The sequence below is a fragment of the Protopterus annectens genome, chromosome 7.part1 (genome assembly GCF_019279795.1).
Source record: "Protopterus annectens isolate FY-2018-M chromosome 7.part1, PAN1.0, whole genome shotgun sequence".
Lineage (NCBI taxonomy): Eukaryota > Metazoa > Chordata > Ceratodontiformes > Protopteridae > Protopterus > Protopterus annectens.
This window is the reverse complement of record NC_056740.1, coordinates 232,264,845-232,336,933: the sequence shown is the minus strand read 5'-3', so window position 1 is coordinate 232,336,933 and position 72,089 is coordinate 232,264,845.

Here is a 72,089-nt window from a genome sequence, read left to right as displayed (position 1 = left end):
TGTGTCAGATGCAAGTAGTGTCCATAGCACACATGCACCCAGCTCATGCAAGCACCACCCACAGGCACCTCTCTGGTCATATCCCTGCTGTGGGGAATGGGTAAAATAAGATTCCACCTGTATACGGCAATAGCGGAAGACTGCAGCATGCAGTGCAGGTGTCCCATGCAGGTGTGTCCCTAGCTGTAGGTAGCACCCTGCCAGCATCTACACCACCTGAGCACGACTGTTAGGAGGTACTGGCATGAACACCTATCACACCTACCCTGTCACCCCAGGGGAATATACTGTATGGTCATCTGGGACTGTAGGACTGACAGAATGCAACGACCTGCCACATCTAGCATGCAGCAACACCTAATGCCCCACAGGCATCTGCCAAAGGCCTGTGTCTCACACATACTGCCAATGCATGTTATGTCATGGACACCCAAATAACAACATAACACACTCCACATAAGCCATATGCAAGGCCATGTGGACAAACCACAGTAACATGTCCACCATGTTCCACTGCATGAACTGTGGACCAACACTAACACACACCTGTGATGGGGTGATACCCTTAGGGAAAGTATCAGAGACTGTATGCATAATGTATGGAAGAGGTTAGAATAACAGAGGGGGGGTGGGAGCATGGACAGCATGGAATGTGTAGGGTCCGACACCAAGCTGTGTGCACACACTATCCCTGGCTACAAACATATACATGGGTGGCTACACACCTGCCCGTACACCACAATAGGGTAAATGTCCTGACCCATGGCCCCTGCCCTGGCTAACCTGTGTGAATCTGTACTGCTGTGAGGCATTGGCACAGCAAGATAAGCCCATGCTGTCATGTTGATGGGTGTACAAGTATGAGATACTCTGCCAGCACTGTACCAAGGTGCTGAGCAAGATACACAAATCCAGCACCCAGTGTCAGCAGCTCCCCCTCCAGAATGGCATAACTTACCATGAATACGTAGGTGTCTGCCCACAATACCGGACACAGCTGCAGTCACCCTTGTCTCCCAAGACATCACTGTGAGCAAGAATGTCCACCTGACAGTACATGAGGACAGAAAACATCACTGTCTATAACAGTACACGTCTGAATATCTCTGCTGACAGCAGAACCATGCAGCTGAAGCAGCACAGACACAATCACCTGCAGTGCACACTATCCCCTGCACAGTTTGTCCTCATATTGCCAAATGATCGACAGATACCCTGCTGAAAGAGTATGCTACCTGTAGGTGTACAACACAAAGGTCTGCACTGCAGTACAAACTACCTGGATTCGATCCACACATTCAATACAGATGGGCATACTTGGCATGCTCACACACTTAGAGAAATGAAGGCAATGTCAGTCAACAACATACTGAAATGTCATACTGGGCATGCTCACACACTTAAACAAATGAAGGCCATGTCTGCAAACACCAGTGGACCAGACATATCTGGCAGTCGCAGATGTTAGTGCAGACACTCCTCAGTATGCACCACTCATGCTTTGCACAGAAAGTGGATAGGAATACAGACATATATCTAAGGACAACACTATAATAAGCCAAAAGCAGACACACATAGATGTGTGGAAGAGGGTGATTGTGACAAGGAGCCATCCAGGCCTGTCCCACCCAACACACAGCCAAAGGGCCACAACCACATGAGGTTCAGCTGTCACTCACTGTAGATACTAGCCACTATCAGTCAGCATTACAGACTATGTGGTGCAAGTGCTAGCTGTACAACATGACTGTACAAGGAAGTAGTCATCTAGCAGCTATATACACGTACCTGTGGAATATGACCCTGCGTGTGCCCACATGTGGTGTATCAACCTCTAGATGAATGGGTTATGGCCCATGCACACACACTGCCTCTCCATAGCCCTACTATGACAAGCCTGCTGAGGTCATCCACTGTGAAATACATCTCTGGAAAGGTTGTAGCCCAGTAATCTCCATAGCACATCCCATAACTGCGTACTGCTGTAGTGTGATAAAACAGGTAAGAGTTCCAATCCCAGACTTGGTGTGTGTGTGTGTGTGTGTGTGTGTGTGTGTGTGTGTGTGTGTGTGTGTAGAGTGCAATGCTTTTTAGGTTAGTCACACTCCCTACAATTCAAATGCCCTACTTTGGCAAGGCTGCTGATGTCATCCACCATGAAATATACCTTAGGGAAAGGTGCAGCCCAGTAATCTCCATGGTACATACTATAGTTGCGTACTGCTATTGTGTGATAAAATAGGCAGGAGTTCTAATCCCAGACATGGCTACTGTTTATATGTGTGTGTGTGTGTGTGTAGGGAGCAATGCATTTTAGGCTAGTCACACTCAGTACAAATCAAATGCCCTACTTTGGCAATCCTGCTGATGTCATTCACTGTGAAATACACCTTTGGGGAAGGGGCATTCCAGCAATCCCCATGGTGCATCCTATAACAGCATCATGCTGTAGTGTGATGTAGAACTCTGGTAGGGTTTCTATTCCCACACATGGCAGTTGTGGATATTTTGTGTGTGTTTCTATGTCTGTGTAGGGAGCAATGCGTTTCAGGCTAGTCACACTCAGTACAATTGAAATGCCCTACATTGTCAATCCTGCTGATGTCAATCACTGTGAGATACACCTTTGGGGAAGGGGCGTTCCAGTAATCCTAATGGTGCATCCTATAGCAACATCATGCTATAGTGTGATATAGAACTCTGGTAAGGGTTCTATTCACACACATGGTAGTTGTAGATGTTTTGTGTGTGTTTCTCTGTCTGTGTATGTAGCAATGCATTTTAGGCTAGTCACACTTAGTACAATTCAAATGCCCTACTTTGACAATCCTGCTGTCATTCACTGTGAAATACAACTTTGGGGAAGGAGTACTTCAGTAATCTCCAGGGTGCATCCTATAATTGCTTAGTGCTGTATTGTAATATACTAGTTAGGTAGGACTTCTAATCCCAGACATGACAGGTGTGTGTGTGTGTGTGTGTGTGTGTGTGTGTGTGTGTGTGTGTGTGTGTGTGTGTGTGTGTGTGTGTGTGTGTGTGTGTGCCTGTGTTTGTCATTCGTATCCTGTGTGGAGGTGGTTGCGAGTGTGTAACAACTGGACTCAATGTGGAGTGGGTTTTGCAAACTTCATATATGGTGGCCCAAGTATATATCACAATGTCCACCGTACAGGGATAACAGATGTGAAATAGGCGAGAGGCTGGGGTGCATATCCATACCCCTAAATGTGACATGGATGCCAGCTGAACAATGTTAGCAACCCTTGTTTTACCCAGGGAACACTCTCAACCCATGTCTCATACACACACACACACACACATACATACTTGACTAGCCAACAGCCGCTATGTTGGTAGTAACCTGCATATTGCCCACTGATAGTAACCATGGCGTGATTGCAATGGGTTACAGAGGGCATCCTGTCCATCAGTCCAATAGGCATGTACATGCCGACAGTGCACCTCCCCCATGTTCCCCACTGGGCACATGCAACTCCTGTGGTGCCATCAAATGTGACCCACAAAGGACATACCATGCCTGAGACACAAGACCTGTATGGACAGATGCCACTGACACCAGGGAATACCAGTATCATGCTGTCAATGTAGGTGCAGGGTCAACCTACTGTGCATTAACAGTTCTCGCCACATGAGGCCAGGACTGGCACATTTGATGATAACAATCTTTGTACACATCATGGGCCAAACACCCCAGGTACAGTTCCACATGTCACTGTACATGCATGTGGGAGGTGTGCACATCCCAGACACTGTCCATATCATGGACTAATGAACACATACATGGCAAGCAATGCACAGCATTGGTCACACGCAATAGTCACCCAGGTGACTGGATGGTGAATACAATACCCACCTGTGTGGGCAACTCCAGACACTGCACCCCTGAGCCACAATGCAAACCATTGTCATGTGGCCTGATGTCAAGGTATATCCATCACCTAGCCTTGTATAGCTGTCTGGCAGCATCGACCACAACACACCCGTGAAGCAGTGTACCCATGCATGTCAGTACTGGCACCCGTGCCTGTGTGTGTGTTGTATGATGCATATGACCACAGTCACATTCACTACAACCCCCATTGGCGTACTGAAGCATGCTGTCTAATGTCAGGCACCTCCACATACCCTTTGCACATATAACCTCCGTATGACCCCTGTGGTGCATGTGATACCTGCACAGTACTGTGTTGTGGCAATCCCACTAGTGATTAGTTGTATTCCTGGCCCTGCCAAGAGTGTCAATGTATATGCGTCCCTTCGAGAATGTGGCTGTGTTGATGCTGACACCTGTTCATGCAGACAGGCAAGTGTACTACACCTACCACATAGCTACCATATCCCTGTTGCAGATGTCACTCACCATCATATATGTGTTCTGAGGGCTCCTCAACATATAACCTATGTGGTGCATCCAATAACTGCATGGACATGTGATAGCACTACATAGTCATCAGGGGTTTGATACCCTGTAGTGGTAGGTGTGTGACACAAACATGCTTAAGTTTTACTCTCCCACCCCTCCCTGGCTTTTCTTTGCCTCTGTCTGCCTCTCTCACTGCCTCTCTGGTGGATGTGAAGACTTACACCAGCTTTGCTTAGGCAGCAGCATGTGTATTTTAAGTGATGCTCAGGATCAGCTGATGGCCTCTGCACAAATTGCAGCCCTCCTCTAGCTAATTGCATGGGGAAAAGCTGTGGCAACATTCCCATAGCCAATTGCATGGAAACACACTCCAATATCTAGGAACATCATGTTGGTGTTGGGCCTTTTGTTCACTGTGAGCAGGAACTCGATCTGTTGTTTGACAAACAGCATCTCAGATGGATTGGGATTTACCTCTAATAACATACACTGTGGAAACAGGCCAACACACTGGAGGGGGATGTGCCTGACCTGACTACAGATTGTAAGTGTTGCTATACTGCATTTGGAGTAATGTTAGTTTAACGCAGTGTGTGTGGATATGGCTGTCCTACATGTTTTAATACCTGCTATGTCAGTGGTATGTTTATGAGGAAACACCCATCTGTAGGGTCATCTGCAGACTGGCCAGTGTGTGGTGCCTTTTGTTTCAGATGTTACCCACAGAGCACCTATCTGTGGGATGCTGTACAGATGTATGTCAATATCTAGTGGGTAGTATGTGGCCATGGCACTTCTGTACCAGTGGTTATTATGTGGCAGGACAGAAGGTAATGTGAGGATTGCAGTCTGTAGATGGTGACAGCCATGAGAGTTACTGACTTCATATCCCTTATAGGACATATGTTGCAAAAAACCCTGTTACAGCAGTAAATGTATGAGGTTATCACAGCAACATGTCAATATTGGCCCTGTGTATGTGCCTCCAGCCACAACCCTGTCAACCTTTGTACATATGTCATGCAGTAAGGGGTGCATATGTGCTGTACACCATAATTAGTGACATCATATCTGATAACAAGCCAGTGAGATATCAGACTGCTACACATGTTATGTATAGTAGGGGTTATATTTGATGACATAACCTGGACATTCTGTGGTTGTGTGTACAGTACTGAGGTCTGTGTACTTATGGTGATTGTCGGCAATGTGTGTATTGTTAATATGTACCTTGGCTTGTGTACAGACTATGGTAGATGTCATTGTTCTTGGTCCTGTTCTAGCTGATGTTACATGCTGCTCCACTGTATGTTACCCTATCGGCTTACATGTCTGTAGGGTCATACACACACATGTCCCATACCACAGACAGAAATTGGACCACACTGTGTAGCGGCCCAGTATATGTAGGGCTAGTGTGTGAGTGCCACATATGAGGTTGGTGTTGAACAGATAGTCCATATACTGTAATACTACGCAATCATACCATATGTGGCTGTGTTCACATTGGTTGTGGTTATGCACTTTCACACAGGTGTATGTTACTCTATGCTGTGGCATGCCTGTAGAGCCTGCTATATATGCAGATACATGTGCATTCCCCTATAGGAAATGTAGGCCAGTGTTGAGCTGATTTGCCTGTAGCCTGCACAGTGCTTTGTTACATGCCTAGCAGCTTAGTGTACTTACCCAGTGAGATATAATGTCCAGATACTTGCCAGATGTACTGTTGCTGGGCCACCATAACAGTCATGTATGTCAGACAGAGCAGTGGGATGCTGTACAGATGTATGTCAATATCTAGTGGGTAGTGTGTGGCCATGGTACTTCTGTACCAGTGGTTATTATGTGGCAGGACAGACAGGGAGTTGTGAATGCATAACCTATGGGGGCACATTTATACCAGTAGTTACGTGTTATACCATTTACATGGCTGTTAACACCCACATTGTCAGGATTGGTCCACATGTCTTGCACTAAGGGGTTATGTGTATACCTCTGGACTGTGCAGAGTGTGTCAGACTGTCCACATGTATTGGCCATTATCTCTGCTGTAGTCCATAGGAGCATTACATGCTAACAGTGGTACTGTACTATGATGTCCTTAGGATGTCTGTCAGTAGCCAATGGTGCACATGTTAAATGCAGATGTGACCTCCCACACACACCATGTCTGTGAAGACACTCCCTATTACAGTAGCAATAGTCTACAAATATACCTGCTATACATACCTGACATCCCCTTGCACTACGAAGTTGGGACTATAGGGGCTGAGATAGGGCTACACTCCATGTTCAGGACAAGAAGTGGTGAAGATATATGTACATATAATTATCCAGATATCTATATAGACATATACATATATGTATCGACATACATAGATGGATATGTATATGCACATGATATATATATATATATATATATATATATATATATATATATATATATATATATATAAACACCCAGATATATACATATACAGAACAATATATGTCTACACATATACAGATAGAGATGCATATGCACATATACGTATGGATATCTACATATATATTGACAGTAGTAGGTATATCAAAATAGATATGCATGCACATATAGTTATTGATATCTACATATATACCAACCTGACTAGGCATTTTTGTACACATAGGATGTGCATACATATATAGTTATATATACATATATCTATATATACATATACATATATCTGTATATACATATATCTATATATACAAATATGTATATGGGAGTGCTACAGAATCCTGAAAGCCCAAAATCCTGAAGACCATCAAGGGTGAGCTGCCTTAAGGTATATGGATGTACATTACCATACAATCCACTTTGGGTAAATGCAGGTCTACTGCCACCTGCCATACAGACTGTTCTGTTTGTCAGTGTGCTTCTGATGGTGTCATTTATGCCTTGTTATGTAACAGTTACATCCCATTGTGTCAACTGAGGTTTTTACCCCCTAGGGATTGTCTACAGAGTGTAGATACAGGCTGCTGAACTAGACATCTGCATTACTTACTGTTGATTGTTTGGTATCCTGTGGCCCAGTCTGTCTTTACTATTGTACTAATTGATGGCCTTGGCCTGGACAGCAACATTTGTTAACATTTCTAGACTACTGTATTAGTATAACTGTTTCGCAGTTGCATTACTCAGTTTATATGGATGTCCATATCTAAACAGCTATATGACATGGCATATACAACTGTAATAGTACACAAATACAGCTTTCCCATTTATGCAAACCTGTGTGTGGTGTCATATCCTTTGATCTCTCTGTGGGTATATGTTGCAGGCAATGATTGTCATTTGTATGGGTGGCTCATACAGTCTCCAGTTGGTAAGGTGATAACAGTAGGAATAGTGGCTGTTCCATATTGTGTGCACCTTCTACATATGTATCTTACTATACATATCTCTGCATGTGTATGTGTAGTTACATATATATATATATATATATATATATATATATATATATATATATATATATATATATATATATATATATATATATATATATATATATATATATATATATATATATATATATATATATCCATATCTGCATATATGTGTCTGTGTATATGTATCCTAGGGATGTTGATTGCTACCACATTGTACATTCCCTATGGGAGCCAGACTGTACTGCATGATATGTTACTGATACCAGCCTGACATCATACAGGTGGGACGGAGTACTGTTAACATCTTGTGCCCATTTTGTGTCAGGTCCTGGGTATCGGGGCTGCAACAGTTGGCAGTTTATTGCAGGGCAGACGAGTTTGACTGTAGGGGGGATACCTATTCGTACAAGACGTATGTAGTTTGGGGCCTCTCAACCCCAGTAACAGTGCATGTTATGTTCCCAATGTTATCTACAGATTTATGTTCATATATACCTATGTAGATAGATATATCTGGTTACATATATATATATATATATATATATATATATATATATATATATATATATATATATAACTTGCTGTATATATGTAGACATATAGATGTTTACATATATAGCTATAGATGTATGCATTTGTATGTATATATGTTTACATTTTTATATATATATATATATATATATATATATATATATATATATTTCTGTATTATATCTATATCTACATATATAGATATGTTATATCTATTTAGATAATATCTACACACACACACACACACACACACACACACACACACACACATGTTGGAATACAGTAGTACTGTTGAATGACTGGGCTGAATGATATGTTTGTGAAAACCTCAGGCTTATGTATATGTGACATGGCTTAGTGGTAAATCACTTTGGCTATGGTGTGCAGGGTCCTGGGTTCGAGCCTTGCAGAGGCTATATATTTTGTTGCTGGGCAGAACAAGGGCCGTTGGATACAGAGCAGTTATAAGTAGGTTTGCGCAGAGGTAAGCACTGCCAACTTTAGGTTACAGTTTCTTATACTCAGTTAGCTTCTAAATTGCTTAACCTGTGTAGGCAGCGCTTACCCCCACGCAAACAGGCCTAAACCCACTTACTGCTACTTGAAAGTGTTTACTCCCACTTACCCCCATGCTAATTTCTTTAAAAGAAAAGAAAAAAGGGTTGATAGGAAAGTGGTGAAAAAGGGGCACAAAAAGGGAAAGACAGTAGGAAAAATAGCTAGGGATATGCAGGAAGGGTGTCGGGAAGGTCCTTAGCTACCCAGTTCTTCTACAGCAACAGCTGTACATATACACTGAATTTGGAGGTAGATTTGGACACTCAAACCCCTGAGAGTCGGGTGAGCACAACAATAATATGTTGTGATGCCAATTAGACCTGATTACATGTGTCCAGTGAACACGTGTGCGAAATGTATGGGGCGTGATTTTTTGGGGGGAACAAATTGCCCTTTTTTACTTTTTTTAAGGTGAGAGTGGGATGTTGGGGAGGGGTAGTAGGTATATGTGGGGAGGTAGGTTGGGTAGGTTACCAGACAAGACAAGACCCATACAGGGGCAGTATATGACACATGTGGGGGGGTTAAACACCTTGATGGGGAGGGGTATTGGGAAATCGGAAGCCCATGAGCCCCCTAGTGGAAACAGTGGGACTGAGGTCCCCACTCATGGGCAGTCACCACTGCACCTTCACAGCCCCAATGGTGGTTGTGCTCGGGACTGAGTCGCAGAGCCAGACTGACACTCTAGTCGCGACAAGTAGCCCTCAAGCTGGTGTATCAGATCACCAAGCTGCTGGTTGAGCTTTCTACGCACCATGACCCAGACCTGGCGACGGGTGACAGGGACCTGTCCGTCCCCATTCCCTGATGCGGTTCCACCCAAAAGTAGTGCAGGACCAATAGACAAGGAGGTCCTGGGTTGGGCCTCAGACATGCTGGTGCCCAGTGCCATGGCCAGCTGAGGTGGGACAGGTGGGTCTGCTGAGACCGGCCTTCCCAAACATGCTATAGTGTTTAGATTTTATCTTCATATGTGAGTTAGTAATAGTCAACACATTCCAGGGTTAGGTATAACAGCATGCATAGATATTCCCATTAACCCAGACACCAGATATGGAACAGTTGCATAGCAAACAGAACACATGCGTATATGGGACCACAGTGGTAATAACAACAGCATGCATTTACATTGATGGCACCATGCCACCAATGTTGGAATAATTCAATATAGCACATGCATGGAAACAAATATAAATATTTATTAACCAATATGACATAATCAGAACATTGGAGACATTGCATACCGGTTGGGGTGGGTATGTAGTTTATTGCTGGAGATATGGTGGGGGGAGAAAAAGATGTCAATTAACAACTAGTATATTCCTGTAGTCCACATTACTTTCCTAGCCAGTGCTGTTATCTGTACCTTACAAGTATTACTACACTACCCTATAGCCTTAGTTTGGACAGTGATATGGCTGTTGTCATTGTTATACATGAACTGGTTTTACCTGCAGTATACACCTCTTACCTGGTATACCTGTGGAGGAAATGTTTGTTAACACTAACTGTTTCTACACATACTCCCAGATTCCAGGTTGATGTTGTGCACATAGCTATCCAACTCTTTCTGCCCAGACTCTGGCCATGTCTTGACCACATGCAGGTGTACCGGGGCATATCTAGACTATTGCCCTCTTCAACCTTTATTGACTTGACACGCACATATACATGCTTTCCTACACAGCTATATTATGTAGCACAGTGTGGGTGACAGTGATTAGTGATACTTTATTATTCAGAGAAACTGCAACACTCACTATTCCCTACAATACCAGAGTAAACAGTACCAGTACAGGGTATGAAGGGTTTTATTTCTCTGCAGAGTGTTCGTATCTGACATACCTGTTGGGAGCAATAATTGTTAGCACTACCTGATTGTTGCCACACAAAGTTCCAGATTACACATTAGTATTATGCACATACATCTCACTCTGTTACTATACACACTCTGGTCACAGCTTGACAACATGGGGGTGTGGATAGGACATACTTGGCTTATTACTCTCCTTACAGTTTCAGGAGTTGCTACAGTGACAGGTTTGTTCTCATAGATGTTTGACAATCACTTGTATTCCCTGTTGGCTGGCTAAACATCTGGGATCATCCCACAGACTTCCCACGGGGACAGGCAGCAGATATGGGCCCATATACTGGACATCCTGGTCTTATCTGTACAGTTGTGGGGTATGATTCTGTATGCAGCCTACTTCAACTCCCAGGATTCAGACCATGGCTGTGTCTGCTACAACTTACAGACTGTCCATCAGAGTTGTGTGTGCTATATAGATATTGCTGTATATCTCCTATCTACTTTCTGTCTTATAATTCTCCTGTGCTTTGGCATTCTGACCTTGTATTACAACACTCTTATACAGATATCCTAGACAGTTATATTTTGTAGGAAAGTGTGGGCAACAGTGATGACTACTACCACTTTATTCAGACCAACTGCACCAGTCACAATGCCATACAATACCAATGTAAACAGTACCAGTACAGGGTCACATTCTTGTATTTCTGGGCACAGTGATGGTATCCGACAGACCTGTGGGAGAACTGTTTGTTAGCACTCCCTGAATGTTTCCACACACAGTACCAGATTACACACTACTAATATGCACACACATCTCACTCTGTTACTGTACACACTCTGGCCACAGCTTGACAACATGGGGGTGTAAATGGGACATATGTGGCTTCTTACTCTCATATGGTTTTGGGGAGATGCTAGTGTGCCAGCTTTGTTCTCATAGATGTGAGTCAATCAATTGTATTTCCTGTTTGCTGCCTATATGTCTGGGATCATCCCACTGATTTCACAGGGGGACAGATTGACAGGCACCAGATATGGGCCACTTTATTGGACATTTTGGACATATCAGTACAGTTGTGGGGTATGATTCTGTATGCAGACTACTCCCACTGCCAGGATTCGAACCATGGCTGCGTGAGCTAAAAATATAACAGTTTACATCTCAGTTGCATGTGCTATTTGGGTTCTGTTGTTTGCCCTTTCCCTGTTTTCTGTCTATGTGTCTCTCGGTTGTACTAAATGGCTTCTGAGGATTACAGCAGTCATATACAGGCATTCCTACACATTCTATTTATGGTGCACAGTGTGGGTAACAGTGCTTAATACAACAGTACTATTATGTGATTGCAAATTTACATTACTATATGATACCAGAGTATACACATGCAGTCCAGCAGTTAGAACTTTATTGTCAGACTGTTACGCTTTATTTACAAACAAACTATATGAGACTCTTCCTACCATATTCTCAGGTGTATGCAGTAATTGCCTTGAACAGTACATGTTTTATACAGGCAATTAATTTACTAATACTTTTAGTTTTATTTCTTATGACAGTAAATGCATGAGTATTACTGACTTGCCTCGCATCGCAACCTCGCCAGGTGACTGATGTGGGCCTCCTGGTTCACAGCCCACTCCATTGCAGCTGTAGGGGACATAAGAGGAATATTTAGCTATACCTATCCATGATATACATGAGCTGGCAATTATTACACACATAGTGGGGTGATACTTACACACAGCTGCGACATCCCCTTCCGTTCTAGCCTATTGGATCCACTGGTCCAAGAGGTCCCCCTTACGCCACTTCAGGTTGGCATAGTGATGCCTGACCTGCTTACCAGTTCGGGGTATGCCAGTGGCACTGGTGAGGTCACGGGCAAGACATTCCCAGGCCTCCCACCTTATATTGGGAGCCCTGGTACTGGCCCTGCAGCAGTCTCTGATCATGGTCTTTGACAAGGAGTCCTGCCATGACTCTGGACTCCTGGATGCACCAGTGCTGCGCACGAAAGTGCACACCTTCTCCCCTTCCTGACATGGTGCCTGCAAGGGGAAGCTACAACCAGTTATGAGATGTATTCCCACCTCTTCAGTTTAAGTAGGGCCAATTTCCCACACTTTTCCGTGATTGGCCAGTTTTGAAAAGGCTAAGCTATGGGCAAACCTGCTTACCTAGGGTTGGCATTGTTTAAAGGGGTATACCTCTGGGCACACTGTGTTAGCTAGCCTACACATTGCTTACACCTCCTAAGCTGGCCTGTGCAATGCTTAGCGTTGCTTACATTAGACTTTGCATTATATTTCCTTTTTGGCATTGATTTATTATTCATTACACCTTATATGTATGCCTGGCATCCATGATTAATGTGTATGTACACTGTATGGGGTCCTTGTGTTTTATTTGGGGACTTCAGCACTCTATTACAATTACACCTGACTTCTGGGCTTACTGCCATACTCCAGTTCACATATTTATGTTATGTTAAAGGCCGCAGAAATACCTCACTAAAAGAATCACAGGCCTAAAGCAGATGTCCTATGCTGACCACCTTAAAAAACTCCAGTTGTACTCTGTCACATATCGTCTACTCCGAGGCGATCTCTACTTAACATACAAGGCCATGTCAAACCCAGAGCTGTTGGACACGCTACACTTAAAGAAATCCCAAATCCTCAGAGCCACACACTCCAGGGATCTAAATCTTGTCATCACAATAAACAAAACATGCTGGAGGGATATGTTCCTGACCCAGAGACTCCCCAGACTCTGGAATAGACTGCCCATACATGTCAAGCAGAGCTCCTCTTTGGCCCTCTTCAAAAGAAACCTTGATGATTGGATGGGAGAAAGGAAATTCACCCTGGGGATCACGTCAGTTGCCCTGCTAGACAGGGGTCCAGGGAAGTAAACAGTGTGGGAATAAATAGACAGGGAATTGTTATGGCTAGTCTTGTATAGGCCCTAGGGCCAATAGCCTAGTACCAACATTTGAACCTATGAACGGTTGAGGCACATATATCTGTATACTGATTCCTTTCACAGGTTCAGTTTGATTTTACTATGGTACCTCATTCTTATGTACTTTTGTGATGGGTTGGTGCTTAACTACTGTGACTATAGTGTAGTGTATAGGGTCCTGGATTCAAGACCTGCAAGGCTGTTTATTTTGTTGATGGGCAGAACAAGGGCTGTTGGATACAGAGTGATTAGGGCACCTTTGAACATTTGTAAGTGGGTTTGCATGAGGGTAAGCAATGCTAACCTCCAGTTACATATGCTTACAGAGAGTTAGCTTCAAAATTGCTTAACCTGTGTGCGCATTGCTTACCCCACGCAAACAGGCTTAAACCCACTTAATACTGCTTAAATATGCTTACTGCTGCTTATTGGAGTTTACACTTGCTTACTAGTGTTTTATTCATTATGATACTGACACATCACATGTGCATTTACTGCAGTACTCCAGTTCATTACTATATACTATTTAGTGGGTTATGCAACATAAATATTAGTCATAACGTACTTTGCTATGGAAAATGGACTGTGCTGCAGTGGGACTCGAACTGGGAATTCCTGCTCGTAAGGCGAATGCTCTGCCCACTACACTATTGCTATGCTGCTTCATTTGTATATATCTTCCTTGTTATCCTCTTCAGCCATTAAAGCTGCATTAACCGTAGCTAAGCGATGGGCACACCCGCGCACCTACGGTTAGCTTTAATCGGATTTTTTTAAAAAAAGGGTTTGTTCATTTTCTTTCTGTATACTTGCTGTTGTACATGAGGGCGACTGTTGGTGGGGATATGCGGACACCTATGAGCGGTCTCACTCATTTTTTAGCTCTTTCTGATGTTCTTCATTGTGGGGACGTGTATACTCTGAAAGCCCTGCTCTCAGACACGCCCCCCTGCACTCTTACACGCTCCGTGTAAGATTAGGAGCTCAGGCAGCGCGCCTCATTAATATGCATGGCGCGCTGCCTTCCTGCTCCTAAACGGCCACCAGAGGAATAGTAAATCCGAGGCTAGTCTTGTGTGAAGTTTCTACATTTAAATAAATGGATTAATCCATTGACTTAATGCTCCATTTTTATTTTTTTTTTTTGCTTTTTATTAGAACATACAGTCTTCCACCCAGGTTTCACAGCTTGTCTCTTTAGGCTTTCTGAAGAGTGATGATTTTTTACATTTAAGGAAGAAAAGGGTCTCCTAAAGAATGAAAAGTACTTGTTCCTTCTGATAGAAAGATTGTTAATATTGCTGGAAATAAAATGGGACATGAAACTACATTTTGGGTAGCTTGCATTGGTAAGCAAGCCTTCTTTTTTCCATTACTTTCAGTGAATAGGCATTATCAAATTTGATAACAAAACTACCAATTTTCAGAGAAAGATTTGCTGACTCATAAGAAGTTCTTTATCGAGATGTGAGATGAATGTAAAAGTTAGAGACCTTAGCTTGATGTTTTGTGATAGATCAATGGGTTCTCTCTATACCATATGACAAGCCCTTCTGATGGTTTAACACCTTGATGAGAAAATTAACTAAATTTTCTCCTTCCATTTTTTCTCAAACACATCAGATATTCTGAAATTATTTTTTTCTGTCCCAATCTACACACAATGTTATTTAAACTTTTTTTCAGTTCTGTCTATATGGACATTTTGTTGTTGAGTCATAATTTTTATAAATGCAAACTGTTTGTTATCATTCTCTTGTATATGGGGCCAGATTCCAAAAGACTGGATCTAACTTTAAGTGGCTTACTTTGATATAAGGCCTATCTATAAAAGGCTTACACCAGAAGCCAGATTCCAAAAGACCTGTTGTCAGTGTAAGTGGTCATTTACACCGAGAGCAAGTCTTATAAATCGGGCCCATAGCATACCTTCTCATCCATAGTGTCTGTTTAATTCTTGTTTGCATGACAATATTTTCTGGAAATTCTTCTTGGTAGAATTGATATCTTTCCCAGTAGTTTTGGAAAATTACCTCTTTCATATGGTCTGTTGAGATATCTTCTGACAGAATTTTTTTTTAAATTATTAAGTTTTGATTAATGTAATTTAATCCTGAGACAAAGCATGCTTTTTCATTGACTTCTAGCACTGTTAGGATCAAGTTTGTAAGTACATTTTTGTCAAAAACTTTCTAATAGTACAGAGCTACTAAAATCTTTTGCCCTGAATCCACCATCTGCCCACCCCCCAGTAGTCCATATTACTTCTGATCACAGAAAGTGATAAAGATGGAGAGTGGTAGATTAGCTTTCCTTAACCTCCGCAGAAATTGCAGGCATCGTTGGGTTTCTTGACTATGTGACTGGTGTTTAGTGACCAGGATAAGTCCTTCACAATATGGACTCCCAGGAATTTTGTGCTACTTACTATTTCCACCCTCTCTTCCATAATCATGAGTGGAGAGTGAGCTGGCTGGGTTCTTCTGAAGTCTGTTATGATCTTCTTGGTTTTGGTGACGTTGAGATCAAGGTTGTACCTAGAACATGAGTCAATCAGTAGATTCAGTTCTTCCCTGCATGCTCCTTCATCTTCATTGCTGACAAGGTGCATGACTGTGGTGACATCTGCAAACTTGATGATGTGATTGGTATTAAATCTGGCTCTACAGTTGTGAGTTAGTATGGTAAACAATAGTTGACTCAACACGCATCCCTGGGGTACTCCTGTGTAAGTTCATAGGTTCATAGTTAGATACAAGTCTATTGGCCGTAGGGCCTATACAAGCCTAGCCAAAAAGGTACCCTGGCTTTTGCCACCCAAGAAAATTATTTTCCTGTGCCCCTGACAAGCAGAGCCACAGAGGTGATCCCCGGGGTGAATTTCCTATTTTCCATCCAATCATCAAAATTTTTCTTGTAGAGTGCTAATGAGGAACTTTGTTTAATATAGATAGGTAGTTTGTTCCAAAGTATGGGAAGTCTCTGGGACAGGAATCTATCCCTCCAGCATGTTCTGTTTATTGTGGTGACAAGGTTTAGATCCCTAGACCATGTGGCGCGAAGGGATTGGGATTTCTTTAAGTGGAGCATGTCCAGCAGCTCTGGGTTTGACATAGCTTTGTATGTTAGGCAGAGATTGCCTCTGAGTAGGCGATATGCGATGGAGTAAAGCTGGAGTTTTTGAGACAGTCTGCATAGGGCATCTCTTTGAGGCCAGTAATCCTCTTTGTGAGGTATTTCTGCGACCCTTCCAATTGTTGTAGATGTCTTGTGAGGTACATACCAAAAGGGGCATTGTACTCTATAATAGGTCTAATGAGTGATGAGTAGAGGGGAACAATTACCTCTTTTTTCCTGGATGAGAAACCTTTTGTGATGAGGTGTGCCACGTAGAAGGATTTCCTGACTGCTGTGGCGATGTGACTATCAAAGGAGAGACTACTGTCCACCTGTGTCCCAAGGTCTCTTATCACACTTTAGATGTTAAGTAGGCTACCACCTATGTGGTAGCTCATGGGTTTAGAGTTTTTACCAAAGGGGATGACAGTACACTTTTTGGCATTGAGCTTCAAGCCATGGCTTTGACACCAGGCATCTGTCTCAGTGAGGCCTTTTTTTAGGATGTTCACATCGTTTGGAGTTTCAATTATGGCTCCTAGCTTGCAGTCATCTGCGAACTTTGTTAGCCAAAGACCTTCTGTGTTAGCCTGTACTCCAGAAAAGTAGATACCAAACAGGAGAGGACCCAGGACTGAATCCTGTGGTACTCCACTTGTCACTGGTCTGAAGTTGGATTTGGAGTCTGCTACTTTCACAGTGTGGGTTCTGTCAGTGAGCCAGTTTGCAACCCATCTTGTGATATAGGGATTTATACCTAGTTTAGTGAGTTTATCTATAATTCCAGAGTAGGGGATTGTGTCAAAAGCCTTGGTGAGATCTAGATAGGCTGTGTGAACCACCTTACCCTCGTCTATGGCTTTGGTAACTGCTTCAAAGAAGTCATTCAGTTTTAGGAGACATGATCTGCCTTTTACAAACACAAACTGGGTGGGGTCCAGAGTTTGGAGATTACTAATGTCTTTGTTTATAAGTTCCATGATGATACTTTCCATGGCCTTGCAGACCAGGCTTGTTAGGCTAATGGGGCGGTAGTTCCCAGAGTCTATGGTGGTTCCCCTTTTGTGGAGTGGGATAACCATCACTGTGTGTCATTCAGTGAGGTGAGGCTATGATTGAATATGGTGCTTAGGTGGAGTGCCAGTTCATTCTGTAGTTCATGTAGAACGCAGCCTGGGATGTTGTCAAGTTCCATGGATGCTGTGTTCTTGGCTTTGGAGAGTGTGTTTTTTTACCTGTGCACCTATGATTACAGGAACTTTGCATTCTTCTGGTATACAGATGGGCCCTTTAGGGGGTGAGGGGACGATAAAGTTAGCACTGAACCTGTCTGCCAGGAATTTGGCAATATCAGTTGGTTCTGTATATTTAGTGCCATTGTGCTGTAACTCAGAGCAGATCTGAGTGTTTTGTTGTGATGTTTCTTGAGGAATTCTTGCCAACACATACTTTTTGTGGTCTTTTGATCAAAAAGTCCCATATCCAGTTGCACATGTGGTTACTGATGCCTAGATGTTTCTTGATTAGTTGTTGTGGGATAATTGTGTTGAATGCTGAACTAAAGTCAATAAACAGCATCCTAATATAACTGCCTTATTTTCCAGGTGTGCCATTGTGAGATATAGTGTAACCAACCCAACATGGCATCTGTCGTGGAGCAATTGGCACTATATGCAAACTGTAGTGGGTCAAGTGCAGCTGGTAGTTTTGCTGACAGTTGTTTTTTGACCAGTCTTTCAAAACTTTTCATGGCAGTAGATGTCAGGGCCACTGGTCTGTAATCATTCAAGCTTGAGGGAGTTGCTTTCTTCAGTAGTGGTACAACTCGCCCAAAAAAAAACAACTAAGCCTCTTAAAATGACCCTCTCACATCTGAGCTCAATAACCAAGCACCAAACTTTGAATATTAAGTCCGTTATCGTTTATTACACATCCACAAATAATCCACATAAAATATGACAAGCGCTTTCGTCCCTGCACTCATTAGTAATGGGACTTCATCAGAAAAAACATTTTTCCATACGCACTTCCTGTTATACTGTCACATATAATACATTTGTAAATAAGGTATTTTATGGGAGGAGGGGGTAACAAGTAAAAGAATGGACACCTTAAATGTTAATTAATTAGTTAATGTGGATAGTATATGTGCAATAAACAATAAAGGACTTAATATTCAAAGTTTGGTGCTTGGCTATTGAGCTCGGATGTGAGAGGGTCATTTTAAGAGGCTTAGTTTGTTTATTTGGTCAAGTTGTACCTCTTTCAGCTGCTGGTTATTTATTTTTCTTCAGTAGTGGTATTATATTTGTATTTTTGAAGCATTTGAGTACTTTTGCTTGGACAAGGAATATGTTAAAAATGTCCGCAAGTACAGTGCTTAGTTGTTCAGCACAGTCTTTGAAAAACCCATCTCAGGATGTTGTCTGGTCCAGCAGCCTTCCTGGGGTTCACCTGTCACAGGGTTTTCCTCACCTCACCTGTGGTTAGACTGAGCACTTCATCCTCTGTACTTGTTGGAAATTTCACTGCCTTTGATCAGTTTCTGTCCTTGAATCTGCTGTAGAAGATGTTTAGCCTATCCAGAAATTCTATGCTGTCCCCACATTTAACTTAATGTGGTTTGTATTCTGTAATGGCTTTTATTCCCTGCCACATGTTCCTGGAGTCCCTTGCATCAGTGAAGTGGCTCTGGACCTTCCTTCCATAGTCGTCTTTGCTTCCTTTATCCGTCTCTTCAGCTTTGCCTTAGCCACCCTGAGAGCTTCCTTGTCATTCGTTTTGAATGCCTCATTTCACTCCCTCAGAAGCTCATATACTTTACTTGTGAGCCAAGGTTTCTGATTGGCTGTTGTTATGATATTTTTGTTAGTCATCACATCATCTGCACATTTGCAAATATATGCCATCACCATTTCTGCATATTCATCCAAGTTAATTTGTTGATTAGTTGCTGCAGCCTCCTTGAATATGCTCCAGTTAGCATTATCAAAACTGTCTTGGATTGCTTTGATTGCTCCATTTGACCACACCACACCTTCACTTGCTTCACAGTGGGTTGTTCTCTGACTAATGCAGGTTTATATGCTGGTACTAGCATAATGGTAATGTGGTCAGAGTTGCCCAAATGGATTTGTTGAACAGCTTTATATGCCATCTTTATATTGGTGTAGACTTTGTCCAAGGTGTTATTACCCCTTGTTGCAAAACCCACATATTGATAGTAGTGTGGTAGTACTGATTTTCAAATCTGCCTAGGTGAAATCTCCTGCAATAATGTGTGCAACATCTGGATTTTTATTCTCTAGCTCACATATTTAGTTATGCAATGTATTTAGTGCTCCTTTAATGTTTGCACTTGATGGGATGTATGCCACTATGATGCTGGCACCATTGAATTCTCTGGGAAGATAGAAAGGTCTGCATCTCACTGCCAAGAACTCTACATTTTCAGAGCAGTGGTTGATGGAAATCTCACAGTTATTGCACCAGCTGTTGTTTACATATGTGCAAACTCCTCTTCCTCTAGATTTCCCACTAAGTGCACGATCTCTATCTGCTCGAAACAGTGTGAGCCCTTCTAGTTGCACTGCACTGTCATTGATATTACTATGCAACCACGTTTCTGTAAACATGAATACACAAGTATTTCTCACTTTGCTTTGTGATGCCATTTCCAGCCTTATGTAATCTATCTTGCTGTCTGGAGAGCATACATTTGCTAGGAGTAGGGATGGTAATGCAGGCCTAAATGGGTTTGCTTTTAGTCTGGTAGCAATTCAGCCCTTGTTCCTCTTTTCCTTGATCTTTCACACCTTTTCCTTTTGTTCCTCTTCCAGTGTGTTATGGAAGCCCTCTTTATCTGTTTTAGGCACTTTGCGCCATGCTTTAATAAGATACAAAGGTCATACATTGCAGAGATTGTCGGCCCCTGGCTCTATAAACACCAGATCCATCATCCAGCTGCATGACAAGTTTGATTCCCTGATTTATTGTAAGTTTTCTTTGTAATAAGTGACTATACCTTCATTTAAAGTATCATAAACTGCTTTTTCCTGTTTTTTTCTGTAGAAAAGAAGACAAATACTGCACATTTTTCAATCGAGCTGACACAGCCGCTGCCACACAGGGCGCCACTATTTGTTTTCATCATATGATGTCATGAAAACCAGGGCTTTTTCCCAAGGACCCACCCACAATATGCTGGCTCTGATTGGTATGCTGGGTTGGGCAATGAGGACTGGCTTCTGAGGACATGCCCACCTTTGCCCTGGGGAGGTCAGTCCTCCCCAAATCTTCCACATGCCCAGCGCAGCAATTGTTTCAAGCCTCGTCCTCCAACAAGGCATGGTGAACATCCTGCCCATTTCAGCATGAACCCTCCCATCCAGGACAGACATAACCATGCTTTCTGACAGCTTCATCTGATGCCCAAGCTACTAACTGCACTCAGATCGCCTAACTTGGAGACAGGACTTTTAACCTCCATACTGCTGGGCTGGTTAGTGACAAGAGGTGAAGGTAAACTGGAGTTAAGTTGTAGCAACTATTGGATAAGAGGATTACCTGGTGGTCTTTCAGTTCTTTAAGTCACTAGATTTTATAAGAGCTCTCATTGCTGGTAATGTGGGAGGATATTTTGCTTGCCTACATAAGCAGACTTGTCAGACTTGTTTATTTCTAATAAGCCAAGATAACCATCTTAACAGAAATTCTGCATGTGTGCCTTGAAATGAGGAAAGCCTGGAAGTGCTTAAAGTCATCATTTATTTCCATTTTCTCATGCTTTGTCACTGAAGATAATCTAGGCTTTCACAGAGATAGTGAGGCATGGGAATATATGTCTCCCATTAGTCTACTTTCCCTTAGAGGGAACATCTTCTCTTTTTGTACCTAGGTGCAAATTCTGCAGAAGTATGCAAGTGTGGAAACCAAATCTGTCTGCAATGTAATGGAATCCTGGTTTAGTAGCCTCAAGCTCTTTGAGTAAGACTGTTTGCATAGTGTAGCTCCCTCATTCACATATACTGGTATAGTTTGACCTTGGTTTCTGTTTCTTAAAAAATCAGCAAGAGAACATTAGACTGAGTTCACTAATTTGAATATTAAAGACTTTAGTACTACAAACCTATGAGCTCAAGAAATGTGTACATCCTGACTTGGGGTTGATTTTGGTTTTGGCTTCACCATGATCTGAATTTGATCATAGAAGTTTATTTTTTTTAAGATGTTCACCATACAGATCTAGCAAATTAAAGGTAAACTCTGCCCTTTCCTACATTTAACTCAATCTTTAGGTTTCTTTTCTCCCTACAATACGGTTCCAGCATTGTGTAGGTACCAGAAACCTGCTTGTACTTTTTAAAGCTTTTATTTCCTTACATTGGAGTCAACGGAAGGGAAAGCCCACCTAGTTTTCTTTTTAAGCTCAGCTTCTCACATACTTTGCAGAGGAGTTCATTTTCACCTACATGATATATCATAGACAGTTAAATCTGTATTTTACACTGTCAGGTACTGCTGTCAATCTTAGATGGGCAATTAAGTCTGCTAATGTCAGGAACACAGCAGCTGATATAAAATAGACAGAATGCTGTGGAACTGTTTTCCACTGTTTTTAGTGCAGAGAGGAGGATAACTTAACACTCTCCTTTCATAGCAAAACAAAGTAATTAGATCAGTCAGGGGTTTAAAGGCAATTGTCATTTCTTCTGACAAATTTACATAAGCAGCAACACAATATTGAAATGCTAAGCTTTAAATGTTGGCTATTTATACTAGTTTATATGTTAAGATAACTTAAATGTAGTATCAAAGATTTCTGTGACATTTAGAGAAAAGTCAAAAAAACTTTTCACTCCAGGTAAGTAACCGCTTGGCCATCCTGACAAAAAAGTAAAACCGAAGGAAAGCAAACCCACCAACTAAATATACAAACTCAAAGAATGCACTACCGTGGGGGTAAGGGGCAAAGTTCAACAGGATAGCCAAATGGTTACTTACGTGGAGTAGAAAGTCAGTGTTCTGGGACAGTGGTGTTGTGCAGTCATCGGCATTTTCATCTTGGCATTTTGGAAGTCGGGTAAGTGAGCGTTCAGATTTCTGAAGGGGACCCATATATATATATATATATATATATATATATATATATATATATATATATATATATATACATGTGTGTGTGTGTCTTTATATGTAGACACACATATACAGTTACACAAAGTTTCCATTTTGATTTTTTTTTTTGAAAGTACATGAAGTACATATATAGGCATATGATCTAGTTCTCCATTATACACACACACACATGCTCACTCATATGTGTTTGTACACATGTACTTTATGCACATACACATATACACAAACACATACACACACACATACTATATATATATATATATATATATATATATATATATATATATATATATATATATATATACACACATATATGCGTGTGTGTGTGTGTGTGTGTGTGTGTGTGTGTGTGTGTGTGTGTGTGTGTGTTTGTGCACCCAATGTGGGTGTATCAAATTCATTATTTATAATAAACAACATAGTAGAGTTAAGCATTATTAATGTATATGTTCTAGTAAATGTTTTACTTAGTCACGTCACACATTCTATGTGTTGCACTTGCCATCTTGGTCAGCGTCTTTATGTCAGTATGTTTTTTTCTTTGTATTGCTAAGTGCATTTCATACTTGTTATTATCTTTGCCACTGTAGCCCAAGTCATGCCTGAAAAGGTCCTGGGACCAGTTCACTTTCCTGGTTACCAAAGTATAAATAAATATGAAACCAAGAAAACAGAAAAACTACTAAAAATCAAAAGAAAAATGAGTTGAATGGTAGGAGAAAGCTGAAATAAGCAAATACGAATAACGTAATACTAAAGCAACTAAAAACTTTAATATGGTAAGCGCTTTCAGTGGTAAAAATATTCCACCTTCTTCAGACCAAGAACAACATAAAACTGATGCTTATATAGCTTGTAGTTAATTATCAATTAGTCATTCAATCAACCAATAAAAATAAAACCAGATAAAAGTACAATATTTAAACAGTATGAAACCTGCTCTAAAATGTTATAATGTTAAGTACATAATACTCAGTTTATAAATAAAAGCAGTCCGGACAAGCACCGTAAAGCCCAAAAAAATGTTAAAGTCCTTATTGTGAAGGCTGTTTGCAGTACAAGCTGCAACACTGAAATTGAAATCCACTTGCACGTATAAAGCCACACTGAAGTCGGAAAAAACTTGAACCTTAACGCACTTTATTATTAAAACAAGCTTTTTCGCTGTGGTTAAAACTACAGCTTCATCAGAGGCAAAAGTAGAATGCAGTGTCAGAGTCAGGTTTTTATACAACACACCCTCGCCTTAGTTAGTAATGCAATCACAATGAAGGCGTGTTAGTAGCATTTCTTGCAAAAGTAAATTCAGGGAATGAAAGCTCTGTTTAGGAGCATTCTCAAAAGTGTGTAGTTTTATACTTTTAGAACAGTTGGAAACCATGAAACATTGATGCATCAGCAGTTTGTTACGTTCATACACCAAGCAAATGTGCATTAAAAGCATGAAAGTGTGTAAGAAATATATACACAATAAAAGCAGTCTAAAAACAATGCATAACAGGTCTGCATATAAAAATGTTTATAGAAAAGTGTTTGTAAAAAAGTATCTAGTGAAAACACTACCTGCAACTATAGTTGGAAGCCTTGCTAAATGTAAGTCTTAAAAGTAGTGAAAAGTATATGTTACTACAAATTACTATTAAAGTAAAATAAAATGAAGTGAAAAGTGAAGTAAGACAAAGGTAAAGAAGTTATCTTTTATAGCTCCTCATTTTCAGGACACAAGCTATATTGCAATGTTCATTCAAACCTGGGTACGAAAATGAGTCTAGTAATATTTGCCATTCTAGCTCCTTATTCTCCATAAAGAGAGGTACTGGACCCCCTCTTTCTGTTTTCTTGACCTGGTCAATTGCAATAAAATGAAAGCTATGTCCTTGATGTTTCATTACGTGTTTAGCTAAAGCGTTTTCTTTTTTCAGTTTCCTTATGGCATAATCATGTTGGTACAGCCTGTCCCGTAGTCTCCGGTCAGACTTGCCTATGTAAAATGCTTCACAGCAGTTACACTTAGCTAAATAAACTATGGATCTAGAATCACAATTAAGCTTATGTGTAATGTGGTACTTTTTGTTGCGTATTACAAAGGAATTGGAAGCCTTCACAAGATGGCAATAGTTACATGCCCCGCACTGAAAACAGCCTTTTGTTCTAGTCATTAGCTCCGTCTGTTTACTTCTTTCTAGCAAAGTTTTCAAATTATTGTCTCTCCTATATGCTATCAGAGGTTTTGTGCCTAACTTGTCCATGAGTTCCTCATTATTTGTTATATAATACCAATTTTTATAAAGTATAATTTGAATATTCCTCGAGTCAATACTGTAATTTGTGATGAAACTATTTACAAATGAGGTCCCTGTTATCTCAGTGTTGGAGGTTGCCCTAAGAAAGGATATGTTCTCCCCAACCCTCGGATTAGCCTCCAAGTCATTCTCTTGTCCACTGAAAATTTTGTGTGGAAGTAAGGGTAGAAATTGATCTTCCCTTCTTTTATTATTGATTTCATCCAGTATTTCTTCAAATAAAGTATTTGGGTATCCTCTGTTGGTGAACATTACTTCCAAAGTTTTACATTCTTCTTGGAATAGTATCTCATTACTGCACATCCTGGCTGCTCGAATTAGCTGTCCCTTTATAACAGCCTTCTTTTGCTTGAATGGGTGGCAGCTGTTGTAATGTAAAAAGGAGTTGCAGTAGGTAGGTTTTCTGTATATCCTTGAAGAATATTCACAATTGTTAACTTCTTTATACAAGTGAACATCAAGGTAGTCGATGCTTAGCTCTGAGAATTTAGATGTGAATTTTAGAAAGTCAGTTGTGTTATTAATAGAAGAAACAAATTCATTTGCTAGTGTCTCATCGCCATCAAAAAGGATGAAAATATCATCCAGGTATCTTGTGTAGAACTTGATGCGGTTCGTTGTGTTAACGTCCTTAAGAATGTTGTCAACCTCCCAGTAGGCCATAAATAGGTTAGCTACTGTAGCACCACATGGGACCCCATAGCTACACCTTGTTTCTGGAGATAATATTTCCCATTAAAGATGAAGAAGTTGGACGTAAGTATGATGTCTAAAAGTTGGGATACTAAATCAATTTCATTTTTGGGTGCTCCCAAACGATCTAACATTAGTGAAATCCATTCAATAGCCTCCAGGTGAGGTATAGACGTGTATAGATCTATGACGTCAATAGTAAGGAAGTTCAGTGAGTCACTGTAATCAATTTCACTTATCTTTTTTAAAAATGTCCACGAGTCCTTGCAAATGTGTGATATTTTCTTAATATATTTGCTCAGGATAATTTCTACAAGTTGGGCACTGGGGTATGTAAAAGAGACTCGGCTATCAATCAATGCCCGGATTGGTGGATTAACCAAGTTTTTATGAATTTTTGGTATACCAAAAATTACTGGTGTCCTAGGCATTGTGATGTCAATGGAATTGTAGGTGTCAATATCAATGCACCCACTAATAAGTAGGTCCCTTAAAAAACCCCTAGTCCTAGAAATTGACATGTTCATCTCATTCAGTGACGATGAACTGTAAGCTGGACTATCGAAGACAGTTTCCATTTTACTAATATATAGAAAGTTGTCAAAGATTACAAGCCCACCTCCTTTGTCAGGTTTTACTACCCTGACCGGTGCTTTACATAAGTTTTCCAAGCCTTGTAGTTGTTCTTCTGTGATGTTATAGTCTAACCGGTCGTTTTTAGTATGTGAAAAAGTGCCCATTTGTCTGAGGTCCAATTCACAAGTTTTTTCAAAAAGTGTTAAAATGTTGTGTAGTGGGGGGTTATAAGTACTAGCTAATTTCAAATTAGTATTCATGTTAGTAACATCATTGTTAAACATTACATGCAAATTCAGTTTCCTGACAAAGCATTTCAAGTCAATCAACGTCTTAACAAGGTTACATTTAGTTGTAGGAACAAAAGTGTTCCCGAATGCTAGTAGTTCTATCAAGGAGGGATAAACATTTTTATATGCAGACCTGTTATGCATTGTTTTTAGACTGCTTTTATTGTGTATATATTTCTTACACACTTTCATGCTTTTAATGCACATTTGCTTGGTGTATGAACGTAACAAACTGCTGATGCATCAATGTTTCATGGTTTCCAACTGTTCTAAAAGTATAAAACTACATACTTTTGAGAATGCTCCTAAACAGAGCTTTCATTCCCTGAATTTACTTTTGCAAGAAATGCTACTAACACGCCTTCATTGTGATTGCATTACTAACTAAGGCGAGGGTGTGTTGTATAAAAACCTGACTCTGACACTGCATTCTACTTTTGCCTCTGATGAAGCTGTAGTTTTAACCACAGCGAAAACGCTTGTTTTAATAATAAAGTGCGTTAAGGTTCAAGTTTTTTTCCGACTTCAGTGTGGCTTTATACGTGCAAGTGGATTTCAATTTCAGTGTTGCAGCTTGTACTGCAAACAGCCTTCACAATAAGGACTTTAACATTTTTTTGGGCTTTACGGTGCTTGTCCGGACTGCTTTTGTGCATTTTACTGGTTTCCGTTTGTTTGCTTTAACAATTTATAAATAACATTAAATATATATGTATAACATGTGTAAATGTTATACTAAAAAATCACATTTTAAAAAGCTACTAGGGCAAAACTGAAAATGTATAATATGTGATAATGACATAAATTTACTGTAAGAACTGAGATATTTAGCTAAATATAGACACATAAAAAATATATAGTAATATGTAAAAAATAAATAATTAATTGCATGCTGGTTAAAGACTAAAATCTGATCATAATAATACTGAATATATGACCAAAAACAAAGTCCATATTTTTATATATATAAAACTGTGTAAATGTTACTATGTTTCAAACTTAATCAACAAAAAGGTACAGTATCAAATTTGAAATCTTTTATGCAAAATTAATATGTTATCTATTTAAAGCTTTTAATTTTAACACGCTTTTAATAGACACAAATTCATTTAAACCAGGAAAAATGTATGCAGCCATTTTGATTTGCCAATACAACTCATTTTGTTCTAATATAAGTTGCCAAGGCCCCCCTCTCGGGTCTAAAAGTGTTTGGTGTACAACCAAAAATAAAAACTCATGTGCTGGAAATTGTAAAATATGCCGAGCAAGAGCATTGTTAACATCACCTTTACTAACAGCATAACAATGCTCGTATATTCTTTGTTTTAGTTTCCGCTCGGTCTTACCTATATAAAATGAGGGACAAACCTGACAGCAAGCTGCATATACTACAGCTTTGGACTCACAATTAAAGGAGCCATTTATTGTGTAGTGTTTGTTATTAATATTGATGTCAGTAGTCACTTGAATGTGTTTACACTGTGTGCAATGCCCACATTTACGCATACCTTTATGTACCCGCTTGTTCGTACCTAGATGCTCATTCTTATGCCTTTCCAACAGATTTTTAAGGTTAAAACCCCTTCTAAAAGTGAAGCGGGGTCTGATACCTAGCTTAGTACAAGTGGACGGTTCTTCCAAAATTAATGCCCAATTTTTTATAAAAATCTCTTTGACTGTTGCTGTGTCAGCTGAAAAAGTAGATAGGAAACTGAGATGTAATAACGTGACACTCATCGTTTTTGTCATGCTGTCATGTCATTAGATTAGTATTGGTAGTAATACCATCCTTATATGCTCTGCTAGTTAAAATAGGTTTAAACCAACCTGTGGATCTCTTATCTTTAACTTCTGTAACTTCTGTAAGTGTTTCTAAAAATAATTTGATAGGATACCCCCTACTTGTGAACATGGACTTCATCTTGTTACATTCTAAGTCAAAGTCAACATCTTCAGTAACCATCCGTGCAGCTCTCACCAACTGGCCTTTAACAACTGCCCTTTTCTGGTGATATGGATGTTCACTAGTATAGTGCAGGAAGGCATTGGAGTAGGTAGGTTTCCTATAAATGGTAGCTTTATACTGCTTGTTATACCTGTCATTAATCAGTTGTACATCAAGATATGTTATGCTATCTACCCCTACTTGATAAGTGAATTCAAGAAAATTGGTTTTGTTGGTAATATGTTGTATGAATCCTTCGATCAGTTTGATGTCACCTTGCCATACCAGACACATGTCATCTTGGTATCTGGTGTACCATAGTACATTTTTCTGACTTAGAATGCAACAAGATGAAGTCCATGTTCATAAGTAGGGGGTATCCTATCAAACTATTTCTAGAAACACTTACAGAAGTTAAAGATAAGAGATCAACAGGTTGGTTTAAACCTATTTTAACTAGTAGAGTACACAAGGATGGCATTACTACCAACACTAATTTAATTACACGACAGCATGACAAAAACGATGACGGTGTCACGTTATTACATCTTAGTTTCCTATCTACTTTTTCAGCTGACACGGCAAGAGTCAAAGAGATTTTTATAAAGAATTGGGCATTAATTTTGGAAAACCGTCCATTTGCACTAAGCTAGGTATCAGACCCCGCTTTACTTTTAGAAGGGGTTTTAATCTTAAAAACTTGTTGGAAAGGCATAACAATGAGCATTTAGTTACGAACAAGCGGGTACATAAAGGTATGCATAAATGTGGGCATTGCACACAGTGCAAATACATTCAAGTGACTACTGCCATCAATAGTAATAACAAACAGTACACAATAAATGGGTCCTTTAATTGTGAGTCCAAAGCTGTAGTATATGCAGCTTGCTGTCAGGTTTGTCCCTCATTTTATATAGGTAAGACCGAGCGGAAACTAAAACAAAGAATATACGAGCATTGTTATGCTGTTAGTAAAGGAGATGTTAACAATGCTCTTGCTCGGCATATTTTACAATTTCCAACACATGAGTTTTTATTTTTGGTTGTACACCAAACACTTTTAGACCTGAGAGGGGGGGGCCTTTGCAACTTTTATTAGAACAAAATGAGTTGTATTGGCAAATCAAAATGGCTGCATACATTTTTCCTGGTTTAAATGAATTTGTGTCTATTAAAAGCATGTTAAAATTAAAAGCTTTAAATAGATAACATATTAATTTTGCATAAAAGATTTCGAATTTGATACTGTACCTTTTTGTTGATTAAGTTTGAAACATAGTAACATTTACACAGTTTTATATATATAAAAATATGGACTTTGTTTTTGGTCATGTATTCAGTATTATTATGATCAGATTTTAGTCTTTAACCAGCATGCAATTAATTATTTATTTTTTACATATTACTATATATTTTTTATGTGTCTATATTTAGCTAAATATCTTAGTTCTTACAGTAAATTTATGTCATTATCACATATTATACATTTTCAGTTTTGCCCTAGTAGCATTTTAAAATGTGAATTTATAGTATAACATTTACACATGTTATACATATAGATTTAATGTTATTTATAAATTGAGTATTATGTACTTAACATTGTAACATTTTAGAGCAGGTTTCATACTGTTTAAATATTGTACTTTTATCTGGTTTTATTTATATTGGTTGATTGAATGACTAATTGATAATTAACTACAAGCTATATAAGCATCAGTTTTATGTTGTTCTGGGTCTGAAGAAGGTGGAATATTTTTACCACTGAAAGCGCTTACCATATTAAAGTTTTTAGTTGCTTTAGCATTACGTTATTCATATTTGCTTATTTCAGCTTTCTCCTACCATTCAACTTGTTTTTCTTTTGATTATAAATAAATATGAAATAGAAAAAAAAGAGGGTGAACATGACAGAAATAATTAAGGGACTAATAAAGCATGTTTTAATTATGCATCATTCATGAGAGAGAGAAAAACGTCAAACTAAGTCAGTCTGCTACTTCCCAATGCCTACTACTTACCATGATACAGCAAGGATCATTTACTGCAGTGAGAGTTTTCACACCTCAGCATGAAAGTGTAGGGGAAGGTATGTCAATTCTTTTAGGACTACGAAAGACTCCCTTTACAATAACCTCATATTTACCTACTTTCTTTTGCTGGAAGATGCTAACAGCTGTTTAGAGCATAGAACAAACTCTGACAGACACATAAATGAGGCTTAGTCAGGGAAAAATAGAAGTAGCTGTCTTACAGAATGTGTGTTTAGATGACAGTGCTTCACAGTCCTGCCATTCTATCTTAATCGCATGAGAAAACAGCACCACTTCCTTATGTCTGGCATGACTCATATAAAGAGGACTTGAAATATATTCTGGGAAGAAGGAATGAAAGCAAGAAAACAAGATCACGTTACCAAGCCAGGCCCCATCATCTGCCATTTTGAGGGAAATACATTAAAATTGTAAAAGAAGCACTTGGAGTGATTTTGAGGCATAAAAATAGCTCAAAAAAGATACAATGAAAAAAATATATGTTTTTTGAGTTATAAGGCAGAGTTTTCCTTTAAGGATGAAATCCCTTTGCAGTGTGATATATATTTTTTTTCAAATTAAATTTTTATTTCAATTTCACAAGAAATCTAAAATTTCTGCATATTATAAACAGTTAATACATGGAATAGACAAGATAGGAATGGATTTTACATAGGGTCAAATAACACATACTGTACTGTAGATTTACAAAATTACGACCTTATCACTGCAATTCAGAACCTAATTCACTTTAAACAGAAAAAGGTAAGTATTAATAGTGTTAAAATAAACTTGATGCATGACAGAAGAAGAAAAACAAGAATTCTTAATTCTATACCATATCTATCATAGAAACTATTTACATTATTTACATATATTTACACTAGGTTGTCACTCATTAAGGTATATTATGGTAAGAATTAGAGCTGAGAAAAAAAAAATGTGATTAATGGATATTGGTATACCTAGCGCTCATAACATAACTTCTTAATAATTATCACAAAGTAAACACAAAGTCCATGAACTGCAAAGGTGAGGCTTCAGAACAGCAGCTTCAGTTTAGTAAAAAAATATACTCCAAAACAGCAACCTCAGCTTAATAAGGTGTATACTCAAATTTCTCCAACCACAGAACAAAGATCTGGATTCCACTCGGCTGCAACACAGTTTTATTGGTACACAAGCACTTTCACAAACAGCTTCTTCAGGTGTATAACAACCATTAAAATACACACACCTTATATAACACTTAAAGTCAGTCACATGACTCTGCTTAGCCATTTTTAAAGGCATATATACACATTCTAAATGTTACTTTCTTGATCCACTCTTACAAATTCTAAACTTATATAGTATAAAAATATAAAAAAAATATGTTAAAAGCATACGTAATGTTCTAAAAAATTCAACATTCACCTATTCAATGGTCTCTTTTTTAATATTGGTCTTATAGGAACAGAATCATTCAGTCCATGCCCTGAACTAGCCCTTAACCTAATAATCCATTCAGCTTCTTTTTCCTCAGTCCTTGCTTTTATGTCACCCCCTCTTATATCAGTGAATGTTCTACATAAGACAACAAATTTAAAAACATGTTGTTCATTGGTAACTGACACATGCTTCGCTAGTGCATTAAAACTACTTTTCTTAATGTGATATAGGTGTTCTCTTATCCTATCTTTTAAAAGACGATCTGTTTTCCCTACATAAAATTTGTGACATGCCTGGCAAATAGCCAGATATACTACATATGCTGTATCACATTTCGCATAGGTTCGCAGATAAAATGTCTCCCCTGTTTCAGGGTGTTTAAATTGTGAATCATTACAAATAAAACTACAAACGTTGCACTTGCCACATGGTCTAGTGCCCTTTTCATTTTCTCTACCTTTCAGTTCTCTGTCTATACAGAGCCTTCTTTTTAAATTCTTCTTATTTTTAAAGCGAAATTGTGGCTTTGTGCCTACTAACTCTTTCATTTTACAATCTGATGTTAATATATTCCAATGTTCATTTATAACATTAGTGTACAGCCCAACATCTCTTGAATAATTTAAACACATCCTTACATTCTTGTGAGTCACTTTCCCATTCACTAATTTTATTTTTATTTATTTATTTTACATTTGTTGACCGGGCTGGTCCAACTGGATATATGTCCATTTTCAGCAGAGGCCCGGGGAGAAAAGCTCCACATGCAAGCATTTGTAATATCAGGTAAAACATTAAACATGGTTATAATATATATGTCAAAATCATTAGATATTAAAAGGCAGAAGTTGAGAAAATAGAGAGTTTATTTTGTTAGGAGTTTCTAGAGCTAGAGAAAGTAAAAAAGAAAAAAATATAAAGAAATTTTTCTAGTACCTAGATACCTGAGGAAAGGTAGCTATTTACAGTGGAGAAGTTGAGAGTACCTAGATACCCAAGCTAATCTAGTCAGGGTGCTACAGGGGCAGAGCCAGTGGGTTTTGAGGTGTGTTTTGAGTTGGGATTTGAAGCAGGGAAGAGAGGAGATTGCTGTGAGATTGTGAGGAAGATTATTCCAGGTTTTTCCTACTGTGTTGGAGAACAAGGATTTGCCAGCTGAATTATTGGGTTTACTAGTTGATATAAGTAGTTTGTTGGAGGAGCGAAGGCTTTTAAGATTGCAGTATGGAGTGATAAGTGATGTGAGAATGGGTGTGTTTATGGGTTTGTAAAGGAATTTGTGGGCTAAGGAGATCTGGTGAAATAGAATTTGGTTTTGTAGCTCTAGCCATCGTAGTTGCCTTAAGTTTTGGCAGTGGTGAGTTCTAAAAGTAGAATTAGTGGCAAATCTGACAATATTGTTGTAGGCAGCAGACAGTTTGCTGAGGTTAGCTTTGGACACTGAAGTGTAGATGGAAGAGGCGTACAGGAGAGTGGAGATAAGATGGGTCTGGGCAATGGAAGTTCTGGCATGTGGAGTAAGGAATGGTTTAATTCTATAGAGGGAGCCTAGTTTTCTGTTAACTAATTTTATAGTATTGTTGATGTGTGTGTCAAAGGTCAGATTGTTGTCTATTTCAACTCCGAGAAGTTTGGTAGATGGATCGGGTGATATGTTCGTGCCATTACTTGATGTGACACAGAAATTCAGTGGAGATGATTTTCGGGTTGGTGAGAAGAGTAATAATTTGGTTTTTTGGGGGTTCAAAATTAAGCATCGTTTGAGGAACCAAGATTCTACGGTTTCAAAAGTCTTTTGGGTGAGAGAGTGCAGTATAGAGGGGGATGAGGCAGAACAGATTAAAGTGGAATCATCTGCATATTGTATACAGGTGGCAGGAGAAATCTGAGTATGGAGATCATTAATGAAAATTGAAAAGAGGAGAGGGCCAAGAATTGAGCCCTGGGGAACTCCTAGAGTAATGGGGAGGTGGTTGGATAATTTATTTTGCCACCTCACTGCCTGTTTTCTGTTGTGCAGGTAAAAGTGGAACCATTTAATTGAGCTTGTGTCAAGTGCAAATGATTTAAGTAAGTGTAACAAGATTTCATGATTGACCATATCAAAGGCTTTGGATAGGTCAATAAATATAGCAGAGCTAAGGGTATTATTGTTCCTATTTTTGTTGATGCAGTCTGTGAAGGAGAGGAGGGCAGAGGTGGTGCTATGGTAGGGTCTAAAACCATGTTGACAATTAGCTAGCAGATTGTTAGTTAACAGGTGTTTCAGAAGTTGCTTTTGGACACATTTTTCCATGATTTTAGCAAGAGGAGAGAGCAAGGCTATGGGTTGGTAGTTAGAGAGTTCAGTTGATTTTCCTCCTTTATGAAGGGGAATAACATGAGATATTTTCCAGAGAGAAGGAATGTAGCCTTCTTCAATGGTTCTGTTAATCAGGATGGAGATGGTATAGGTCAGTGCATTAGCAGCAACTTTTAGATACATAGCAGGTAGATGGTCAGCAGATGGAGAGGATGGTTTATGTTTATGTAACAGGGAACTAATGAGTGCAGAGGGAACATGTTGAAGTTGAAATGTGGGAATGGAAGTGTTAGAGGAGGAGGATAGACAGGAAATATCAGGGGAGAGTTGATTGGAAAGGGACTGGACAGTTTCAGTAAAGAAGGTGTTAAAGGCGTTGGCAGTGTGTTTGGGGTTATATTGGGAGGTGCCTGCTGGGCTTGGAGTGTCCGATTGGCCAGGCTTCATGAGATTATTTATTCCTGCCCAGAACTTTTGTGGGTTATGCAGGTTAGCCTGTTGCAAATGGCAGTAGTAGTTTCTTTTATCCAGAATTACTGCTTTTTTTGTAATGTTTCTTATTTGTTTAAAGTTGAGATGGTCTGTGGGATCTTTAGTACTGCGGTATTTGGACCAGAGTTTATTTTTCAGGATAATCTTTTGCCTTGTGTCCTTTGTTAGCCAAGGGGCGGCTCTTAAGGAAAGTCTGATGGACCTTGTGGGAGCATGTGTGTCAAGAATAGATAGGAATTTAAAGTTAAAATATGTCACAGCATCATCCAATGGGAGGTGTCTAAGAGGAGACCAACTGCAGGACCTAAGTTCTGCTTCAAATCTATCAGGGTTAAAAGTTTTGTTTGTTCTAACTATTTTGTATTTTGTTAAGTTAGGTTTATCAGTTTTATGTCTAATTAGATAAATAAGGGCATGGTCACTTATATCATCAGGTAGTGTACCTACTGTATATGTTTGGTTTGTTGTTTTGTTTTGAGAAATATGGTTTAGCACTTAGAATGTGTATATATGCCTTTAAAAATGGCTAAGCAGAGTCATGTGACTGACTTTAAGTGTTATATAAGGTGTGTGTATTTTAATGGTTGTTATACACCTGAAGAAGCTGTTTGTGAAAGCGTTTGTGTACCAATAAAACTGTGTTGCAGCCGAGTGGAATCCAGATCTTTGTACTGTGGTTGGAGAAATTTGAGTATACACCTTATTAAGCTGAGGTTGCTGTTTTGGAGTATATTTTTTTACTAAACTGAAGCTGCTGTTCTGAAGCCTCACCTTTGCAGTTCATGGACTTTGTGTTTACTTTGTGGATACTCTGGAATACTTTTATGCAAAGGTGCCTGTAACATTGGTTGGTTTGTATTATTTAGAAGTTTCTACATTTTTTACCCAAAAGTTCAGGAGTTATGGCTACTGAAATGGATAACATAGAACTTGAATATACACCGGGCTTAAAACTGAAATGGACTGAAAACAACTTAGAATTATTTTTATCCAAGGTGAGTGAAGAAGAAAATCCACTTTTGAAAAGTGATATGGTCATTGAAGGGACAGAACATTCTAATATAGACTTTTTGGCCATGAGAAGTGATATTTTCTCATTAGAAAAAGATTTATATAAACTAAAACGGGTACAATATGAGAAGTTTCATTTAGAAGCTTGTTTAACAGAACGTGTTATACCTTGAGGTTTAAGAATGCTCAAAATGCCTGCACAGACTTAGTGTAACTCCATATTGCTAAGTGAATGGCAACAACTAAATATAAACACTAGCTTGGGGTATTTAAAGCTGCTAGTAGTGGCAGCAGAGAGAGAAATGATAAAAACTAATGGCAGTATAAAGAAAAAATATACTGACATATGTAAAACTTATACTATAGAAGCACTGTTTAAACCTATGACTGATATGGTTGAGAATCTGACAGTATATGCCAGAAAGCTTCTACAAATTAAATTAAAGAAGCTTTGTAGAGATCGGAAGGACTTCTCATTGGGCCATATCTTCACTTGGCCACGAGATGTAAATGACCATAATAGTATGGCGCCTAATATTGATTCAATGCCCCAACAAATAAATGAGAGAATTCAGTTTGTACAAAATTCGACTTCTAGAGAGATACCGATTGGTCAAGTGGAAGCAGACGGGCATGGTCGTGATGACGAGCGTGGTTGTGATGACGATAGAGCAAACGCCTTGAAGTCTGATGTTTCGAATGCACTGGTGACATCTAACCTTGGAGCAAGGAAGAAGATGTTTCAAGTAAGCACAGAAATACATTGCGAAGCAGAGAATTAATCCTCCAACATTAAAAACGCATCAGCATATCCAACTTCTTCTTTTTTAAAAGGAACTGGCCCTTTAGGCTTGAATTTTCCTCTGCCTATAAGGGAGAGATCTATGAGCAGGAATGGGAGAGGCGGACCACGACAACAACAGAGGGGGAGAAGTATAGTGAGAAACAAGAGAAAACTCAACGAAGGTCCGGTGAGTCTTTTTACAATAAAAAAGGCCTTCTAACAAGTAAGACATTCATTGTAAATTTATCAGATTATGGTTTAACACATTCTGAATCAAATGTGTTAGAAAAGGGGTTATCTTTCATACCGGCTATGGACATGAACATCACTGATATTATTTTCGATTTGAAACTGATTACCCATAACTTGACTTTGAAAACATTATTTGGTAATGAGCAAAAAGAGTCTGATGCTGCATTCAGGAAACCGAGTCTTTTTGAACCAAAACAAAATGCTTTAATCAATGAATTTGAGCAAACTTGTATTTCTGATATGTATAAAATGTATTATGAGCGAAAACAACTTAAGGAAAGTGGCAAATGGCATAATTTAAGTAAAGAAGAATTTAAAGCTATGCATGATTTAGAGAGTAATAACCAGATAACTATTAGGCCAGCAGACAAGGGAGGGCAAACAGTGGTTATGAATAGAGTTGATTACAATAGTTTGATGCTAGAAATGCTGGATAATACTGACTTCTATCAAAAAATTACATCCATACAAAGTAAAAATATGATATCAAGGGTAGAAAAAGAAATTAGACACCTTGAGGAACTAGAGCTTTGTGATAATAATATGGTCAAATATTTAGTAGTTACAGATCCAACTATTCCAAAGATTCAGGGGTTGCCTAAACTCCATAAAAATTCCATCAGACCCCAATGAGACCAATAGTAGCCGGAAAAAATTGGTGTACTGAACCGGCTTCAATATTCATTGAGAAAAATTTGAAGGCCCTGATATACAAATCAAAGTATATCTTGAAAGATACAGAGCATTTTCTCAGAGATTTATATGAATTTACTAATGAAACAAATGTATCAGAACAGTACTTTTTCATTACATTAGATGTAGTATCGCTGTTTACAGTTATACCAAATCCAGTTGGTATTAGAAATGTGATACATCTATTAGAGATGAATAAGGAATTTGGAAGTAGAACTATAGGAATATTACAAAGTCTGTTAAAAATAGTGCTTGAAAATAACATTTTTGTATTTAGGGAAGATATGTATTGGCAAAAGAATGGAATGGCAATGGGCACTCCTTGTGCTAACAGTTATGCCAATGCTGTTATGTCCAAATGGGAAATGGAAAATGTTATAAAAGGAAAATTTGATAAAATGATTATGTTTTACAGAAGATTTGTAGATGATCTCTTTCTTTTATGGAGAGAGACAGAAAGTCAGTTATATGAATTCTTAGAATTCATTAATAACTCTACAGAATTTCTTAACTTTACCATGAATTGTTCTACTGATGGTATCAGTTTTTTGGATGTTTATGTAGAGAAAGATAGTGCAGGCAAGATTAGCACAAGAATGTACAGAAAAACCTGCCATGCAAATAAAATATTAAGTAGAGATAGTATGCATCCCAATTTTATATTCAGAAATGTAGTACAAAACCAGTTCCTAAGGGCGTCAAGATTAAGTGTAAAAACCGAAGAATATGAGAAACAACTAATTTTGACAGGAAAAGAATTACTAGATAGAGGTTATGATAACAGAATGGTAACTAAAAACATGAAAGATGTGATGAATAAAAGAGAGAATAAGGCTAAACCATATTTCTCAAAACAATTAGTGAATGGGAAAGAGAAAGTGACTCACAAGAATGTAAGGATGTGTTTAAATTATTCAAGGGGTGTTGGGCTGTAGACTAATATTATAAATGAACATTGGAGTATATTAACATCAGATTGTAAAATGAAAGAGTTAGTAGGCACAAAGCCACAATTTAGCTTTAAAAATAAGAAGAATTTAAAAAGAAGGCTCTGTATAGACAGAGAACTGAAAGGTAGAGAAAATGAAAAGGGCACTAGACCATGTGGCAAGTGCAACTTTTGTAGTTTTATTTGTAATGATTCACAATTTAAACACCCTGATACAGGGGAGACGTTTTATCTGTGAACCTATGCGAAATGTGATACAGCACATGTAGTATATCTGGCTATCTGCCAGGCATGTCACAAATTTTATGTAGGGAAAACAGATCGTCTTTTAAAAGATAGGATAAGAGAACACCTATATCACATTAAGAAAAGAAGTAGTTTTAATGCACTAGCAAAGCATGTGTCAGTTACCAATGAACAACATGTTTTTAAATTTGTTGTCTTATGTAGAACATTCACTGATATAAGAGGGGGTAACATAAAAGCAAGGACTGAGGAAAAAGAAGCTGAATGGATTATTAGGTTAAGGGCTAGTTCAGGGCATGGACTGAATGATTCTGTTCCTATAAGACCAATATTAAAAAAGAGACCATTGAATAGGTGAATGCTGAATTTTTTAGAACTTTACGTATGCTTTTAACATATATTTTTTATATTTTTATACTATATAAGTTTAGAATTTGTAAGAGTGGATCAAGAAAGTAACACTTAGAATGTGTATATATGCCTTTAAAAATGGCTAAGCAGAGTCATGTGACTGACTTTAAGTGTTATATAAGGTGTATGTATTTTAATGGTTGTTATACACCTGAAGAAGCTGTTTGTGAAAGTGCTTGTGTACCAATAAAACTGTGTTGCAGCTGGGTGGAATCCAGATCTTTGTTCTGTGGTTGGAGAAATTTGAGTATACACCTTATTAAGCTGAGGTTGCTGTTTTGGAGTATATTTTTTTACTAAACTGAAGCTGCTGTTCTGAAGCCTTACCTTTGCAGTTGATAGACTTTGTGTTTACTTTGTGGATACTCTGGAATACTTTTATGCAAAGGTGCCTGTAACATTGGGTGGTTTGTATCATTTAGAAGTTTCTTAATAATTATGTTGTACACATCTCAGTTTTGTGCTTGAGGAAGGACTAATTATGAGTTGATTTGAGAGTAGTAAAAAGTGAAGTACTATATACTATTTTAACTTAGATTAAGATAGAATTTCTATAAGTTTTCCCCAATATTTCCTGAAATAGGGCAATTTCTTTTTGCTCACAGTTTTTAATTTGTTGGCCAAAACATATTTGACAGCTACATTTTTGAATTCTGACCAGGAGATTTTAGCTCTGTCAAGCCAGTTAAGAGCTATGTAGGATTTAAGCAGTGCACTTAGTGTTACTATAAGATGTTTGGATTCTAATGTGTAGGTATTGGGGAAAATATTTAGAATTGACATTTCCCATGAGAGGGTGGATTTCATATAGCCTGATTTCTCCAATTTCACTCTCAGAGAGCACCAAAGTTTATGGACAGTTTTGCAAGACCAGAAAATATGGAGAGTATCAGCAATTGTGTTGGGACATATGGAGCAAAAAGGTGAGGAATTGGAATTTATTTTATTTAGAAAAGATGGTGTATGATAAGCATTGTTATTAATCATTATTTGAGTATATATTACTTTTTTTAAAAGGTGTGAGTTTTGTGGTTATGTCTATCGCTGCTAGTTTTTGTTCGATTGTTAAATTTACATTTTTGGTCATCCAGTAATTTGAGTATAATATTTAATTTTGATATTTGGATCAGGTGATTAGTTTATAAGTATTTGAAAGCATTTTAGTTTTTTGTAGTAAATAAGAAATAATTTGTTGATAAAACTGAAATTCTTGTGGAGTTACGTTGATTCCTGATGTTTTTAAGTTTACTAAATACTGTATTTGTTTAATGATCAGGCGATATTTTTTACTTGGAGCCAAGTGCTCAACGATATAGCCTAGGGGTTGATCTTTTATTTGATAGAAATCCCATATTGTACAGTTTTTAATATATGGATATTTTTCTAGATTTAACATATTGTTATTTAATTTAATTTCAGGATTCATGTGTATTGGTTGTGCCATAATTAGGGAGTTCTTTATATTTAAAGAAGAGATAAGAAGTTGAAAACTTGTTACTTTATTAATTATTATCAGATGTATATTGAGATTTCTTAGGTTTTTGCTGCTAAGGAAGGGAATAGCTTTTGGGTTAATAGTAGAGGTGTTTAAATATTGGTAATACATTTTTATCCAGAGAGGGTACCAAGAGGTGTCATAGGGCTCAAAGTGGGTTAGGCATACAATATGATTAGCATTGATAATATGATAATATGTCTGGAAATCGGGAAGGCTTAAGCCCATTTTTTCTTTGCGTAATGCTAGTTTTTTATAACTAATTCTAACGTTTTTCGGGTGCCTTATAAATTTACTCAATGTTGTTTTCATTTTGGCGAAGAATTTGTTTGTCACGCATTGGCTAATAGCCTGAAATTGGTACAGAATTTTAGGAAGTATATTCATTTTTATAATTGATGCCTTGGAGAGTAGAGAGAGGTTTAATTTTTCCCATCTGGCCAAGTCTTTTGTAATTTTTGACCAAACCATGTACAGATTTTCTTTTATAATTTCCTTATGCGGGTGGATAAATGTAACACCTAAATATTTGAGTGAATATTCTATTTTAATTTTTGAGTCTGGACAGAAAATCTCCTTATGATTAAGAGGATTTAGCGGGAATATTTTTGATTTACCTGTATTCATAGCATAATTTGAGATTGCGGAAAACTTATCAGTAGAATTTAGAATTTTTACCAAATCAGTAGAGGGATATTGAAAATAGATGTTGAGGTCGTCAGCATATGCTGTATATTTAGTTAGTACATTTGAAATGTAAATAGAGTGGTTGAATGTTTTTTGCCTTAATTTTAAAAGGAGAGCTTCTAAATAGAGGTTGAAAAGATATGGGGAAAGCAGACAGCCTTGTCTGGTTCCATTTATTATATGTATAGGGGGTGAATTCTTTTTATTTATATGTAATGTAGTGGTGGCCTTATTATATAGTACTTTGATCATGGCTATATACTCCTCAGGTAAAGCAAATCATTTTAGTATTTTGAACAAGAAGTTTAGAGTTTAGATTAACTCTGTCAAAAGCTTTTTGCACATCCACAGAGAGAGCATTCTTCAGTGAGGTGTCTTTGACTGTCATATTTATTATAGCTTCTATTGATAATGTATTATCCCAGACTTGTCTACTATTCATAAAGCCTAGCTGTTCAGCAGATATGATATAAGAAATTGCTTTATTCATTCTGTGGGCCAATATTGTTGCTAATATTTTTATGTCTAGGTTTATTAGTGTAATTGGATGGTAGTCACTGGGGTTAATACCAGGTGTATTTGGTTTTGGAATAAAGATCGTTTTAGAGTTATTAATGTATAAATCAGTGATTCCAAATTTTATTATATAGTTGTATACTTTGAGTAGGATTGGGACTAAATGTTTCATGAATGATTTATAAAATTCTGGTGTATAGCCATCAGGGCCTGGGGACTTTCCTGATTTCAATTTGTTGATAGCTAGGATTTCTTCAGCAGTTATTGATTTTTTGAGAAGCTGTATCTGCGCGTCTCTTATATGTGGGAAATGCAGGTCATCTAAAAAATTATTAGTTTCTATTTCATCTTCCAGAGTATGTGGGCCATAGATCTCCTGATAAATTTCTTTGAAAACTTTTATGGTTTCCCCATCCGAGTTGAAGGACTTATTTTTATGTTTAATTTGTTTTATTGTGGAAGAAGGGGGTTTTATGTTGATTATTCTGGCTAGGATTTTAGAGGGAGTTTGGGCCCATTCTGAATATTTGTGTAGAAGTCTAAGTTCAGTGAGAGACAGCTGATTCATTTGTATTTCTTGTATTTGTTTTTGTACAGAGATTATCTGTTTGTCCAGGTCTGGATCATGTCTAAGTTGCGTTTGTAGTTCAAGTTTTTTTAAATTAAGTTCTAGGTTTTCAATATGGGATTTAGCTTGTTTTTTTGAGTATTGATGCTTTTTGTATTAGTATACCTCTAAGTGTTGCCTTGGTTGTTGCCCATTGTATGTCCAAGGGGATACTTATTGTTTCTAAATTATTGTTGGTTTGTGTAAGTAGTTCTCTTATTTCCTGACATAGTTCCCTGTTTTTCAAGAGGTTCTGGTTTAAAGACCAGTTTATACTATATTGCGTATCTTTGGTTAGTTTGGTCTCATTTATTATTAGGTTGATTTTTGCGTGGTCAGATAGGGTTCTTGGAATTATATGAAATTGTATATCAAACTTTTTGAAATATGTTGAGATTAAGAAAAAAATCTATTCTGGACCAGGTTTTGTGGGGGGTTGAAAAGAAGGTAAATTTACTGATTCCAGATTCTTGTCTGAAGAGTTCAAAGAGATCTAATAAATTAAAATCTTCTATTAGATCATTTATATGATTTGCTAAATCGATAGGTTGATTATTATCTTTATTTGTTCTGTCTAGTTCAGGTCTGGTAGTCATATTCCAATCGCCTCCTATTAAGTATAGATGATTTGGAAATTTTTCTAGGATTGAGTATATATCATAAATGAACTCATTCTGGTGCATACAAGGACCGTATACATTTAATATTAAAATGTTTCTATTGAAAGAGGGAAGGAAACATTCTAAATAACACCACCTGCCATTGGGGTCGCATTCGCTTGCTTTTATAGTACCATTGAAAGAATTTTTAACTATTATTGCTACTCCCTTAGATGCAGTATCGTTTCCAGCAGCTATGATTGATTTTACCCATTTCTTTTTTGCTTCCTTTACCCATTGGGCTTTAGTCATATGTGTTTCCTGAATAAACGTTACATCAGCATCAGATTTATATATTAAATGTAGGATTAACTTTTTTTTCTTAATATTCTGGAGACCTTTAACATTCCATGATTCCAGAAATATAATTTTGTCTTTAATGTCATTTTACTACCATTTGGGTTTGAAAGCTAATACAGTATATAAGGTGAGTTTTAGCTTTCCTGTGTGAATGATAGGTATGTTTAAGTGTACAGTGTGGAGAATGTAGTGTAATGTTAATGACAGTATATGAGTTAATGAGTGACAACCCGCCCCTTGCAGACCCCACCCGTGCATATCCACGAAACTTCTTTTATCTGTAAGAGGTAATAAAAACATATATACAATCCCAACTATATTACAAAAGCCTATTGTTATTCTAAGATCCATCAGACATTCAGCACAATACTAGCTTCCATGCCTGTATTTGCTTATTGTGTATTAATTTATTATATACTAATTTTATTGATTCATTGAAAAATAAAATTAGCTCAATTCAAAGGATGATACTTAGACCATTAACCCGATCAAGTAATGTAAGAGACTGTTTTGTATTTTATACAACACCTATTTTGTCCACCCTGTTATAACATTAACAATCTTTGATTCATATGGACAGTCAAGTCTTAGGCCATGAATAGTTCAGTACACACTATTTCTCTGCTTCCTTTCTTCCTTTCCCTTATCTTTGGACCCAACTACAGCAAAATCCAGGTATTATTTAAAATAGTATTAGTGTAGGTATTGTCCACTCTTAAACCAGATAACTCAATTGTGATATATTGTCTAAAAGGATACTAAAGTTGTTTTATACACTATATATATTTTATACTGATTAATGTATGTTATTCCGTCCTCTTGAAGTAATTTGTCTTAGTTTGCTATACATATATATATTATCTCATAGTTAATTTCTAATGCAATACTTGGTAGTAAAACTAACATTTTTGGTAAACATCTCTGTAAAATATGCAAAATAAATTACTTCAAAAGAAATATTCATTTAGTATGTCATGAGAACAGTAATGTTTAACTAGTAACTATTTTATCATTAAAATATCATTTACTAATAACTAACGCATTTAAAATCAAGAGTTAAAAAAAAAAAAATGTTACATACTTTTTAAGATTCATTTTAACATCAAGTGCCCTTTCAGAGCACCATGTAGTATCAAATATTTTAATCTCAGCTGTTTCTCTATATAAGTCATTTTTCCTGCAGCGTGAGACATTACCGAGAAGCATGTAGAGAGATGTATAGGAATTTACAAATAAAGGATTGTTTGTTGAGATTTTATATTAAAAAGTTCTGTTAAAGTCTCATGAGTTGTTGATTAATGATGTATTTGTTTTTTACATCCATGGAGTGTCAGTAATGCTTCTAGCATCTCTTATATGTGACATTATACTCTTAATGCAGTTGTTTTGTGGATCATTAAGGTCTCCCTATTTGATTTTCTTTAAGAAGTGCTTGTGTGCCATAATGTTATATGCACTTTTCTAATTTCCAAATATACCAATGCTAATGGCTAGCTTTTTCTTCTTTGGTTATTTGATCCTGTTCTCTGTAGGTAAACCTCTATTATTCCGAAAACATTATTCTGAAAACATGAGATTGGATTAACAGTGTCACAATTCAAAACCATTTCTGTACCTTAGTGAGGCAGTAGTGGGGATTAATTTTACTCTTAATTTCTTCCTTTTCCTTAAAATACACCTTTTTCCTCCTTCCAGTTTGCCCTATGTATTCATTATCTTCTTTATATTTGAATTAGAGCATGGGACATCTCACGGCGGCCGCAAAAAAACAGACATTGAGCCTGAATGCCTCACAGCGTCATGACCATGCCGCTACGCACTATTTAAAAAACGGCTGTCAGCCAGTGAAAAACATGCCTTTCTGACTTCCAAAATTGCGTCACTTCGCTATCAAGCTTGACAGAGGGGCAAAGCTATGCTCGATATTCTTTGTGAACCCAGAAGGAAGGGAGAGCCTCGGAGACCAATCAGCACACTCAACACACTGCTCGACTATCGTACACAGGTCTGTGCGGATTCTAGGATAAAGAGCTACACCTCCTTCATTCATGACAGGTATGCGCTGATTAATCAAAATTTCTGGCATATTATTTTAATTAAGTTAGAACTGTGCTATTTTCTCAGCTTATGGAACGAGGGAAAAAGAAGAAAACATTGCTTGCTTGAGTTCTGTCGTCCGGCAGTTTAGCTGTTAATTGCCTTGCCAATATTCTTTTGGAGAGTCTCAAAGGTTTTTAGTATTTCGTTAGTGCTTGTGGCATAGAAACATACTCAAAGATTACGGTCTAAGGCAGTGGGATGATTTAACCCAAATGTGTAAGTCACAATACCAGAATAAGCGTTTTTGTTGTAGACCTCTCGGTTTTCATAGAATGCTATTAGCAGCAGATGTTGACACACTAAGAAATGAGAACAAACCTGCACCTGAAATTAAAAGTTACAGTAACTATAAATGTTGTCGCTGTTTATTAAGAACATTTGCTTTTACTTTTGCAGTCGCCAGGTTTAAGAGTAAAAGAACAACATTGTACTAAGATTAAATACAAGTGCACAGTTGCTCATCCAAGCTGTCGGCATTTTGTGTCAGTTACAGTTCATAGATTGTTTGTACTTTAAGTGAGAGTGGCTTGATGTCTGAGTTAGTTTAAGGATACACTATAATCCTCATTGAAATCCTTATGTAGTTATTGTTTAAATGTGCGATGTTTACATTATTTTTATCCTGATGAAATTCATTTTAGTATAAAAGTGTAGTGTTGTATTGTTATTCTCAAGCTGTTACTTAAGGCAGATTAATTAAAATATAATGTTTGAGTTGAGCTTCCTTTCTAGTTTGATTCAGCATTCATAGGGAGTGTGAAGCAGATTTATTTTCTTTTCTTTTCTGTATTCTTTTTTCTTTTCTACACATTGTTTTTAATGAGATGCTGTAATTCTGGAACCATTATTCTTGGGGTTGATGTGATGTGATATTTATCCTGGATGTAGTTTGCGAGGTCAGAGAGTAGAGTTTGATCGTTTGCTTTGTAGTCTAGGCCCAAATGTGGAATTTTGAGACGCTGAGTAAAAAATTACAACTTAATCCGGTTTCAAGTATTATTTGTTACCTTAAAACAGCAGCAGTGTGCATCGAACGACCATCGCTAGACAAGGTTCAGCTGGAGAGTTAAAATTAAGCTGTATTTGAAGGTAGTTCTTTAAAGACACTTGAACATGTTGATTTGGCTTCTTGCACAGTCTTTATCGAATAGTTGACATTATTTTGTTGGAAGCAAAGGGTCGCCGGATATTTCATTTGAAATTTAATATTTTTATTTAACAAGTAACTACAGAAGGGCGATAGGGCTTGTCTTGACTGCTTAATTGGAAGTGGTAGATCTTGTGCTATGGTTATTCTATAGCCATTCCATGTGATACTCTTCTTTTTTTGGCATTTACAATTATAGATTGTGCGTGATCAGCATTTAGGATTCTAGCATAAACTTGTCTCGGAGTATCCGATAATTGGGCTTTCCTAAGTGCTCTGTGTATTCTCTCAATTTCAATCTTTTTAGATATATCTTTATTTTCCAGTACGTTGTCAATGATTTCTTTTGCCATTCCAAGTAGCTGTGATTGATCATATTTCTCCGGTATTCCTCTAATTAAGATGTTATTTCGTCTGGCTCTTGCTTCCAGGTCAATAATTTTCTGTTTCATTTCTGTGATGATGGTGTCTCTTTCTGAGTCCTCATTTTATAGTTCTTGTATTTTCATCTCATTATTTAGTATTTTAGCTTCATTTTGCTCTATTCTTGTCATCATGTGTTCCAGGTTGTTTCCGAATGCTGTTAGCTTTGTAGAGAATGTTTGTATTTCTGACTGAAGTGGGATTAGTGCTTCTTTGAAGTCTTCTAGTGTGAGTGACTGTTCATTTTTAGCTTTTTGAATCTGTTTAGTTGCTTCAGATTGTGGTTTATTTGTTTTTTGTCTTTTTGAGGAAACCTCTTTTTCTGGAGAGTTAATTATAGAGAATCTAGATTTAGTAGTTTGTTGCTCCATTTGTTCCATTTTGATTAGAAAGGATTTTTTCTTTGTTTGTTTGATTAGGCGATTTTTGAAGATTGGTAGGCCCAAGCACATGTAACCAGGATCACCACTGTGCCACTGTGTATTGGAGATTTGTTCATCCAAGTAAGTTTTTTTTTTCCAGAAACTGAAGATCCAGTAAGTACATTTTCGAATCCCCTTATGTTCCTTAATGATTTTTGATTTGATTCGATATAGTAGTCACAAGTGATTTGAATAGATTGAGTTGTATTTTTGAGAGCAGGCAGAAATGTGTGCTTTCTATCTGGTGGCCATCTTTAAAAAAAAAAAAAACAGTGTGATATTTTTGATGGGAGGGGTATGCCTGCACGAAGACCTCTTCAAGGAGTGTTGTATCTCTCCTGCAGTAGCTGTACTATGGACTAGTTTGGAGCACCCTTCCTCTTACGCATACTTGGGTAGAGGATGGCCTGGATATTGTTTATAAAATTATTATGAATCACCACCCACTCTATAATTTGACCTATTGTCAAGAAATTCACCATAGTGATGAGTGATATCACTAGAACAACTGTTTTCATTTTTAGCTGGAATTCTGTGATTATTGCTATAGCTGGCACTTCTCAGTTCTAGCATGCTTTGTGTACCTCTAGTTATCAGATCACCAGCCAGGATCTTCCCAGGCACTGTCTCTGTTATCTAAGATGGAAGTCCAGTAAAAAAGTATTGCCAGAATGCAAGAGCTTCAACCCAACTATTATACTTAATTAGAGGGGAGAAGATTTATCTTATTTTAGAGGGAGCATGATTACTATAATGGGGTGCAAGAGATTATCAGAACACTTCAGCTTGTAGTCACAGGCAGGAATCTGAGTGGAGGGAGAAGATAAAGGAACAGGAGGACAAGCATTATCCAAAATGTCATGTACTGATATCTTGTATTATGGTGTATTTTAGTGGACAATAATCTTCAATGGCTAGTGAGAGATCAAGTTCACACTCATCTTTGATGGATTACTAACAAATCAGCAAAAGTACATTCCTGGCAATGTCTCTGAGAAGAGTTTTGCGATCTAAGTACAGCACCTCCCATGACTGAACACACAGCCAACCACTACTCTTAGCTGAAGAAAGCCGTCAAATCTACTTTGTAAAGTGCTCTAGGTTTGTACTGGGGCTTGGGGACTCTACTCATCTCACTTCTCCTATGAGTGCATATGAAGGCTGTCTGATCTCCCACAAGCCGTTCCATGCCCAGAAGAAGTGTGATTTCTTTAAACATGTGTTTGTTGTTTGACACATGGTGGAACATGACTGAGTAGGTGCAGAAGTATTTCACTAGGGAATGCCATCTCATTAGCAGTGCAGGGCATGCAAAGGCCCCTGACATACCAGTGCCCTCTTCAATGCACACCTCTCCTAGAGTTAGAGGAAACATTTCCCTTCTCCAAGCATTCCTGCTTCTTGATTCACATTTAAGGTGTGAGATAACTGCAGGCCAATTTCTCCTGTATCAGTTACCCCCCCCCCCCCCCCCCGATATTCTTCAGTAGGGGAATCAGAAATTACTGAAGTTCTTATATATTACATGACACAGAAAATGACACATTCATTCCTAAGCATTACGTTTATGAATTCCTCAGTGAAGCAGCCTGGAGTTTCTCTTCTTCCTCCACAGAAGAGCCTCTACCAATACCTTATAAAGAAAGATAGTGGACCCTGTCTCATGATGATATAATTTTTCTATAAGACAATACTCAGAAACTGACTATTAATATTCCAAATAAGTAAGCCCTACTTTATTTTTTTTTAACTTTTGCTACCAGAATATTTTTATAATTTGTTCTGCATGATTTCTCAATTTGATGACTCATGTCACAACTTCTAGATTATATTTAAACTTGATTTGTAATACAGGCTGAAATTCTTTTTGAACATTAAGTAATAATTTTGTAGCTCCACCACATGGGTTTACTTTTAAACTTTCTTAGATATTTGAGCTGGTTGTGGTTATAGAAATGTTTTTGAGTATAATAATCAACACTCTTGAAGAAATTATCCATAACTTTCTATGTGGTTATTTTGGGGAAGGGCTTAAGGATTTTATTCCAGCCTATTGTGATAAGGAATTTCATTTATTTTGTTGTAGTTTTCAATTGGAAACTCATACAAGAGATACACATTATTAACTTAATTTGCTTGTTTTTGTTTAGTGGGAATGTCCAACTGGGTATAGTACCCATTTGCAGTAGACGACAGTGGATAAAAGCTCCATGAAATAATAGATGCACAATATAACAAGATTTAAATAAATTCTAAAGAAGTATGTATAAAATACTGAAATCCACTAAAATTAAATAAGCAGGAGATATCATACAAGGATGTAACGTGTGCTAGGTTCTCAGATGTGATATTAGTGCATATTACCGAACATCACTGAGGCAGAATATTATCATTATTGATGTAATGTCATCGCTAATCAGTAGAAAATCCCCCGGATTTACTAATCATCCATGCAGGACTAGCTTAGTCCTGCACGGAAGCGACCATTTAGGAGCAGGGCGGCAGTGCTCCATGCATATTAATGAGGCATTCTGCTTGAGCTCCTAGGCTTACACAGAGCATGTAAGAGTGCAGGGGGTGTGTCTGAGAGCAGAGCTCTCAGAATAAACATGCCCCCACAATGTAGAACAGCAGAAAGGGATATGCAATGAGTGAGACCGCTCACAGGTGACCACATATCCCCACCAACAGGCCCCCTTTGTGTACAATAGCAACAGCATATATCAATAAAATGAAGAAACCCTTTTATTTTTATTTAAAAATCCGATTAAAGCTAACCATGGGTGCGTGGGTGTGCCCATCGCTTAGCTATGGTTAATGCAGCTTAAATGGCTGAAGAGGATAACAAGGAAGATATGCGCAAATGAAGCAGCATAGCAATAGTGTAGTGGGAAAAGCATTCGCCTTACGAGCAGGCAGTCCCGGTTCAAGTACCACTGCAGCACATTCCATTTTACATGGCAAAGCACGTTATGACCAATATTTTTGTTGCATAACCCACTAAATAACATATATTTATGAACTGGAGTACTGCAGTAAATGCACATGTGATGTGTCAGTGTCATAATGACTAAGGCACTAGTAAGCAGGTTTAAGCACAAATAAGCAGTAGTAAGCATATTTAAGCAGTAGTAAGCGGCCTTAAGCCCATTTGCGCAGTGGTAAGCAGTGCCTACACTGGCTAAGCAATTCTGAAGCTAACTCTCTGTAAGCAGATGTAACAGCAGGTTAGCATTGCCTACCATCACGCAAACCTGCTTACAACTTCTCAAAAGTATAAAGCATATTTGTGAAAGCGCTTGTGTTGTTGCACTAAGTAAAGGCCTTTTATACTGGATTTTACAGCCTACTGTGTCTCATTTTGCTTGTTTTATACTATTTTCGTTATTGGAGACGTGTGGTGTGGTTCACTTTTGGCAGAAGGACTCTGCTTACTATTTTAACTTCTCAAAAGTGCCTTAATCACTGTGTATCCAACAGCCCTTGTTCTGCCCATCAACAAAATAAACAGCCATGCAGGTCTCGAACCCAGGACTGTATACACTATAGTCACAATAGGTAACCACCAAGCCATCACAGAAGTCCAGAAGAGTGAGGCAGCAGCCCACTACATAACATAAATATGTGAACTAAGGTGTAATGATTAATAACTCAATGCCAAAAAGGCATTAATGTAAGCAACACTAAGCATTGCACAGGCCAGCTTGAGACTGGTTGTGGTTGTAACTTCCCTTTGCAGGCACTGGCGCAGTAAGGGGAGAAGGTGTGTCTTCGGGCGCGCAGTGAGTGCATCCAGGAGTCAAGGTCAATGCAGGACTCTAGTTAAAGAGACCACCAGAGAGACTGCTGCAGGGTGTACCAAGGCTCCCAATATAAGGAGGAGGCTTGGGACCAAAAAAATAAAAGTGGTAGCAAATTAATTGCTGACTGCATGTGTATATCCTGGTATCATAATAGGTAATAGTACTTTAGTATTACTATTACCCATTACAATCAACACCATAAATGGAATGAATGTATATGACAGACAGGTGAATGACAGGTCAGATCCCCAGTACAACAAGAGAGACACAGAACAGACAGTAGGAAATAAAGGACAACAAAACAAACATAATAGCACATGCAACTGAGATGTGAACTGTTTTTTAGCACACAAAGCCATGGTTCAAATCCTGCCAGTGGTAGTAGTCTGCATCTGCATCAAGACCCACAACTGTACAGATATGTCCAGAATGTCAATTGAAGTGGCTCATATCTGTTGCCTATCTGCCTCCTCCCCCTGTCCTGGGGGAAGGGATGATCCCAGATATATAGGCAAGCTAAACAGGAAATATAACGGATTGAACAACTATGAGAACAAAGCTGGCACACAAGCAACTCCCCAATACCTTATATGACAAATTCTAATGAGTTATTATTACATCACATCACACCTACACTGTCCTACAACATATAATGGCCTAGAAAAATCTGTATATGAGTGTTGTAATATAAGGTCAGAATGCATAAGTACAGGTTATTTGGAGATATATATACATATATATATAGCAGACACAACTGTGATGGGCAGGGTTGTTGTTGTAGCACACACAGCCATGGTGAATCCTGGGAGGTAGGGACTGCATACAGACAGATTCCCCCCCACAACTGTGAGATGAGGCCAGAATGTCCAGTATATGTGCCCATATCTGCTGCCTGTCCCGTCAAACATCATAAACACCACTGTGTCACTGTACCCCCCCCCAAAACTGAGAGTAGTTAGTCAAAGTAGTATGTCTATATACTCCCATGTTGTTAAGCTGTGACCAGAGTGTGTACAGTAACAGAGTGTGATGTACATGCATAATACTAATGTGTAATCCGGAACTTTGTCTGGCAAAAGTCAGGTAGTGCTAACAAACATTGCTCCCACAGGTACGTTTGATAGTACTGTTCACTCTGGTATTGTAAGAAATTGTGAGTGCTGCTGTTTCTCTGAATAATAAAGTATCACTGGTCACTGTCACCCACATTGTGCTACATAATATAACTGTGTAGGAATGTATATGTGTGTGTCAGGTCACTAAAGGTGGAAGAGGGCAATATTCTAGATATGTCCCTGCACACCAGCATGTGGTCAACACATGGCCAGAGTTTGTGCAGAAAGAGTTGGATAGCTATGTGCAAAACTACAACCTGGAATCCGGGAGTATGTGTAGAGACAGTTAGTGTTAACAAACATTCCCTCCACAGGTATACCAGGTAAGAGGTGTATACTGCAGGTAAATCTGGTTCATGTGTAAGGATGACAGCCATATCACTGACCAAATTAAGGCTATAGGGTAGTGTAGTAAGACTTGTAAGGTACAGATAACAGCACTGACTAGGAAAGTAAAGTGGGCTACAAGAATATACTAGTTGTTAATTGACATCTTTCTCTCCCCCCCCACCATATCTCCAAATATAATCAACATACTCACCCCAACTGGTATGTAATGACTGATAATGTCCATTTGTTTGATAAATATTTTGATGGTTCCCATGCATGCGCTATAATGAATAATTCCAACATTGGTGGCATGGTGCCATCAATGTACCTGTATGCTGTTCTTATTACCATTGTGGTCCCATATATGCATATGTTCTGTTTGCTATGCAACTGTTCCGTATCTGGTGTCTGGGTTAATGGGAATATCTATGCATGCTGTTATACCTAACCCTGGAATGTGTTGACTATTACTAACCCACAAATGATGATGTAATCTAAATACTATAGCACGCTTCGGAAGGCCAGTCCCAGCGGACCCACCTGTCCCAATTCAGCTGGCCGTGGCACTGGGCACCAGCATGTCTGGGGCCCAACCCAGGACCTCCCTGTCAGCTGGTCCTGCACCACATTCGGGTGGAACTGCCTCAGGGGATGGGGCTCGTCCCCCCTGAGAGTGGGTGCCGACAGGCACCTGTCACCCATTGCCAGGTCAGGGTCATGGTGCATAGAGTGATCATCGAGCAGTTTGGTGATGTTCTACACCAGCTTGAAGGCCACGTGTCATGATTAGAGAGTCAGCCTGGCTCTGTGACTCAGCCCCCAGCACAGCCACCTTCAGGGCTGCGAAGGTGCAGTGATGATTGCCCATGGATGGGGACCTCAGTCCCACTGTTACCTCTAGGGAGCTTGTGGGCTTCCGATATCCCAACACCCTTCCCCATCAAGGTGTTTACCCCTCACATGTGTCATATACTGCCACTGTATGCGTCTTGTTGGTCTTGTCTGTTAACCTACCCAACCTACCTCCCCAAATATACCTACTACCCCTCCCCAACATTCCACCTTCACCTGAAAAAAAAAAGGGCAATCTGTTCCCACAAAAAAATCTCGCCCCATACATAGCTGTCCATTTTGCACATGTGTCCACTGGACACATGTAATCTGGTCTGATTGGCATCATAACTTATTATTGTTGTCCTCGCCCCTCTCCCAGAGGTTTGAGTGTCCAAATCTACCTCCAAATGCTGTGTATATGCACAGCTGTTGCTGTAGAACAAATGGACAGCTATGGACCTTCCCTACACCCTTCCTGCACATCCCTGGCTATTTTCCCTACTGTCTTTCCCTCTTTGTGCCCCATTTTTCACCACTTTCCTGTCAACCCCTTTTTCTTTTCTTTTAAAAAAATTAGCATGGGGGTAAGCGGCAGTAAGCACTTTTAAGGAGAAGTAAGCAGGTTTAAGCCTGTTTGCACGGGGTTAAGCAATGCCTACACAGGTTAAGCAATTTAGAAACTGAGTATAAGACACTGTAACCGGAAGTTAGCAGTGCTTACCTCTGTGCATACCCCCGCAAACCCGCTTAATCTGCTTTAAAGTGCCTTAATCACTCTGTATCCAATGGCCCGTGTTCTGCCCAGCAACAAAACAAACAGCCTCTGCAAGGCTCGAACCCAGGACTCTGCACACCATAGACAAAGTGATTTACCACTAAGCCATGCCAGGTATGCATAAATCTGATGTTTTCAGAAACATATCATCCAGCCCAGGCATGCAACAGTACAGAGAATGTATTCCAACATTTAGATGTATGTATGTCTGTAAATATATTAATATCTAAACAGATACAACATATTTATATATGTGTATATATATATATATTTAGAAATATATACATATATATATATATATATTTAGAAATATATACATATATATAAATATATATGAACATATATACATGCAAATACCTACATTGACACACACACATTTATAGATATATATATATATATATATATGTCTGCACCTATATGTCTACATATACACAGCAAGTTACATATATGTACGCAGATATATATCTATGTAGGTATATACGGACATAAAAAACAACTGTAGTAAGTGCCACAACTGCGTGAAGAAACGAACGAGGATGTATTCCAAGATAGATTTATTCCAGAAAGTAAAAATCTACGCACAAAATACTCCGTACTAGCACAGCAAACACAAACACATGAACGCCTTTACACAACATGCGTTTTCGTCTCAGTTTCCCGACTTTATCAGATAACCAGTAATTTCATCAATTAAACTTTATATACTTTAATTAATACAAAACACCCAATGAACATCATTTTATTTTAAAATCATTTACCTATGAGTTTTATGATCAGGTATTATTTAATGGAGAAGTTTAATGATATCCTATGTAATTCAGTGAATGTGTATGTTAGAATGTTCACTGTTTTTTTTTTAATTTTTAAATTCAGAACTTGAATGGGATTGGGTGTTTTGTATTAATTAGAGTATATAAAGTTTAACTGATGAAATTACTGGTTATCTGATGAAGTCGGGAAACTGAGACGAAAACGCATGTTGTGTAAAGGCATTCATGTGTTTGCTGTGCTAGTACGGAGTATTTTGTGTGGAGACTTTTACTTTTTGGAATAAATCTATCTTGGAATACATCCTCGTTCATTTCTTCATGCAGTTTTGACACTTACTACTGTTGTTTTTTGGTTTATTTTGAGTGCCTTTCCTTTTTTTCGTATATACGGACATAGTTATATATATATTTATATATATATATATATATATATATATATATATATATATATCTATATATATATATATATATATATATATATATCTATATAGGTAGAGATGGCCATACATCTGTAGATAGTAATGGTAGATTAACTAAAACATATATGTCCACATGCACCGTTAATGGGGTTGAGAGGCCCCAAACAGTATACGTCTTTTACGAATAGGCATACCCCCCCACAGTCAAACACGTCCACCCTGCAATACACTACCAAGTGTTGCAGATCCCATAACCAGGACCTGACACGACATGGGCACAAGATGTTAACAGTACTACATCCCACCTGTATGATGTCAGGCTGGTATTGGTAACATATCATGCAGTACAGTCTGGCACCCATAGGAAATGTAAAATGTGGAAACTATCAACAGCCCCAGGATACATATACACAGACACATATATGTAGATACAGATATACACACATTTATATATGTATGTATATATATATATATATATATATATATCTTCTTCTTTCGGCTTTTCCCGGTTAGGGGTCACCACATTGGAACTCCGGTCTGCTAATGATTGGCAGTAGATTTTTACGGTGCCAAGTTGCCAGCCCGACACCCGACCTTCAACGAAGGCACATCCATTCACGCATGTCTTTCAAATGCCACTCAACCATGGGGAGGACATGCAGACTCCACACAGAAAGCGCTCCAGCTAAGAATCGAATGGGAGTACCTCTTGCTGTGAGGCGACAACGCTATCACTGCACCACCGCATATATATAGATACACGTGACTACACATACACACGCAGAGATATGTACAGTAAGATACATATGTAGAAGGTGCACACAGTATAGAGCAGCCACTATGCCTACAGTTAACTCCTTAACAACTGGACACTGTATGGGCCACCCAGACAAATGACAAACATTGCCTGCAACATATACCCACAGAGAGGTCGTAGGAAAAAACACCACAAAGAGGTTTGCAGAAATGGAAAACCTTTATTTGTGTACTATTACAGTTCTATATGCCATGTCATATAGCTGTTCAGACACTGACATCCATATAAACAGAGTAATGCAACTGTGAAACAGTTATACTAATACAGTAGTCTGGAAAGGTTCACAACTGTTGCTGTCCAGACCAAGCCCTTCAAATTGTACAATAGTAAAGACAGACTGGGCCACAGGATACCAAACAATCAACAGTAAGTAATGCAGGTGTATAGTTCAGCAGCCTCTATCTACACTCTGTACAAAATCACTAGGTGGTAAAGACTTCAGTTGACCAAATGGGATGTAACTGTTACATAACAAGCCATAACTGACACCATCATAAGCACACTGACAACCAGAACCGTCTGTATGGCAGGAGGCAGTAGGCCTGCATTAACCCAATTTATGTAAGTAATGTAAATATAGGTGAAGTATATGGTACTGTACATCCAGATACCATAAGGCAGCTCTCCCCTGATACCCCCACATTTTGTAACAGCCTAGGTCATTTATGGAGCACCCCCCCAGACTCAATAATACAGGGCCATATACCACTGTTACATACACTGGCCTCTGTATTGCATAAGGGCACACATGTATTGTGTAGGTGAAGACCACACATATATGGCCCCAGCCCCACTGTATGTGTGGGGGATACAACAGCAGTGGACTAATGGCAGCAATGGCAGTGTGATATACTCACAGCCCACTACAGAACAATCCCTGACAGCATGTCATATGTGCAAAGGTTGGTATGTAGGTGGAGGACAGAGGCTGGAACACAGGCCCATATGTGGAAAACTGTTGCCATACACTAAGTCGCTGGTGTTACAGGATAGTCTGAAACATACCCTTATTCAGGAAATTGAGATTAGAAACATAAATGGATGTAGCCATTTACTGATAGCACTCAACACACACACTGCCAGTGAAATATCTGACACAGGACTTATGTGGTGGACAGACTAAACATGATAAGCACACCTCTGGCCACCAAGAGGATAGGCCCACAGTTGAGAGCTATGCAGACAGACTGCATTCCAAGGTAAACTAGTATGTACACACACACTCTGTAACACCAGTACTATACAAAGCATAACACAACTCTACTCACACTCTGTCTGTAGTTCTGGAACCTCCTGCAAATATGTATCTGGCCTGAGTGTGTCAGTTCTCCTGTAAGAGGTATTGCTACCTGCTGTCTGTACGAAGGACCTGCTCCATCATAATGGGATAGATGATGTGGAATAAGTTATATGTGCCATCAGGTGTTGTGATGATGTTCAACTGAACAACTGCTATGGACAATAGTGTCTGTCCCTGTGAGTAGTGAGCCATGCAGGTCAGCACTGACAGACAAGATGTAAGCCATCATAGTGTGTGTTGTGTAATGGGAAGTATGTATATTACGTGGCCAATAGCTGGTGGTGGAAGTATTGGCATTATGATGGACATGTGGGAGCCACAGCCCACCACTGCCAGGATACTCAGGTGAATCTGTAATGTAGCATGCTGGAATGCCATAGGTGTGTAATAGGGTTACCTGCAATCGGGTCCCACATATACCCCTCTAATGTCAGGCTGTGTCAATATGTGGCACATGTCTGTGTTGTAGCAAGGCAGAACAGTGCAGTTGTACAAGAAGGTGCTGTGAGATTGTGGAGCTGAAGCCTGAATGTACCCCACATATAGGTATGCATATGTGTACATATGTCACATATATAATATATAAAAATATATATGTATATCAGCATGTATGTTCAGAAATATACATAGACCCATGTGTAGACATATATATATATATATATATATATATATATATATATATATATATATATATATATATATATATATATATGTGCACATATATACATCACATATATCTACACATATATAGATATATACCTATATGCACATGTCTACATATATACAAGCACACACACAAACATATATGTATGTAAAGACATGTCCCCTATATCACTACCACAGTGATGTGCGCTATGTGCGAGGCAGCAGCACACATAGCAATACAGACAGATATCTGCAGCTGGCAGTGTGTGCACCATGGATGGGTATGTCACATGTTAGTCCCTTTTTGGCACCACATTGCCCCTGTCTGTAAATTATGCAATGGGAATATGAGGAAGTATGGCAGATACACATGTGGAGTTGATCAGGATTGGTAGATATAGAGGACAGTCGACATGGGTGGTATGTGACATGTGGAGGGTAAACACCGTGGATGGTGTGTGTGGTGTGTGATGTGGCTGCCCCATGGTCTCCAATATGGGCACAATGGGAACAAGCCTCTCACCCAGTGCGACTCACAACAGCAGTCCACGTCCTGAAGGTACCTGGTCTGGAGGCTGAGCAGGAGGAGCATGTTGGCCCTGTGAATGTGTACTGGGTGCCTCAGACTGATGTAGCACATCCCTCATGTGTCTGTGGAGCCCGGTATGGAACAGATGCTAGACCTGAGCTTAGGGGACAGGAACATGTCTGTGTGTGCCCTGGGTGGGGACAACATCCCCTGGGTGGTTCCACCTGATGGTATTGCTGTAATAGTACACAAGGAGGTCCCTGATTGGGACACACATGTGATGTGGCCAGGTATCATTGGCAGATGGGTGTGGAGAGGTGGATCTGCTGGCCAATAGAGCATATACATGTTATTGTGTCACTGTTATAGAACATTTGTTGGTAGTAATAGTCTACACAATCCCGGTACATGTCCAACAGCATGCATAGGTATTCCCAATAATGCAGACTGTCAGATGTGCAGCAATCACAGAGCAGCCATACCACTGGTATATATGTAAACATAGTGGCCCTGACAATGGCATGCAGGTAAATAGTCTGCAACAGGCCAGCAATGATAGTGTCCACACAGGGGACATGACTACAATCACATAGCAGAAGGTGTGGTAGAATACAATATCTGTTCAAACGGTAGTTAAGCTGTAGCCATACTTAATGAGTTGTGTGTACAGTCTGTTGAAGCTGATATGGTGGGGGGTGACAGAGATGTGTATTATGAACTGTAGTAACCTTGCCGTATGAGTTGCTCAGACCTTTTTCTATCTTTATGTCTTTCAGCCAAGATGGCACATGCATGGTTGCCCACCTATTCCAATGCTGAGAATGACGTGTTGATAGCACATATGATCCAACACTATCTACTGCTGTTTGGCAGGCACACACATGAGCAGCAGGATCAGACTGCCCTGTGGAATGACCTAGTCCACAGGGTCAATGATGTCGGACTGCACAACTGCAGTTATGAGCAGGTCTGGCATCATTGTACTGACCTGCTTCGCAATGCCCGTCAGCCTGCTGCTGCAGTCTTGGGGGATCACCTTGCCACAGGGGGGGCCATGCCATTCACCTCCCGACACGTGTGGAGGAGCTCCTGGCCAGCCTCGTGGCACCTGCCCTTCCAGACGACCAACAACCACTGGACCCCTTCGTGGAGGTGGGTGTCACCCACACACCGGCCGAGGAGCATGCAGGTAAGGATATAGAGCACATCAGTAGACTACGGTTGTGTAAACATCTGCATTGGTACAGGTAGATCATGCATATCTGACATGTCATAGATATAGTGTGTTGTTGCATTGTAGTGATATTCAGATGTCCAGATGTGGTAGTATCATGGGAATGTACCATTGATGTATGGTAGTACTACACCCAGCCTGTAGCAGTGCCACTGACATTGCATCTGCCACACTCTTATATAGGTCCCTCTGGGATAACAACAAGGCAACAGCCTGTAGCTGGTGAGCATGTTTTATGTAGATGCTTGCCAGCATACTGGGCCTGTAATGGTGATGGTATATTCCATTCACACAGCTAACACACCTACCCTGAATGCATGCTGTACATGTGCATGTATTGTTGCTGTGAAATGCATGGTCTCACAGGGGTGACCGGGATGGGGTATTGGAAGGGTATGTTTGACACCTGCATGATAACTAACATCCTGTCATTGTGGAATGTGTCCACAGGGAGTAACATACTGGTGGTAGACATGGTCTACAGTAGTGATATGTTCTGAACAGCACCCATATACAGTGCAACACCAGTGTATATACCTGTAGGACAATTGCAACTGCTGCAGAGATACACTATGGCATAAGGCATTACTGTGGTCCACGTTATCAGCTAGGTCTAGGCTGCAACATGTGGTGTTCAGTGTATGGGACACTGCAAAATGACACACATGTGTAGGGCTTACTTGTCATGCATCAGCATAAAAGCTGAAGGAGGGGAGGTCTCAGTATGACACACCAATGCACTGCAGCAGGGATCCTAAGGATGGTAGGAATGGTTCTATCTGCACATAGTCAGGTTCAGGACCTGTGGCAGCCATAACCCTACCCACACAACAATAGTGATGGCAGTGTGTGAACACCATGGGATGTGCACATGAGTAGACCTTGCAATCATGCAAAATAGGGGGACATGTGTAGGGCAAACTGAACATACACTGGCAAATGCAGATGGCCCGTGCTGGTATACCCCTGCCAGGAGCAGTGACTGCTGTAGTACACACAACATGAGATGTGATAAACTGTCATGATAAGGGTGTGCACACATATGCCCACATGGTGTGTATGCATTGCGTTCAACAGCCGCACACCTAACACAATCTGTAGACACTGCATGTGAAGTACAGGACATATGCCACATACCGGGCTTGTGTACTGCTAAGATATGCGATGATGTGGTCCCATGGCAGATCAAGGATGTGTGTGTAAAATCAATAAAGGTGTGTGCATCCCCCATAGCCACGATATGCTCTGATGGTTGTCATTGTAAGAGTATTGCAGTGGTCATACATGGTCTGTTGATGTTGACAGCTGTAAATTAGGCATCAGGCATTCACCAATGACAACTGTCCACATATCATCCCAGGTATGTGTTGCTGAAAAACATAGGGGCTGTGAGAAGTAAAGCTGACATAACTGACACAGTACTACACATTCCACAATGAGTTGTACACCTGTGTGTTGTGGTGCACAGTACATGGGAGGGTGCAGAACAGGTGCACAGCAATACTTTGTACATGGGTACGGTGGTATCCAGGGGAAGGGGCATCACCTAGTGACACAGCACATGCATCACACACATGTATACTGTTGCTAGCATGGATTTACTATAGCTGAACTGCATGCTGTTCTGTACCATATGTTCTGCATGTTGGTAGAGGGGTAATAGGAGGACTGTGTGTACTATCATTGTGCAACCTCACCTGTATGTGTGTGTGTGTGTGTGTGTGTGTGTGTGTGTGTGTGTGTGTGTGTGTGTGTGTGTGTGTGTGTGTATCCTGGTGGTTAGTTAGTTTGCCTGCAGGGTTACTCTGGTGAAGTGGAGGGAGGTAGATGCATGTAGGATGCATTTCTGTGTTTGTGTGTGTGGCTGTGTATGCACATGTGTGATTGTGGGGTGTTCATACGGCTGTACCTCCCTTTGGGACCGTGCAGTACATGGACATGGACTGCCACATTACACACCAGGAATACTTGTCATGTGTGTAATCACAGCACAGCAAATAGTATAATATGATCTGTAGCATGGAACAGGCATCCAGAGGGAAGGTAGACTCCAGGTACACACTTAATATCACAGTCAGCAGAGAGGTCACCTACAACCCACATATGCAGCTCTACACATGCATTGGGGAAGTACTAGTCAACACCAGGGAGCATATCCAAATATTACAGTTGTCACATGATGGGCTGACGGAGCAGCAAATCTGGCATGTACTGAGCATTACATACACATGACACACCAGTGGGAGGTATTATGGATACAACATAGTAGCCCACACATATAGGGGCTATGCACATAATTTCCAGGCATACAGAGGGTGCATATCAAATGACAGCAGTGAGGCCATGTAAATCCACTACACACAGGTCAGACAGGTAAAGTAGCAACAGGCCTTGTGTTGTGGCCGCTTGTGTGGGCATTTAGAGGACTGTGATGTTAATGAGTGCTATCAATGTGTGTATGTTAACAAGTGTGATGTAGGATGGGGTAACACATGGACACATACATGGGACTGTCTGTAAAGCTATGGATAGGTAGGTATTACGGAGCCACCCCACCCCTGCACACAGTTTCAGTGCCTATATGCACCCCATCACCAGTGGCCATAGCGGAGGGACAGCTGGTGTTCAGTGGCAGTGAACAGGAAAGTGTGGTAACCGTGCCTACTGTGTCTGGTCACAGCAGGCATAGCCAGATGTCCGGCAGGCCAGCACATAGGCAGATGTCCCAGGGTGCTTGTGGTAGGGCCGCAGGACATCATGCCTCTGGCAGAGGCAACATAGCTGCTACCAGCAGAAGCATATTTCAGGCTGTCATGGTGGCGCAGGCATGTATAGAACGTTACCACAGACAGGGCCTGAGGCTGCAGAGGGCTGCTCTCGCATCTTCAAATGACAGCACCCATGAACTGGCTGGTGCCATCCATGGATTAACTGAGTTCATGGACAGACGGTCTGGTGAGATGATGGCCCTCATCAGCCATGGTCTGTCTGTGCTTGAACATCTGGTGGGAGTGCGTCGATGTCCGCGTGGACATAGGCCAGCAATGCCAACAGCTGGTAGTCAACGTGGATATGCCAGGACACCAAGGGGCTCCCGTAATGGCAGTAGCAGCCCCTGTCCACCCCACACTACAGCAGGCCATGTGCACGTGGTCCTGGCCAGTCCCAGGAGGGACTTGGTACCAGCAGACAAATGTCATCAGCAGGTGAGAGTAGCACATCGAGGCCTGTACCTGGACATGCCGCGGAAACCCTGGCAGGCACAGTCCATATGTCCATGGCCGGAGACAGTGAACTGCACACCCTGCCAGGTATGGTCTGCAGCTGTCCATAAACACCTGTGTAGGGCAGCCACATGGCAGAACTGTGTGCTTGCATACCCACACACTATGCAAACACACATAGGGTAACCCCATACCTACACACACCACATAACCTCGGCCAGCTCCCTAGAGTACACCCCTCACCCACACACATGGTGTCAAATGTATGGCCCACCCTCAGCTTCTAGCAAACCCACACCACACCCTGTGCATATGATGATACCTGTGCCCCAACCCTGTCATCCATGCCATCAATGTAGGGACAAGTTGATATGGTTCTGATGCACACGGTGAGTGTACAACAGTGTACCACAGTACTGCAGTGTAACATGCTGTAGGGAGTAGAGTGTGAGGCATATTTGGCAGGTAATGTAGCCATTCAGCAATGATGCCTTATAGCTGGTTGGTTGTGGTCTCTATAATGTTATCCAGTTGTGTTGTAGGTGTACATGTGTCAGCACTAGGATGCCGTGTGCATATGATGATACCAGTGCCCCATCCCTGTCACCCATACCATCGATGCAGGGACAGGCTGATATTGTTCTGATGCAGATGTTGACTGTACAACAGTGTACCACAGTACTGCAGTGTAACATGTAGGGAGTACAGTGTGAGGCATATATGGCAGGTAGTATAGCCATTCAAAAATGATGCATTATAGCTGTTAGTAACACTGGTTGATTGCAGTCCCTATAATGTTATCCATGTGTGTTGTAGGTGTACATGTGTCAGCACGAGAATAGTCTGCAGTCATATTGTACAACGGGGTATGTCACTGTGCTGACACCATAGCTGTGACATATCTGGGGTACAGTCGAACACATTTCATAGGTTACTAAACCGGTTATTGCCTGTGCCACATGAACAAGTGGCCCGCTGAGGTGTATACTTTGCAACCTGATGTAGACCCATCCACATACATGCACACTGTTACTTGTCAACCCTGGGACTACACCCTTACCTAGCTATGTCATGATACTGACGTGTGTGACTTACATTGCACACACCGCACAGCATTTAGGGTGAGGTGTGTCCCAGGTTACATGGTACATGCAGAACATCCCCCGACATGTACAGTATGCTAATGGGAGATGTAATGGGTGTATTTGGATGATATGTAGTGTGACATACCGTCATATACACATTTACAGACACACATTTGAGATACAAGGGCCTATTGCTGCTAACTAACTTGACCATGTCTCCAGTGTGTTACAGGTAGGCTGCACACATCACATGCATAACTGCCTTGGATTGTGGTAACAGTTACCTGTATGATTGATGGTGACAGTGTAAACCATAACTTGCTACATAGGACGTATACCTGGTGTACCTTGGTGTAATAGTGTACATAGCACCCGCATCCCCCACTAGATATTGTACTCCCTGAAACCCATGATGACACTCTGCCATACCCACCATCACACATTGGCCATGACTGCAATACAACCCATAGTATACCCCAACATTGGTACTACAGGGATATGCATCTCATGCACATGCCACATGCATAGTAGAGCGTCAATCAAGCATAGGTTGCCTGTACATATCCCAGCTGGATACCTGCCATCTGCACAGCTGTACAGGGAATGACAGTCATCAGTTTGGCAGGTAGCTGTGCAGTAGCATGAGTGCGTTGACAGACCAGTAAGGGGTATATACTGTGAGACAGGTCACACACCAGGGATACAACAGAGAGGCCTCGGTGTCCAGCCATGCTCGCAGGTGTGCCTGTTGTCAGTACTACATTAAGCACTCTGCTCTTGCCTGGGTTAGCACTGCCAACAGTAGTACTGCCATGATACACTACATGCCAGTGTGACAGCACATACCCTGGGCTACTACACCTGTATGTAACACATTCACATGGATAAAAAAAAACTCCCAAACCCAGGAACCTCACTCCGCCTTCCTGAGAACACTGGAAAATATGAAGGTCTCTCCAAACACCATTATATTGGGCGACTTCAACTACCCTAACATAGACTGGGAGCATTACTCTAGCTCCAACACCCTAGCCAGAAGGTTCCTAGAATTTATAAACTCAAATGCTATGGAACAACTTGTTGCCACTCCCACAAGAGGGGAAAACATACTGGACCTGATCATCACCAACATGGGGACTCTATGCTCCAGACCAGAAGTGTATCCCTCACTGGTAAGATCAGACCATAAACTAATCTCACTAGATATTCACATCCCGACCCCAGCCCCTGCCTAGAAAACCACAGTGAAAAACTTCTCTAAAGCAAATTTCACACTCCTCAAAACCGAGGTGGAATCCTTCAAAGCCCGGGCCTGTGGAAAATCGCCCAGACCGGAGAATCCTTTATAAACGCATTCTATGAACACCTTCAGGAATGCATGGATCATGCAATCCCAAATAAAACCAAGACCCAATCCTCCAAAGTTAGGCATCCTGTCTGGTGGACCCCAGCCATAAACAAACTATACAATAGAAGGAGGAAGCTACTACATGATAGAGCAAAATCCCAAAAAGGGAAGGCATCTCTGATCAGTATTAGCAAAAACTACGGGCACTCATAAAATCGTCTAAGGCCAGCTTTGAGAGAAAAATTGCACAGGACACTAAGGATAATCACAAGGCTTTCTTTAGTTATGTTAGGAACCTGGGTGGGAATTCCCAGATATGCTCAGAATTAGTCCAAAATGACAAAAATACACCGAACCCACAGACATTGCCAACATCCTAGCTGACAGGTTCAGCACAAACTTCTCCCCTTCCCCACCAAAAGGGCAAATATCTATCCCAGCAGAGTGCTGCCCCTGACATCTCAGATGCTCAGGTAAGAGCCCTCTCCAAAGCAAAAACACAGCATCAGTGGGACTACGGTGTCCCGGCTGCCTACATGAACTCCAAGAAGAACTAAACCCAAACATAAAACTACTGTTCAATCTCAGCCTTACTACAGGATATGTACCCAAAGAGTGGCGTACAGCAACAGTGGTCCCTCTCCACAAAGGTGGTGCCTCAACGGATCCTGGAAACTATTGCCCCATAAGCCTGACTAGCTTGGTCTGCAAAGCTATGGAAAGGATCATCATGGACCTCATAAATAAATATATTGGGGACCTACAGACACTGGATCCTACCCAGTTCGGCTTTGTTAAGGGCAGATCCTGCCTCTTAAACCTGGTTGATTTCTTTGAAACAGTCACCAAGGCCATTGACGAGGGAAAGGTGGTCCACACAGCCTACCTGGACCTTGCAAAAGCCTTCGATGCAATACCCCACTCAGGCATTATAGATAAGCTCACCAGCTTAAATATAAACCCCTATGTCACTAGATGGGTTGCAAACTGGCTCAAGGACAGAACCCACATGGTTAGAATTGTTGGAGCCATGTCAGATTCCAAACCAGTTACAAGTGGCGTCCCACAAGGCTCAGTCCTGGGACCTCTCTTGTTGGTATATATTTCTCAAGGTACAGGCTAACATGGAAGGACTGTGGCTGACCAAGTTCGCAGATGACTGCAAACTGGGCACCATAATCGACTCTCCAGCCGACACAAGCATCCTACAAAGGGCCTCATAGAAACAGACAACTGGTGCCAGAGCCATGGCCTCAAGCTAAATGCCAAAAAGTGTATAGTCATCCCCTTTGGCAAAAAAAGTGCCCCTAAATTACCACATAGGTGGTAATCCATTAAGTACAGAAGAAGTAATTAGGGACCTGGGGACCCAAGTTGATAGCAATCTCTCATTTGACAACCACGTGGCCAAAGTGGTTAGAAAAACATTTTATATAGCCCACCTAATCATGAAGGGATTCACATCTAGATCAGGGAGGTCATCGTGCCTCTTTACTCATCCCTCATCAGGCCCATAATTGAGTACAAGGCCCCTTTTGGGATGTACCTTACCAGACACCTGCAGCAACTGGAAAGACCCCAAAAGTACCTCACCAAGAGGATCAAAGGGCTCAAACAGATGCCATATGCTGCCTGGTTAAAGAAACTCCAGCTCTACTCAGTGGCATACCGCCTGCTCAGAGGCGATCTGTGCCTGACGTATAAAGCCATGTCCAACCTGGAATTAATGGACATGCTGCACCTCAGAAAATCCAAATCCCATCGAGCTACGCGCTTGAGAGACTTGAACCTCAGCACTGAAATAAATAGGACAAGCTGGAGGGACAGATTCATAACCCAGAGGCTCCCTTCACTCTGGAATAAAATCCCAGTCCAGGTTAGGCAGAGTCCCTCACTGACTCTCTTCAAGAGGAATCTTGATGAGTGGATGGGAGATAGTAGGTTTACCCCGGGTATCACTTCTGTGTCACTGTTAGACAGAGGCACAGTATACTAACCTCGAAAAAGGGCATAGCAAAATTCATTTAAAATGGGTGGCGAAAGCCAAACACACTCTGGCTAGACTTATAAATGCCCTAGGGCAAATAGCCTAGTATGAACCTATGAACAGTGCTGTACAGGCCTCATATATGTCTGTGTCCCACACATGACACTCACACCCCTTGCTACTGTAATGACAGCACATAAGTACGTTTATTGTACATGGCATTACATACACTTATTGCAGGTTATCAGATTGAGTTGTGTGTCCTGGTTACCAGGGCTAAGGTATGCTTAGCAAGTATCAACATTGTTGCAAAATAACAGCTAAGCTGATTTGCACACTGGTAAGCACTGCCTACACTATGTAAGTGCTTCTACATTTAGCCATAGCTTAGCACATCTTAGCTTCACGCATACCTGTGCAAACCCGCTTAAAGCTGCTCAAAACTGCCTTAACCACTCTGTATCTGACAGCCCTTGTCCTGCCCAGCAACAAAATGAACAGCCCTTGCAGGTCTTGAACCCAGGACCCTGTACACTGAAGTCACAGCACTTAACATGTACGCCATGACCACTGCAAAGACTGCTATTATTTTACCAGTATAGCTGTCAATACACATATTGAGTGGTATTGAACATTTGCCTGTAGTTCCTAACTTGTGTAGTCCTTGTTACTAATATGACTGTTGCATCAAATATGTTGTTTTATCATAATGTGCACATAGCAGATACATACAGTGAGATACATGTGGGAGGGTATACACAACCATGACGTTTACTCATGACAGGAATATGGTTGTATACCTATCATAGGTGTATATATGTCTACATGTACATACACATGTATACTCATACACATGTCTGTATACACATCTGTATAGTGCTACATATATATGGCCATGCGTACATTTCTTTGTATATACATATATGTATATATATATATATATATATATATATATATATATATATATATATATATATATATGTATATATGTATATATATATATATATATATATATATATATATATACACATATGTGTATATATATATATATATATATATATATATATATACATATGTGTATATATAGGTATATGTATATGTATATATAGATATATGTGTATATAGCTATATATGTATGCACATCCTATGTGTACAGATATGCCTAGTTATGTTGGTATATATGTAGATATCTATAAATATATGTGCATACATATCTATTCTGATATACCTACTACTGTCAATATATCTGTAGATATCCATACGTATATGTGCATTTGTATCACTATCTGTATATGTGTAGACACATATTACTCTGTATATGTATATATCTGGGTGTGTATATGTATATCTATGTACATATACATACCCATCTATATATATCGATATGTATATGTGTAATTATATATATAGATATCTGGACAATTATATGTACATATATTTTCACCATATGTCCTGAACATGGAGTGTAGCACTACCTCAGCCCCTGTAGTCCCAACTTCATAGTGCAAGGGGATGTCAGGTATGTTTAGCTAGTATATTAGTAGACTATTGCTACAGTAATGGGGATTGCCTTCACAGACATGGTGTGTGTGAGAGGTCACATCTGCTTTTCACATGTGTGCCATTGGCTACTGACAGACATCCTAAGGACATCGTAGTACAGTGTCTCTGCTAGCACGTAATTCCCCTGTGGACTGCAGCAGAGATACTGGCCAATATATGTGGACATTCTGACATACTCTGTACAGTCCAGAGGTATACACAGAACCCCCTAGTGCAAAACATGTGGACCAAGCCTGACAATATGGATGTTAACAGCCATGCAGATGGGTATTACACATAACGACTGGTATACATTTGCCCCCATAGGTTATGCATTCACACACCCCTGTCTGTCCTGATACAAATTAACCGCTGGTACAGGGATGCCATGGTCACATACTACCCACTAGATATCGACATACATCTGTATAGCATCCCACTACTCTGTCTGACATACATGACTGTTAAGGGAGGCCCAGCAGCCGTACATCTGGCAAGTATCTGGACATGACATCTCACTGGTTATGTACATTAAGCTGCTAGGCATGTAACAATGCACTGTGCAGGCTACAGGCAGACTAGCTCAACACTGGCCTACATCGCCTATGGGGGAATGCACATGTACCTGCATATATAGCAGGCTCTACAGGCATGTCACAGCACAGGGTAAGATACACCTGTGTGAAAATGCATAACCACAACCAATGTGAACACAGCCACATATGGTAAGCTAGCATAATATTACAGTATATGGACTATCTGTTCAACACCATCCTCATATGTGCCACTCACAGACTCACCCTACATATACTGGGCCGCTACACAGTGTAGTCTGATGCCTGTGTGTGGTATGGGACATGTGTGTGTATGGCCCTACAAACATGTAAGCTAATAAGGTAACATACAGTGGAGCAGCATGTAATATCAGATAGGATGGGACCTAGAACAATGACATCTACCACAGTCTGTACACAGGCCAAAGTATATATTAACAATACGCACACTGTTGACATTCACCATAAGTACACAGACCTCACTACTGTACAAACAACCACAGAATGTCCAGGTTATGTCATCAAATATAACCCCTACTGTACATAACATGTGTAGCAGTCTGATATCTCACTGGCTTGTTATCAGATATGATGACACTAATTATGGTGTACAGCACATAAGCACCATTTTAATGCATGGCATATGTACAAAGGTTGACAGAGTTCTGGCTGGAAGCACACACACAGGGCCAATATTGACATGTTGCTGTGATAACCTCATACATTTACTGTTGTAACAGGGTTTGTTGCAGCATATGTCCTATGAGGGATATGAAGTCAGTAACTGTCACGACTTTCACCATCTACAGACTGCAATCCTCACACTACCTTCTGCAGTTCACAGATAGATGCTCTGTGGGTAGCACATGAAACCAAAGGCACCACACACTGCCCAGTCTGCAGATGACCCTACAGGTGGGGATTCCTCATAAACATAGAACTGACATGGCAGGTATTAAAACATGTAGGACAGCCATATTCACACACACACATTGTTAAACCAACATTACTCCAAATGCAGTATAGCAGCACTTACAGTCTGTAGTTAGGTCAGGCACATCCCCCTCCTGTGTGTGCCCTGTTTCCACAGTGTATGTTGCTAGAGTTAACTACCCAATCCATCTGAGATGCTGTTTGCCAAACAACAGATCTAGTTCCTGCTCACATTGAATGAAAAGGCCCAACACCAACATGATGTTCCTAGATATTGGAGTGTGTTTCCATGCAATTGGCTATGGGAATGTTACCACAGCTGTTCCACATGCAGTCAGCTAGCGGAGGGGTGCAATTCATGCAGAGGCCATCAGCTGATCATGAGCATCCCTTATTATGTACACAGATTATCATCAGATGTGCCAGTCCTGGCCTCATGTGGTGGAATCTGGTAATGGACAGCAGGTTTACCCTGTACCTACATTGATAGCATGCTAACAGCATTCCCTGGTGTCAGTGGCATCTGTCCGTACAAGGCTTGTTTTCAGTCATGGTATGTTCTTTGTGGGTCACATTTGATGGCACCACAGGTGTTGCAGTTGTCCAGTGGGGAACATGGGAAAGGTGCACTGTCTGCATGTACTTGCCTATTGGACATATGGACAGATGGACAGGGTGCCATGCCCTCTGTAGGCCACTGCAATCACTCCATAGTTACTATCAGTGGGCAATATGCAGTGTACTACCAACATAGCGGCTGTTGCCTAGGTAAGTGCATGTGTGTGTGTGTGTGTGTGTGTGTGTGTGTGTGTGTGTGTGTGTGTGTGTGTGTGTGTGTGTGTGTGTGTGTGTGTGTATGAGGCATGGGTTGAAAGTGTTCTCTGGCTAATACTAGGGTTGCTAACTTTGTTTGCCTGGCCTTGATTTCACATGTATGGGTATGAATCTGCACCCCAGCCTCTCAGCTATTTCGCATCTGTTTTATCCTTGTACGGTGGACATTGTAATATATACTAGGGCCACTATATAAGAAATTTGCAAAACCCACTCCACATTGGGCCCAGTTGTTACACACTCACAACCACCTCCCCAGAGGATATGAGTTACAAACACAGGCACACACACACACACACACACACACACACACACACA